This window comes from Triticum aestivum, chromosome 5D (assembly GCF_018294505.1).
Source record: "Triticum aestivum cultivar Chinese Spring chromosome 5D, IWGSC CS RefSeq v2.1, whole genome shotgun sequence".
NCBI classification, from domain to species: Eukaryota; Viridiplantae; Streptophyta; class Magnoliopsida; order Poales; family Poaceae; genus Triticum; species Triticum aestivum.
Window position 1 is genome coordinate 91,663,931 of NC_057808.1, and position 72,089 is coordinate 91,736,019.

Genomic DNA, 72,089 nt, shown 5'->3' on the forward strand with positions numbered 1-72,089 from the left:
TATACACACCATACATGACCGCAGAGAGAATATATATATATATATATATATATATATTTTTACATGAGTTCTATCTGCTGACAACTTTTTTAATAACACGGCATCACGTCTGTCCGATCATAATTTTGGACCGTTTCTCGTCTGTCGCTCCACGTTTTGAGACGCGGTTGCCATTGGCACGTCTTGTCAAAGCAGAGATCGTGTCCCCTTATCGCGGGATTCTCATCAATGCGGGCATGGGTAACCCAACTGTGCCATTTATACGGCCCTTGGGAATAGGCGAGTTTTTAGGGTGAGTAAGAAGGCGCTTGATATTCGCGGCCTTTATAAGGGGATAAGGGCTCTCTCCCTTTACCCACACCCTTTCTCTCCTTCAGTTCTTCCGTCCTTGAGCTCTAGCGCCCAAGCTTTAGCTTTTCCTCGTTCGAGAAGGCACTCCAAACATGTCCGAATCCGGAGCTGGAGGCAAGTGGATGGCCTCCTCCGTCAAGAAGAAGGACATCACAGAGCTCCGGTTGGCCGGGTATTTAGCCAAGGAGATTGCTCACCGACTCCCGGCAAAAGGGCAAATCGTCCCTACCCCCGAGTCCCATGAGAGGGTTGTGTTTCTCACACACTTTGTCCGCGGGCTGGGATTCCCTCTTCATCCATTTGTTCGTGGATTGATGTTTTACTATGGGTTGGACTTCCACGATCTGGCCCCCAACTTTATCCTCAATATCTCGGCATTTATCATCGTGTGCGAGGCCTTTCTCCGCATCCCACCTCACTTCGGCCTATGGCTGAAGACCTTCAATGTGAAGCTGAAGGTGGTGAGCGGTCAACAAGCAGAGTGCGGAGGCGCCATGGTGGGCAAGATGCCTAATGTCACCTGGCCCGAAGGCTCCTTTGCGGAGACGGTGAAGGGATGGCAATCGGGGTGGTTTTACATCACCGAGCCGCGTGACACCGATTGGGCAGCAGCCCCCGAATTCTGATCCGGAGTTCCGATGCGGCTCACTTCCTGGCAAGAGAAGGGCCTGGCCTGGGGATCTTCGAACAAGATAACTGGGCTCCAGACATGCGTCCAGAACATGATAACCAAGAAGATCAAGCTAGTGAATGTGATCCAGGTTATGCTCATTCGCTGGATCCTTCCATGCCAACGCCGGACTTGCTATTTGTGGGAGTACGACCCAGCCAAGCACCAGACGCTGCTAGAGCTCTTCGGCGCGACGCACGAAGGTATCTGGAAAGCGCTCTTCAAGGCTGGCGAGATGCCACCGCCTACTACTGAAGATCGCGGGTTTAGCTTAAAGCGCCAGGCCAATCCTGTAAATCTTTTAACATTTTAAAGGTATACCCTTCACCTGCATATTTTGAGGAAGGATTCTAAGCTCTTCTACCCACTCTGCCAGGCCTGGATCGAGGTGGCGGGGCAGATTAACTGTCCAGCTCCGCTTCCTGAGGAGCAAGAATTCCCACTTCTGACGAAGATGTTGTTTCCGGCACCTTATGACGTGCCGGAGAAGAAGGCCAGGAAAGCGGCCAAGGGGACCAGGAGTGGCCTTCGCCGGAAAGGAGCTTCGGACGCGATGTCCGAAGACGAGACTCACTCTTCATCCGCCGAAGACGACGACGAAGAGGAGGAAGAAGAAGAAGATGACTCCCCACCTGAAGCGGGGTGGAGAAAGAGGGCAGCCTCCAAGAACCTGGAGGCAAAGGCGCCCAAAAGGGGAAAAGGCTCCCCCGCGGATAACTCCGCGTGGGATGTCGATAGTAGTCCGGAGCGGCCTTCCCGGGCCAAGCCTCGAGCTAAATCGTAAGTATCAAGAATCCTTACGCGCGCCCGAATGTCCGTCCTTTCTGCCTTGCAATGTTTAAGTCGTGTTATTGCAGTCCGGCTCGGGACAGCTCTCCGCTATCTTCATCGGAAGGGTCCTGGACCCAAAGGAGAGGGCCAGCATGTCGCCGCCGCCCGCTTACTCCCCCTCGGCCAAGGGTGACGACGAGGAGGCGTCTCGAAGGGCCTCCTTGGACCGGGGGAAGGCTCCGGAGATCGTCAGGGCGGCGCCCCAGGATGACTCCCGGAGCGCCGGATACGTGTGGCAAAAAGCCCCTACGGAGATGGACGGTGCTGGCCGTGTTCTAGTCGACCCTCAGCCGGATTCTATTCTGGGGACCTACACAGCTCCGGAATCCGGCAAACGGCCCTTCCCGAAAGGAGGGGGCGTGCTACCAGTGTCCTCTGTCCAACCAGAGGCGCCGGATCATCTACTGGAAGCGCTGCAAGGCGCCTCCATCATGGATGAGCATCGTGCCCATATGGGTACGGTGGTTGAAAAGGTTTGGTCCGTCAAAAACGGGCTGACCGAAGCCTGTGCTAGCCTTCTAGCAGGCTTTGAGGTGAGCACATGATTGTAAGAAGAATATCACAGTGTAGACAGTAGCCCCTATGCTTTGTTCAGTGTCCGAAAAGAAAAGCCGAACAGAGGATCAAAATTAATTTTCGCAGGAGTCTAACATAAAGTGTCTATGTGAATGAGCAGGCTTCGTTGCGGGTTGCTACCGCTCAAACTGCGAAGGTCCCTGGACTGAAGCAGAAACTAGAGCGGGCCGAGGAAGAGCTCGGCCGCGTGAAGAAGCAGCTGCAGGATAGCGAAGGTATGCAGTAACCTGCGTGTATATTAAAGAGTAAATTGTTCAAGCTGACTAAAGTGTCATGAACTTTGTTAGGGGCCACGGTCGAGGTGGCTGCCCTAAAAAAGGCGTTAGCTGAGGCAGAGGACAAAGCGGCCAAGGAGCGCGCCGCGCGCGAGAAGCGCGAGGCCCAGGTGGGCGAGGCGCAGCAACAACTCCAGGCGCGATCGAGAGATTTGAGTCCTTGGAGCGTGATTGTAAGGCGCAAGAGTCCGAACTGGCGAAGGCCCGCCAGAGCGCACAGGATGCACGAGCCGAAGCCTAGAACGCCCTCCAGGAAATTCAGGCGGCCAAGGAGATTACGGCGGGTAAGTCTTTCACCGTGCCAGGCAAGTATATAAAGAAACGTTCCTTGTACTTATCCGAATTTGGGTTTTCCAAGGGCGTTTACGGATCTGCCGCGCAGCATATCCGATGCTGCCGAGTATTATAGAGCCGAAGAAGGGATGTCCACGAAGAAGCTGTTCTGGTCCCAATATCTTGGACCCGAACATCCGGTACCGTTCAGCGACCAGCTAAAGCAGTTAGTCGAGCTGCACAGGTCGGCAGAGCTAGCCATGAAGGACTTGATAGTCCGGCTGTGGCCTACCGAGCCTGTACCTAGCAGCTACTTCGGTCTTGTTAAGCGGCTTGTAAGTGCCTGTTCGCGGCTCGAAGTCATGAAGCGGTCGGTCTGTATTGAAGGAGCGCGAATGGCCTTTGCCCGCGTCAAGACGCATTGGGCAAAGCTGGATGCCAAGAAGCTGATGACCGAGGGACCGCCGGAGGGCAAGGAGCATCGTTGACCCGAGCTCTATTTTGATGGTGTCCTGGAGGGGTCCCGCCATGTGGCGGAGCAATGTTCGAAGCATGTCATATTCCCATGAGAACATTTGTATTGTCCTGTCCTGTAATATGGAACAATGATGTTATAATGCTTGCGATTTAAATTCTACCTGCTGTGCGGCCGTTTATGAAATCTGAGGGTTGACCAGTCGTCGACTTCTGCCCCCACATAGATAGTACAGGGGTGTTCGGGATAAATCTAAACACTCTTTACTCCACATTCTGGTCCTTAAAGGAGGTGTGACGAACAAGACAATCGGACTATGCGGCCTTTACCGCCCTCACTTAGCCATAGGAGTTTGACAATTAGGAAAGTTGGCGAAGCCCCTGGTGTTCGGAAGGCCGAACCAGGGGCGTTATACACGCCTAATCGGAAGAACCGATTCTTCGTAAGAAGCGGAAAAAATCTCCAATGATTTGGAACCTCTCGAACAGCCGACCGGCTCTCGCCGCATCATGACAGTCAGTTTTCGGCTTTCTCTACTGAGGTGCTCATCCGGTCAAGGCCAGGGCACAATCGCAGTAGTTCTCCCTTTACTACCCTAGCCGATAGAGCAGAACATAGGGTAGCAAGCACAGGAGCCGGGCAACCCAACTATTGACCAAAGACATGATTCAGAGCCGATGCATATAATGCTATAAGTTCGGGGTGCCGAACTATACTGTAAAAGTGTTCGGACTTTTATTGCCGTGATGCGAGGCGTAATGAAGCCCCTGGGGTAGTAATACGTACCATGGTGTGCGTGTGCACTGAGTAATAAATATTAAGGTGAGGAAACGAGAAAAAAATTAGTAATGAGCTGACGTCATTATTTACTCACCAGTGTGATGTAATTACTACGTCGAGGCGTACTTTGTACAAGTAATGCGATAAGCAAGTAAGGCTATTTAACATGCCATAACCAAGGGCGAGCTGAGTGCGGGTATGTAAAACAAGCATGGTAATCGTTTAGTAGAAACCACATGGGGATTCCCTTGTACGCCAGAGCTCCTTGCCTCCTTGGTGTGTTCTGCAAGCGGGTCGTCCGTATAGACCTCGAAAAGAGAAGTAACCCGTAATAAAAAGAAAAAGTAAAAGCGTTCGAATCCCAGGGTCGGTCAAGCCGTACTGTGGATCGCGAACGAGTTATGCCTCCGTCAATACCCATGGGGTTTTGAGTGTGTAGTTTATGTACGCGCGGTGTTAATGCCATTGCCTCATCGGGGCTGGGACGGAGGCCAAATTGCTAATTCGGCTCGTGATGAGTCGAGCTGTCCTGTTGCAGTGTAGTCCGGACCCTCTTAATGATGTCCAGGGGCTCAGCAGCCGGATTATAGTGCTGCTTGAGAAGGTTGCTCTGTACTTCTGCTGCTAGGACAGCGGTGTGCTCCTCTGTACGGAGGGAGCGTTCTGTGTTTCCATTTACTGTAATGACGCCATGTGGACCGGGCATCTTGAGCTTGAGATAAGCGTAATGTGGCACCGCGTTAAATCTAGCGAATGCGGTTCGTCCGAGCAGTGCGTGATAGCCGTTGCGAAATGGGACGATATCGAAGATTAGTTCTTCGCTTCGGAAGTTATCTGGGGAACCGAATACTACCTCCAGCATTATTGAGCCCGTACAACGGGCCTCTACAACTGGTATGACTCCTTTAAAGGTAGTCTTTGTGGGCTTGACTCGTGAGGGGTCAATGCTCATTTTACGTACTGTATCCTGATAGAGCAGGTTGAGGCTGCTACCACCGTCCATTAGGACTCATGTCAGGTGAAATCCATCGATGATTGGGTCGAGGACCAGTGCGGCTGAACCACCATGCCGAACGCTAGTTGGATGGTCTCGACGGTCGAAGGTGATCGGGAATGATGACCACGGATTGAATTTCGGGGCGACTCGCTCTACCGCATAGACGTCCCTGAGTGCGCGCTTGCGCTCCCTTTTGGGAATGTGTCTAGCGTATATCATGTTCACCGTTTTGACTTGAGGGGGAAATTTCTTTTGCCCCCCAGTGTTCAGCTGCCGGGGCCCCTCATCATCACCCTCGCTCTGTGATTCCCCTTCCTTGTTTCTGCTATTAACCTTGCTGGCTTGTTTAAAGATCCAGCAATCTCTGTTAGTATGGTTGGCCGGTTTGTCTGGGGTGCCATGTATCTGGCAAGGACGATCGAGTATGCGGTCCAGGCAGGATGGTCCTCCGCTGCTCCTTTTATAGGGCTTCTTTCGCTGGCCGGACTTGGAGCCACTGAATCTGGCGTGAACTGTAGTGTCATCGGTGTTATCGCCATTGCTTCGGCCTTTATGTCTGTTGCGTCGGAGCTTTCCGGTGCTGTTTTTGGCCTTGGAGGGGCCCGTTTCGTTGGCTGTGTTTGTACTGCGAGCCAGCCAACTATCCTCTCCCACACAAAAGTGGGTCATGAGTGCCATGAGGGCTGCCATGGACCTCGGCTTTTCTTGGCAGAGGTGGCGGGCGAGCCATTCGTCACGGATGCTATGCTTGAAGGCCGCTAGGGCTTCGGCATCCGGACAGTCGACGATCTGGTTCTTTTTGGTTAGGAACCTAGTCCAGAATTTTCTGGCTAATTCTCCAGGTTGTTGAACTATGTGGCTTAAGTCATCGGCATCTGGTGGCCGGACATAAGTTCCTTGGAAGTTATCAAGGAAAGCCTCTTCCAAGTCCTCCCAGCTGCCGATAGAATTTTTAGGCAGGCTGTTAAGCCAGTGCCGAGCTGGCCCTTTGAGCTTTAGTGGGAGGTATTTAATGGCGTGGAGGTCATCTCCTCGAGCCATGTGGATATGGAGAATAAAATCCTCGATCCATACTGCAGGATCGGTTGTGCCGTTGTATGATTCGATATTGACGGGCTTGAACCCCTCGGGGAATTCATGATCCAGTACTTTATCTGTGAAGCAAAGAGGGTGTGCGGCGCCTCTATATCGGGCCGCATCGCGGCGTAGCTCTGATGGAGTCCGTCTGCGGCATTCGGCCCGGGCGTGGTTAGGTTTGTCACGTCCGAATAGGTAGCCGTTGTCGTGCCTCGGGGCACGTCCTCGCGATCCGTAGACCGATCTTGTATGTTCTGCTCAATTGTCCAGGGTCTGCCGGAGGTCGTACGTATGACCCCAAACTCTTCCGTCTCTATTTTACGGGGCGGTGGGGCAGGCTGCTGTTCGGCCTGAGTTGCCGCTTTATCCCGACCGCGGGGTGTCCGGTCGGCCGCCCTCTCTCGACCACGTGGTGGTCGTTCTGCATTACGTGAGGGAGATATGTGCTCCGGTGCCTCCTCATCGAATTGAGGTAGCAGTCTATGTTTTGGGTAGCTCTTGGCTGGGCGCTTGAGGCCGTGTTCTTCGACTGTCAGGACATCAGTCCATCTGTCGACAAGCAGATCTTGTTCAACTTGAAGCTGCTGCTGTTTCTTTTTCAGGCTCCTTGCAGTGGCTACGAGCTGAAGCTTAAAGCGTTCCTGCTCCAGAGGATCCTCAGGCACGATGAAGTCTTTGTTGCTGAGGCTTGTCTCCTCTTTGGAGGGTGGACGGTAACTATCGTCCTCCGAGTCATCTTCTATGGCCTGTTCATCAGGGTTATCTTGCCCATTGTCGTATTCCACCTGTTCGGATGCAGCTCCGACAGGGTCTTCATTGTTTTCGGCGTCGCCCGAAATACTATTTTCTCCAATGCCAGTGTTGCCATCTTTTGAGCGACGAGGCTTAGAACGGCGTTTGGAGCGCCGGCGCTTGGATTGCATCTCAGAGGGTTTATTCGCATCTGGCTCTTCTTTGTCGTCGCCAGATCCTTTAGGTGTATCAACCATGTACACGTCGTACGTAGAGGTAGCCGTCCAACGTCCAGTAAATGGCGGGTCTTGGCCTTGCTCCTTGTCGGCATCGTCGTCCATACCGTCGATGTCTTCGGAGCCATAGTCAAGCACGTCGGTTAAGTCATCGACAGTGGCTATGAAGTGGGTGGCGGGTGGGAAGCAAAATTCCTCGTCATCCGCCCCTAGCTCGAACCGAACATAGTTCGGCTGCGAGTCCTTCTCCAAGGACAAATTCCTTAAAGAGTTAAGCACATCGCCCAAAGGTGAGTGCTGGAAAACGTCTGCGGCGCTGAATTCGAAGATCGATAACCGATCTAGCTCGGTGTCCGCAGGCGTACACGGTCCGGAACTTATAGCCGGAGACGAGTCTGAAGTTCCGTTGAAGCAAATATTGCAGGTGTTGAGTCCGTGTGCGGCTCCAACGCCGCGGACTCTATGGCTTTGGATGGCACGATCTGCTCTGGTTCTAAGGCCGTTGCAGCAACAGGAACCATCTCCTGGATGTGATCCGATGACAGATTTAAGTCATGTTCATCGGAGCGAGGGGAGCGATCGCCGCGGTCTCAAACCCATGAAGATCAAGTCTCCACGGATATCTGCGACGTAGTTTCAAGCTTCCAAATCTGACCTGATGGCCAGGGGCGTAGCTATCGACCTGCTCCAGATGGCCAAGCGAGTTGGCCCGCAGTACGAAGCCGCCGAACACAAAAATCTGTCCGGGGAGGAAGGTTCCTCCTTGGACAGCGTCCTATCGACGATTGAAGGGGCCATCGAACCTTTCGTCGACGGCACAGTGGAACTCTCAATGAAAGCACCAATGTCGGTGTCAAAACCGGCGGATCTCGGGTAGGGGGTCCCGAACTGTGCGTCTAGGATCGATGGTAACAGGAGACGGGGGACACGATGTTTACCCAGGTTCGGGCCCTCTCTATGGAGGTAATACCCTACTTCCTGCTTGATTGATCTTGATGAATATGAGTGTTACAAGAGTTGATCTACCACGAGATCGTAATGGCTAAACCCTAGAAGTCTAGCCTGTATGACTATGGTAATGTGTTATCCTTTCCGGACTAACCCCTCCGGTTTATATAGACACCGGGGGATCTAGGGTTTACATAGAGTCGGTTACATAAGAAGGAATCTTCATAATCGGTCGCCAAGCTTGCCTTCCACGCCAAGTAGAGTCCAATCCGGACACGGGTATAGTCTTCGGCCTTCATGTCTTCGCAGCCCATCAGTCCGGCCCATGGATAACAGGCCGGACGCCCGAGGACCCCTTAGTCCAGGACTCCCTCACCTATGACTATGAGATTATGCAACTCCCGAATATGGGAGGAACACTTAGTGTGCTATCAAACGTCACAACGTAACTGGGTGATTATAAAGATGCTCTACAGGTGTCTCCGATGGTGTTTGTTGAGTTGGCATAGATCGAGATTAGGATTTTTCACTCCAATTGTCGGAGAGGTATCTCTGGGCCCTCTCGGTAATGCACATCACTATAAGCCTTGCAAGCAATGTGACTAATGAGTTAGTTAAGAGATGTTGCATTACGGAATGAGTAAAGAGACTTGCCGGTGATGAGATTGAACTAGGTATGATGATACCGACGATCGAATCTCGGGCAAGTAACTGTTGGGGACGCGGTAATTTCAAAAAAAATTCCTACGATCACGCAAGATCTATCTAGGTGATGCATAGCAACGAGAGGGGAGAGTGTTGTCCATGTACCCTCGTAGACCGAAAGCGGAAGTGTTATGACAACGCAGTTGATGTAGTCGTACGTCTTCATGATCCGACCGATCCTAGCACTGAAGGTACGGCACCTCCGCGATCTGCACACGTTCAGCTCGGTGACGTCCCACGAACTCTAGATCCAGCTGAGGTCGAGGGAGAGTTTCGTCAGCACGACGACGTGATGATGGTGATGATGAAGTTACCGATGCAGGGCTTCGCCTAAGCACTACAACGATATGACCGAGGTGGAAATCTGTGGAGGGGGCACCGCACACGGCTAAACAATCAACTTGTGTGTCTATGGGGTGCCCCCCTCCCCCGTATATAAAGGAGTGGAGGAGGGAAGGGCCGGCCCTCTCTATGGTGCGCCCAAGGGGGAGTCCTACTCCCAATGGGAGTAGGTTTCCCCCCTTTCCCTAGTTGGAGTAGGAGAAGAAGGAAGAGGGAGAAGGAGAGAAGGAAAGGGGGAGCCGGCCCCCACCCAATTCGGATTGGGCTTGGGGGTGCGCCCTCCACCTGGCCGCCTCCTCCTCTCTCCCACTAAGGCCCAATAAGGCACATTGACTCCTCGGGGGGTTCCGTTAACCCCCCGGTACTCCGGTAAATGCCCGAACTCACCCGGAACCTTTACGATGTCCAAACATAGCCTTCCAATATATCAATCTTTATGTCTCGACCACTTCGAGACTCCTCGTCGTGTCCGTGATCACATCCGGGACTCCGAACAACCTTCGGTACAGCAAAACACATAAACTCATAATACCGATCGTCATCGAACGTTAAGCGTGCGGACCCTACAGGTTTGAGAACTATGTAGACATGACCGAGACTCATCTTCGGTCAATAACCAATAGAGGAACCTGGATGCTCATATTGGTTCCTACATATTCTACGAAGATCTTTATCGTTCAAAACGCATAACAACATACGTTGTTCCCTTTGTCATCGGTATGTTACTTGCCCGAGATTCGACCGTCGGTCAAACCGCATAATAACTCATTAGTCACATTGCTTGCAAGGCTTATAATGATATGCATTACCGAGTGGGCCCAGAGATATCTCTCCGACAATCGGAGTGACAAATCCTAATCTCGATCTATGCCAACTCAACAAACATCATCGGAGACACCTATAGAGCATCTTTATAATCACCCAGTTACGTTGTGACGTTTGATAGCACACTAAGTGTTCCTCCGGTATTCGGGAGTTGCATAATCTCATAGTCATAGGAACATGTATAAGTTATGAAGAAAGCAATAGCAACAAACTAAACGTTCATCGTGCTAAGCTAACAGATGGGTCAGGTAAATCACATCATTCTCTAATGATGTGATCCCGTTCATCAAATGACAACTCATGTCTATGGTTTGGAAATTTAACCATCTTTGATTAACGAGCTAGTCAAGTAGAGGCATACTAGTGACACTATGTTTTGTCTCTGTTTTCACACATGTACTAAGTTTCCGGTTAATACAATTCTAGCATGAATAATAAACATTTATCATGAAAAGGAAATATAAATAACAACTTTATTATTGCCTCTAAGGCATATTTCCTTCAGTCTCCCACTTGCACTAGAGTCAATAATCTAGATTACATAGTAATGATTCTAACACCCATGGAGTCTTGGTGCTGATCATGTTTTGCTCGTGAGAGAGGCCTAGTCAATGGGTCTGCAACATTCAGATCCGTATGTATCTTGCAAATCTCTATGTCTCCCTCCTTGACTTGATCGCGGATGGAATTGAAGCGTCTCTTGATGTGCTTGGTTCTCTTGTGAAATCTGGATTTATTTGCCAAGGCAATTGCACCAGTATTGTCACAAAAGATTTTCATTAGACCCGATGCAGTAGGTATGACACCTAGATCGGATATGAACTCCTTCATCCAGACTCCTTCATTTGCTGCTTCCGAAGCAGCTATGTACTCCGCTTCACACGTAGATCCCGCCACGACGCTCTACTTGGAACTGCACCAACTGACAGCTCCACCATTCAATAAAAATACGTATCCGATTTGTGACTTAGAGTCATCTGGATCAGTGTCAAAGCTTGCATCGACGTAACCATTTACGACGAGCTCTTTGTGACCTCCATAAATGAGAAGCATATCCTTAGTCCTTTTCAGGTATTTCAGGATGTTCTTGACCGCTGTCCAGTGATCCACTCCTGGATTACTTTGGTACCTCCCTGCTAAACTAATAGCAGGGCACACATCAGGTGTGGTACACATCATTGCATACATGATAGAACTTATGGCTGAAGCATAGGGAATGGCTTCATTTTCTCTCTATCTTCTGCAGTGGTCGAGCATTGAGTCTGACTCAACTTCACACCTTGTAACACAGGCAAGAACCCTTTTTTTTCTTGATCCATTTTGAACTTCTTCAAAACTTTATCAAGGTATGTGCTTTGTGAAAGTCCAATTAAGCGTCTTGATCTATCTCTATAGATCTTGATGCCTAATATATAAGCAGCTTCACCGAGGTCTTTCATTGAAAAATTCTTATTCAAGTATCCTGTTATGCTATTCAGAATTCAGTATCATTTCCGATCAACAATATGTCATCCACATATAATATCAGAAATGCTACAGAGCTCCCACTCACTTTCTTGTAAATATATGCTTCTCCAAAAGTCTGTATAAAACCATATGCTTTGATCACACTATCAGAGCATATGTTCCAACTCCGAGATGCTTGCACCAGTCCATAAATGGATCACTGGAGCTTACACACTTCATTAGCACCTTTTGGATCGACAAAACCTTCTGGTTGCATCATATACAACTCTTCTTTAAGATATCCATTAAGGAATGCAGTTTTGACATCCATTTGATAAATTTCATAATCATAAAATGCGGCAATTGCTAACATGATTCGGACGGACTTAAGCATCACTACGGGTGAGAAGGTCTCATCGTAGTCAACTCCTTGAACTTGTCAAAAACCTTTCGCAACAAGTCGAGCTTTGTAGACAGTAACATTACCGTCAGCGTCGGTCTTCTTCTTGAAGATCCATTTATTCTCTATGGCTTGCCGATCATCGGGCAAGTCAACCAAAGTCCACACTTTGTTCTCATACATGGATCCCATCTCAGATTTCATGGCCTCAAGCCATTTTGCGGAATCTGGGCTCATCATCGCTTCCTCATAGTTCGTAGGTTTGTCACGGTCAAGTAACATGACCTCCAGAACAGGATTACCATACCACTCTGGTGCGGATCTTACTCTAGTTGACCTACGAGGTTCGGTAGTAACTTGATCAGAAGTTTCATGATCATCATCATTAGCTTCCTCACTAGTTGATGTAGGAATCACTGGAACTGACTTCTGTGATGTTCTACTTTCCAACTCAGGAGAAGGTACAATTACCTCATCAAGTTCTACTTTCCTCCCGCTCACTTCTTTCGAGAGAAACTCCTTCTCTAGAAAGGATCCATTCTTAGCAACGAATGTCTTGCCTTCGGATCTGTGATAGAAGGTGTACCCAACAGTCTCCTTTGGGTATCCTATGAAGACACATTTCTCCGATTTGGGTTCGAGCTTATCAGGTTGAAGCTTTTTCACATAAGCATCGCAGTCCCAAACTTTAAGAAACGACAACTTGGGTTTCTTGCCAAACCACAGTTCATATGGTGTCGTCTCAACGGATTTAGATGGTGCCTTATTTAAATTGAATGCAGCCGTCTCTAAAGCATAACCCCAAAACGATAGCGGTAAATCAGTAAGAGACATCATAGATCGCACCATATCTAATAAAGTATGATTACGACGTTCGGACACACCATTATGCTATGGTGTTCCAGGTGGCGTGAGTTGCGAAACTATTCCACATTGTTTCAAATGAAGACCAAACTCATAACTCAAATATTCTCCTCCACGATCAGATCGTAGAAACTTTATTTTCTTGTTACGATGATTTTCCACTTCACTCTGAAATTCTTTGAACTTTTCAAATGTTTCAGACTTATGTTTCATCAAGTAGATATATCCATATCTGCTCAAATCATCTGTGAAGGTTAGAAAATAACGATACCTGCCGCGAGCATCAACACTCATCGGACCGCATACATCAGTATGTATTATTTCCAACAATTCTGTTGCTCGCTCCATTGTTCCGGAGAACGGAGTCTTAGTCATCTTGCCCATGAGGCATGGTTCGCAAGCATCAAGTGATTCATAATAAAGTGATTCCAAAAGCCCATCAGCATGGCGTTTCTTCATGCGCTTTACACCAATATGACCTAAATGGCAGTGCCACAAATAAGTTGCACTATCATTATTAAACTTATATCTTTTGGCTTCAATACTATGAACATGTGTATCACTACTATCAAGATTTAGTAAAAATAGACCACTCATCAAGGGTGCTTGACCATAAAAGATATTATTCATATAAATAGAACAACCATTATTCTCTGATTTAAATGAATAACCGTCTCGCATCAAACAAGATCCAGATATAATGTTCATGCTTAATGTTGGCACCAAATAACAATTATTCAGGTCTAAAACTAATCCTGAAGGTAGATGTAGAGGTAGTGTGGCGACGGCGATCACATCGACTTTGGAACCATTTCCCACGTGCATTGTCACCTCGTCCTTAGCCAATCTTCGCTGAATCCGTAGCCCCTGTTTCGAGTTGCAAATAATAGCAACAGAACCAGTAACAAATACCCAGGCGCTACTGCGAGCATTAGTAAGGTACACATCAATAACATGTATATCAAATATACCTTTCACTTTGCCATCCTTCTTCTCCGCCAAATACTTGGGCTAGTTCCGCTTCCAGTGACCAGTCCCTCTGCAGTAGAAGCACTCAGTCTCAGGCTTAGGTCCATACTTGGGCTTCTTCACTTGAGGAACAACTTATTTGCCGTTCTTCTTGAAGTTCCCCTTCTTCCCTTTGCCCTTCTTCTTGAAACTAGTGGTCTTATTGACCATCAACACTTGATGCACCTTCTTGATTTCTACCTCCGCAACTTTTAGCATTGCGAAGAGCTCGGGAATCGTCTTATCCGTCCCTTGCATATTATAGTTCATCACAAAGCTCTTGTAGCTTGGTGGCAGTGATTGAAGAACTCTGTCAATGACACTATCAACTGGAAGATTAACTCCCAGCTGAGTCAAGTGATTGTGGTATCTGAGTATATGCTCACTGACAAAACTATTCTCCTCCGTTTTGCAGCTATAGAACTTATTGGAGAATTCATATCTCTCAATCCGGGCATTTGCTTGAAATATTAACTTCAACTCCTGGAACATCTCATATGGTCCATGACGTTCAAAACGTCAATGAAGTCCGGGTTCTAAGCCGTAAAGCATGGCACACTGAACTATCGAGTAGTCATCAGCTTTGCTCTGCCAGACGTTCATCACATCTACACTACAAGAATGTTGTTGATCCATGATGACCCCAAACCTTCACAGATCGCTGCAAAACTATCACAAATGCCCATTGATGACGTTTTTGAAAACCATCATGTATTACCTGTCATAGATTGGTCTTCATGGTGGAAGACCGAAATCGATCAGCGCTGAGCCCATCCAGTTCGGGTCGGGCCTGGGCCCAGCCCGGGCTTTTGTGACAGACTCAACCCGTCACAGAATTTCATGACGTGGCGTGTGCATGGACATGACAGCCTACAAGGCCCATGTAGTGACCAGCCCAATCAGACTTTTGACTTCCGTTAACCTATTTCTTTCAGTCCTATTTGTTTTCTAAAGGTTTAGCCCATTACATGTTTCCTTCCATCCAGCCCATTAACAGCTTCACCTTATTCAGCCCATTGTGTTTTTTCAACTAGTATGCAATTATTGGGCCTGATTAACTTGGTCTTTATCTGCTAGTTAATTTCATCCCACCTATAGCGCATCACCCAGCCCAAAGTTTCAACTCATTGAGCCCATTATTTTTTAACACGATACACAAATTTAGGCTTGCTTATTTAAGTATGAATTCAGCCCAGTTCGGCCTGGTTAGCAAACCAATTCCAGCCCAGTTCTAGTCCATCATCAACCCAGCTCAAAACAGTAAAATATTGCTTCTAAACCATCAAAATGTTATATGAGTATATGAACAGTGATATAGGTTCTGATCCGACAACAAATCACACTACATATAAAATAAAGTTTCAACATCAGATGACAAGTGTTCTGATCCAACATAAATAGGAAACTACAATCACTCCAGTGCCACAATTACCTGCAGCAAAATGCATGCATTCATATCCATGAACAGAATGCATGCAGTTTGTAGCAGCAAAAGCATTGCCATATAGATTCCAACAAAAGCATGGCACTGATAACCCACAAGTATAGGGGATCGCAATAGTTTTCGATAAGTAAGAGTGTCGAACCCAATGAGGAGCTAAAGGTAGAACAAATATTCCCTCAAGTTCTATCGACCACCGATACAACTCTACGCACGCTTGACGTTCGCTTTACCGAAAACAAGTATGAAACTAGAAGTACTTTGTAGGTGTTTTTGGATAGGTTTGCAAGAAAGTAAAGAGCACGAAAATAAAGACTAGGGGTTGTTTAGTTAAAGACACAATAAAGTAAATATAGCGAGTGTGGAAAAGTGGTGGTAGGAGTTGTGAAATTGTCCCTAAGCAATTGACTAGTTTACTAGACCGATAGCAAGTTTCATGTGGGAGAGACCACTGCTAGCATGGCATCCCTTACTTGGAATTCTATGCACTTATGATTGGAACTATTAGCAAGCATCCGCAACTACTAATGTTCATTAAGGTAAAACCCAACCATAGCATTAAGATATATTGGTCCCCCTTCAATCCCGTATGCATCAATTTATATGCTAGGCTGAAGCTTCTGTCACCCTTGCCCTCCAATACATAGTCCTATCAACATACAACTAACCCTATGGTGCGATCTACGCGCGCGCTCATATGATGGGCACCAAAGGACAGCAACATAACCACAAGCAAATTAAATCAATCATAGCAATTCATCAACCACCGATAGGACAACGAAAATCTACTCAGACATCATAGGATGGCAACACATCATTGGATAATAATATGAAGCATAAAGCACCATGTTCAAGTAGAGGGTACATCGGGTTGCGAGAGAGTGGACCGCTGTAGATAGAGGGGGAAAGGTGATGGAGATGTTGGTGAAGATGGCGGAGGTGTTGGTGAAGATCGTGGTGATGATGATGGCCCCCGGCGGCGTTCCGGCGCCACCGGAAGGGAGGGGGAGAGAGCCCCCCTCCTTCTTCTTCTTCCTTGACCTTCTCCCTAGATGGGAGAAGGGTTTCCCCTCTGGTCCATGGTCTCCATGGCGTGGGAGGGCGAGAGCCCCTCCGAGATTGGATCTGTCTCTCTGTCTCTCTCTGTTTCTGCGCTCTCCTCTGCTGCCCTTTCACCGTTTCGTGTATATATGGAGATCCGTAACTCCGATTGGACAAAAACAGAATCAGTCTAAAACAGAACATTATGTAATAATCTGAACATTCACGCACTACAGCCAATGTTTCTGTCCTGCACCGTACAAACCAACAAGCATTGTAAACATCCTAAAGGCAAACCTTGGCACATTATTTTTATTTCTAAAATTTATAAAAGAAAACAACAGAAATAAATGACTCTCTAAAACTTCCGGGCTGTCTCCCTGGCAGCGCTTTCTTTAAAGCCATTGAGCTAGGCATTTAGTGCTCAAGTGGTGAATCCACCCGGATCCCAAGGTATATCAAAGCCAATTTTAATTAGCAATGATTTAGAATTTAGTAATGAGCACAAAGCAACATATATCAAGCAATGACGAAGTCTAACTGTCTTCCTATGTATCGGCATGTCATAGAAGAACAATTCATGTGCGCTAAGTAAAGGCCAATGCATAGTATAAACAGTTTCTTGCAATTTTATCGTGTTGGAAACATAGAGAGGTGGAGATATAGTTCCTCTCTCAGAATAATTGCAAGTAGGAGCAGCAAGCACATGCATATTATATTCATCAAAATCATCATGTGCAACGGTAAAAGGCAACCCATCAATATAATCCTTAATAAGTGCAAACTTCTCCGTTATACTGTAGTCGGGAGAATTCAAAAAGATAATAGGACTATCATGCGTGGGTGCAATAGCAACAATTTCATGTTTAACATAAGGAACTATAGCAAGTTCATCTCCATAAGCATCATTCATATTGGCATCTTGGCCACAAGCATAGCAAGCATCATCAAAAAGGGATATTTCAAGAGAATCAACGGGATCATAACAATCATCCTTCGGTACGCACGAAGGGAAATTAAACAATGTATGAGTTGAAGAGTTACTCTCATTAGAAGGTGGGCACGGGTAGCTAATCCGCTCTTCCTCCTTTTGTTCTTCGCTCTCCTCATGATCTTTTCCATCCAATGAGCTCACAGTTTTATCAATTTCTCCTTCCATAGACTCCTGCAAAATATTAGTCTCTTCTTGGATAGCGGAGTAGTCCTCATATATGGTTTAACATAGGCATTAGAAGATAATTATCATAGCAATATTTAAGTATGGCAAAAATTTCAGATTTGTAAAGAGTAGCACCATACTTTTCAATCAAAGAAGCAATTTCATAAGCACCCTTAAAAGCAAAAATATTCTTCAATTTGTTGAACATCATAGTAATTATAAACACCCTTAGCATACGAAGATACGATTCCATTATCACTAAACTCACATTGGTAGGGAAGGTGTTTCTTGGGATTTTCAGAACAACAAGTAAAATCATATATTTCACATAAATTCCAAGCATAGCATTGCAAACGATGAATTTGACCCAGTAAAAGTTTCCCTTTTTCAGATATACGGTGTCGCACATAACAAGCATGCTCATCTAAAGATTTGCCCTCAACTAAGCTAGTTGGGGTTTCAGCACGAGCACAAAGGGATCGAAGATGATCCAAGTAAAAAGCTTCAGCAGTGTGATAGATTTTGAGTGGTTCTTCAACCATTGGTTCAGTAGGTACAACTAATTTGTTTGGTATTTTGCGTTTCCTACCCATAACTAAAGATAGAAAACAACTAAGAACAGCAAATAAAAATTACTTAGTGATAAAGCAAACAAGCACACACGAGAATATTCACCCCACGCTATTGCTCCTCGGCAACAGCGCTAGAAAAAGGTCTTGATAACCCACAAGTATAGGGGATCGCAACAGTTTTCGATAAGTAAGAGTGTCGAACCCAACGAGGAGCTAAAGGTAGAACAAATATTCCCTCAAGTTCTATCGACCACCGATACAACTCTACGCACGCTTGACGTTCGCTTTACCGGAAACAAGTATGAAACTAGAAGTACTTTGTAGGTGTTTTTGGATAGGTTTGCAAGAAAGTAAAGAGTACGAAAATAAATACTAGGGGCTGTTTAGTTAAAGACACAATAAAGTAAATATAGCGAGTGTGGAAAAGTGGTGGTAGGAGTTGTGAAATTGTCCCTAAGCAATTGACTAGTTTACTAGACCGATAGCAAGTTTCATGTGGGAGAGGCCACTGCTAGCATGTCATCCCTTACTTGGAATTCTATGCACTTATGATTGGAACTATTAGCAAGCATCCGCAACTACTAATGTTCATTCAGGTAAAACCCAACCATAGCATTAAGATATATTGGTCCCCCTTCAATCCCGTATGCATCAATTTCTATGCTAGGCTGAAGCTTCTGTCACCCTTGCCCTCCAATACATAGTCCTATCAACATACAACTAACCCTATGGTGTGATCCATGCGCGTGCTCATATGATGGGCACCAAAGGACAGCAACATAACCACAAGCAAATTAAATCAATCATAGCAATTCATCAACCACCGATAGGACAACGAAAATCTACTCAGACATCATAGGATGGCAACACATCATTGGATAACAATATGAAGCATAAAGCACCATGTTCAAGTAGAGGGTACAGTGGGTTGCGGGAGAGTGGACCGCTGTAGATAGAGGGGGGAAGGTGATGGAGATATTGGTGAAGATGGCGGAGGTGTTGGTGAAGATCGCGGTGATGATGATGGCCCCCGGCGGCGTTCCCGCGCCACCGGAAGCGAGGGGGAGAGAGCCCCCTCCTTCTTCTTCTTCCTTGACCTTCTCCCTAGATGGGAGAAGGGTTACCCCTCTGGTCCATGGTCTCCATGGCGTGGGAGGGGCGAGAGCCCCTCCGAGATTGGATCTGTCTCTCTGTCTCTCTCTGTTTCTGCGCTCTCCTCTGCTGCCCTTTCACCGTTTCGTGTATATATGGAGATCCGTAACTCCGATTGGACTGAGACCTTCGCCGTGATTTTTTTACCAAAAATTAGCTTTCTTGCGGCCAAAGAAGGGCATCAACCGCCTTATGGGTGGCCCACGAGGGTCAGGGGCGCGCCCAGGGGGGCAGGCGCGCCCCCTGCCTCGTGGCCACCTCGGGCACCGTCTCGCGTGGATTTTTCTTCTGGAATTTTCCAAATATTCCAAAAATAAGCTCCGTCCGTTTTTATCCCGTTTGGATTCCGTTTGATATGGATATTCTGTGAAACATAAAACATGCAACAAACAGGAACTGGCACTGGGCACTGGATCAATATGTTAGTCCCAAAATAATATAAAAAGTTGCCAAAAAGTATATGAAAGTTGAATAATATTGGCATGGAACAATCAAAAATTATAGATACGATGGAGACGTATCAGGCACCAGCAAAAGGTCAAGTTTAGCGTCCATCTAGGCTTACAATAATATTGTGTTTCAATGACGACGCCTTACCCTGTAGATGACCTCGATCACCTCTGGCTTAGCAAAAGGTCAAGTTTAGAGTCCATCAAGGCTTGCTTCTTCATGTACTCCTCTTCTTGTCTGATCCTTGCTTCTTCTGATTCCTCTACCTTCTTAGTGAAGGTGTTGACAATCTTACGAAGCTCTGCATTACCTTTCTTCTCCGTTGCCAGTTGTGCTTCAAGGTTGGTACCACTGGTTCTCTCATGCACATGCTGGATCCCCACATTCTACAGAAACTTAGGCTTCTTGGTGTGCTGAGTGAGCACGTCAGATACAACCTTAGTCACAGAGATAGGTTGTTGTCCATCTTTGGTAGGTTGAGAGACTTTCTCTTCCATTTCAGTCCAGCAATGCAAGCAACAAACAAACATGGTTATGAGGTTATGGGACAGCTTTGCCACAAGACATAAAAACAAATGGGGAAAATCTAATCTAAGCACTAGGCGCCACTGTTTTACCACACGACGGCTCGCACAGGCCCATGCGCTACATCGCACGAGGAGGAGAACAGCGAAACATATTTTTCTTGTCGCTGCAGTGTAACTGCACAGGAATCTATTCTCTGCACTACTGCGCCTACACTTCTGAGTTGCTGACCCCAAAGGGTATTCTACAATGCTGCTACAGTAAATACCTGCACTGTTGTCCTACCGTGCTCTGCTGCAACATGTGTTGTGCAGAGTACTTTTTTCAACAGGCACACTTCCTATTAACTTGTAATCTAGGGATTACTTAACGTGGCAACAAGTACTTGGAACATACAAACTAAGCATTATTCAACTTGGCAACCGAGTATACCTAGTCTGGCAACTAACAATAATAAACTTTTTAGTAAATAAGTACTTTGTATTTCTGGAGTAAAAAAAGGACAAAAGCTCGCTGGTAAATCCACGACGACTTATATTTTGGGATTTTATGACGGTGAGGCAACATTTGTCATAAAGTCATCACCAGTTTTCAGGGGCCGTCGTCCTTTTGATGATCCATGATGGATCTATGCTGACCGTCACCGATGGAATACCATTGATGATGGTTTCTCAAACCGTCACCAAAAATCCATCATAGATTAACAGGTTTCTTGTAGTGCTGGCATTGCTCCTGTAGCGGGTTTGGCACCTAGCGGTGCTTCCAGGACGTAATTTTTCTGTGCAGCAATGAGGATAATCCTCAAGTTACGGACCCAGTCCGTGTAATTGCTACCATCATCTTTCAACTTAGCTTTCTTTAGGAACGCATTAAATTCAACGGAACAACAGCACGGGCCATTTATCTACAACAATATAGACATGCAAAAATACTATCAAGTACTAAGTTCATGATAAATTAAAGTTCAATTAATCATATTACTTAAGAACTCCCACTTAGATAGACATCCCTCTAATCATCTAAGTGATCACGTGATCCATATCAACTAAACCATGTCCGATCATCACGTGAGATGGAGTAGTTTTCAATGGTGAACATCACTATGTTGATCATATCTACTATATGATTCACGCTCGATCTTTCGGTCTCAGTGTTTCGAGGCCATATCTGCATATGCTAGGCTCGTCAAGTTTAATCCGAGTATTCTGCATGTGCAAAACTGGCTTGCACCCGTTGTATGTGAACGTAGAACTTATCACACCTGATCATCACGTGGTGTCTCGGCACGACGAACTGTCGCAACGGTGCATACTCAGGGAGAACACTTATACCTTGAAATTTAGTGAGAGATCATCTTATAATGCTACCACCAAACTAAGCAAAATAAGATGCATAAAGGATAAACATCACATGCAATCAATATAAGTGATATGATATGGCCATCATCATCTTGTGCCTTTGATCTCCATCTCCAAAGCACCGTCATGATCACCATCATCACCGGCTTGACACCTTGATCTCCATCGAAGCATCATTGTCGTCTTTCCAACTATTGCTTCTACGACTATCGCTACCGCTTAGTGATAAAGTAAAGCAATTACATGGCGATTGCATTTCATACAATAAAGCGACAACCATATGGCTCCTGCCAGTTGCCGATAACTGTGTTACAAAACATGATCTTCTCATACGACAATTTATATAATCACGTCTTGACCATATCACATCATAACATGCCCTGCAAAAACAAGTTAGACGTCCTCTACTTTGTTGTTGCAAGTTTTACGTGGCTGCTACGGGCTTAGCAAGAACCGTTCTTACCTACGCATCAAAACCACAACGATTTTTCGTCAAGTTTGCTGTTTTAACCTTCAACAAGGACCGGGCGTAGTCACACTCGATTCAACTAAAGTTGGAGAAACATACGCCCACTAGCCACCTGTGTGTGAAGCACTTCGGTAGAACCAGTCTTGCGTAAGCGTACGCGTAATGTCGGTCTGAGCCGCTTCATCCAACAATACCGCGGAATCAAAGTATGACATGCTGGTAAGCAGTATGACTATTATCGCCCACAACTCTTTGTGTTCTACTCGTGCATATAACATCTACGCATAGACCTGGCTCGGATGCAACTGTTGTAGAACGCAGTAATTTCAAAAAAAATCCTACGATCACGCAAGATGTATCTAGGTGATGCATAGCAACGAGAGGGGAGAGTGTTGTCCATGTACCGTCGTAGACCGAAAGCGGAATCGTTATGACAACGCGGTTGATGTAGTCGTACGTCTTCACGATCTGACCGATCCTAGCATCGAAGGTACGGCACCTTCGCAATCTGCACACGTTCAGCTCGGTGACATCCCATGAACTCTAGATCCAGCTGAGGTCGAGGGAGAGTTTCGTCAGCACGATGGCGTGAGGACAATGATGATGAAGTTACCGACGCAGGGTTTCGCCTAAGCACTACAACGATGTGAATGAGGTGGAAATCTGTGGAGAGGGGCACCGCACACGGCTAAACAATCAACTTGTGTGTCTATGGGGTGCCCCCTCCCCCGTATATAAAGGAGTGGAGGTGGGGAGGACCAGCCCTCTCTATGGCGCGCCCAAGGGGGAGTCCTATGCTACCTATTGAGCATGCGTTGGTTTTCCCTTGAAGAGGAAAGGGTGATGCAGCAAAGTAGCGTAAGTATTTCCCTCAGTTTTTGAGAACCAAGGTATCAATCCAGTAGGAGGTTACACGCAAGTTGCCTTATACCTGCACAAACAAATAAGAACCTTGCAACCAACGCGATAAAGGGGTTGTCAATCCCTTCACGGCCACTTGCAAAAGTGAGATCTGATAGAGATAATAAGATAAATATTTTTGGTATTTTTATGATATAGATTGGAAAGTAAAGATTGCAAAATAAACGGCGGAAGAAATAGTAAATTGGTAGGAAAATAATATGATGAAGATAGACCCGGGGGCCATAGGTTTCACTAGTGGCTTCTCTCAAGATAGCAAATTCTACGGTGGGTGAACAAATTACTGTCGAGCAATTGATAGAAAAGCGCATAGTTATGAGAATATCTAGGCATGATCATGTATATAGGCATCACGTCTGCGACAAGTAGACCGAAACGATTCTCCATCTACTACTATTACTCCACACATCGACCCATATCCAGCATGCATCTAGAGTATTAAGTTCATAAGAACAGAGTAACGCATTAGGCAAGATGACATGATGTAGAGGGATAAACTCGAGGAATATGATATAAACCCCATCTTTTTATCCTCGATGGCAACAATACAATACGTGCCTTGCTGCCCCTGCTGTCCCTGGGAAAGGACATCGCAAGATTGAACCCAAAGCTAAGCACATCTCCCATTGCAAGAAATATCAATCTAGTAGACCAAACCAAACTGATAATTCGAAGAGACTTGCAAAGATAACAAATCATACATATAAGAATTCAGAGAAGAACCAAATATTGTTCATAGATAATCTTGATCATAAACCCACAATTCATCAGATCTCGACAAACACACCGCAAAAAGAATTACATTGAATAGATCTCCATGAGAATCGAGGAGAACTTTGTATTGAGATCCAAAGAGAGAGAAGAAGCCATCTAGCTAATAACTATGGACCCGAAGGTCTGTGGTAAACTACTCACACATCATCGGAGAGGCTATGGTGTTGATGTACAAGCCCTCCGTGATCGATTCCCCCTCCGGCGGAGCGCCGGAAAAGGCCCCAAGATGGGATCTCACGGGTACAGAAGGTTGCGGCGGTGGAAATAGGGTTTCGTGGTGCTCTCGGATGTTTTCAGGGTATATGAGTATATATAGGCGAAGGAAGGGGGTCGGTGCAGCCACGAGGGGCCCACGAGGATGGGGGCACGCCTACCCCTTGGGCGCGCCTCCCTGCCTCATGGCCGCCTCGTTGCTTCCTTGACGTCCACTCCAAGTCTCCTCGATTGCGTTTGTTCCAAAAATAACTCTCCCGAAGGTTTCATTTCGTTTGGATTCCGTTTGATATTCCTTTTCTGCGAAACACTGAAATAGGCAAAAAAAAGCAGCAATTTGCATTGGGCCTTTGGTTAGTAGGTTAGTCCCAAAAATAATATAAAGTGTATAATAAAGCCCATTAAACATCCAAAACAGGTAATATAATAGCATGGAACAATGAAAAATTATAGATACGTTGGAGACGTATCAAGCATCCCAAGCTTAATTCCTGCTCGTCCTCGAGTAGGTAAATGATACAAACAGAATTTTTGATGTGGAATGCTACCTAGCATAATTCTCAATGTAATTTTCTTTATTGCGGCATGAATGTTCAGATCCGAAAGATTCAAGACAAAAGTTTAATATTGACATAAAAATAATAATACTTCAAGCATACTAACAAAGCAATCATGTCTTCTCAAAATAACATGGCCAAAGAAAGTTATCCCTACAAAATCATATAGTCTGGTTATGCTCTATCTTCATCACAAAAAATATTTAAATCATGCACAACCCCGATGACAAGCCAAGCAATTGTTTCATACTTTTGATGTTCACAAACTATTTCAATCTTCACGCAATACATGAGCGTGAGCCATGGACATAGCACTATATGTGGAATAGAAGGGTGGTTGTGGAGAAGACAAAAAAGAGAAGATAGTCTCACATCAACTAGGCGTATCAACGGGCTATGGAGATGCCCATCAATAGATATTAATGTGAGTGAGTAGGGATTGCCATGCAACGGATGCACTAGAGCTAAAAGTGTATGAAAGCTCAACAAAAGAAACTAAGTGGGTGTGCATCCAACTCGCTTGCTCACGAAGACCTGGAGCATTTTGAGGAAGCCCATCATTGGAATATACAAGCCAACTTCTATAATGTAAAATTCCCACTAGTATATGAAAGTGACAACATAGGAGACTCTCTATCATGAAGATCATGGTGCTACTTTGAAGCACAAGTGTGGTAAAAGGATAGTAACATTGTCCCTTATCTCTTTTTCTCTCATTTTTTTATTTTTTTTATTTGGGCCTTTTCCCTTTTTTATGGCCTCTTTTTTTCTCTTTTTTTTTCGTCCGGAGTCTCATCCCGACTTGTGGGGGAATCATAGTCTCCATCATCCTTTCCTCACTTGGGACAATGCTCTAATAATGATGATCATCATACTTTTATTTACTTACAACTCAATACTTAGAAAAAAATATGACTCTATGTGAATGCTTCCGGTGGTGTACCGGGATATGCAATGAATCAAGAGTGACATGTATGAAAGAACTATAAAGGTGGCTTGCCACAAATACGATGTCAACTACATGATCATGCAAATCAATATGACAATGATGAAACGTGTCATAACAAACGGAACGGTGGTAGGTTGCATGGAAATATATCTCGGAATGGCTATGGAAATGCCATAATAGGTAGGTATGGTGGCTATTTTGAGGAAGGTATATGGTGGGTGTATGATACCGGCTAAAGGTGCGCGATATTAGAGAGGCTAGCAATGGTGGAAGGGTGAGAGTGCGTATAATCCATGGACTCAACATTAGTCATAAAGAACTCACATACTTATTGCAAAAATCTATTAGTTATCGAAACAAAGTACTACGCGCATGCTCCTAGGGGATAGATTGGTAGGAAAAGACCGTCGCTTGTCCCCGACCGCCACTCATAAGGAAGACAATCAATAAATAAATCATGCTCCGACTTCATCACATAACGGTTCACCATACGTGCATGCTACGGGAATCACAAACCTTAGAACAAGTATTTCTCAAATTCACAACTAGTCAACTAGCATGACTCTAATATCACCATCTTCACATCTCAAAACATTTATCAAGTATCAAACTTCTCATAGAATTCTATGCACTTTATATGATAGTTTTTATTATACCTATCTTGGATGTTCATCATATTAGGACTAATTTTATAGCCAAAGCAAACTACCATGCTGTTCTATAAGACTCTCAAAATAATATAAGTGAAGCATGATAGATCAATAATTTCTATAAAATAAAACCACCACCATGATCTAAAAAGACATAAGCGAAGCACTACAGCAAAATTATCTAGCTCAAAAGATATAAGTGAAGCACATAGAGTATTCTAATAAATTCTGATTCATGTGTGTCTCTCCCAAAAGGTGTGTACAGAAAGGATTATTGTGGTAAACTAAAAAGCAAAGACTCAAATCATACAAGACGCTCCAAGCAAAACACATATCATGTGGTGAATAAAAATATAGTCTCAAGTAAAGTTACCGATGGACGAAGACGAAAGAGGGGATGCCTTCCGGGGCATCCCCAAGCTTAGGCTCTTGGTTGTCCTTGAATTTTACCTTGGGGTGCCTTGGGCGTCCCCAAGCTTAGGCTCTTTCCACTCCTTATTCCATAATCCATCAAATCTTTACCCAAAACTTGAAACTTCACAACACAAAACTCAACAGAAAATCTCATGAGCTCCGTTAGTATAAGACAACAAATCACCACCTTAAGGTACTGTAATGAACTCATTATTTATTTATATTGATTTTAAAACTACTGTATTCCAACTTCTCTATGGTTCATACCCCCCGATACTAGCCATAGATTCATCAAAATAAGCAAACAACACACGAAAAACAGAATCTGTCAAAAACAGAACAGTCTGTAGTAATCTGGATCAAAGGTATACTTATGTAACTCCAAAAATTCTGAAATAAATTTGAGGACGTGAGTAATTGTTCTATTAATCATCTGAAAAAAGAATCAACCTAAAATCACTCTCCAGTAAAAAATGGCAGCTAATCTCGTGAACGCTAAAGTTTCTGTTTTTTACAGCAAGATCATAAAGACTTCACCCAAGTCTTCCCAAAGGTTCTACTTGGCACAAACACTAATTAAAATATAAAACAACATCTAAACAGAAGCTAGATGAATTATTTATTACTAAAAATAAACAAAAATCAAGAAACTAAAATAAAATTGGGTTGCCTCCCAACAAGCGCTATCGTTTAACGCCCCTAGCTAGGCATAAAAACAAGAATAGATCTAGGTATTATCATCTTTGGTATGCAATCCATAAGTGGCTCTCATAATTGATTCATAAGGTAATTTAATTTTCTTCCTAGGAAAGTGTTCCATGCCTTTCCTTCATATCAATAATTGCACCAATCGTTCTAAGGAAAGGTCTACCAAGAATAATAGGACATGTAGGATTGCAATCTATATCAAGAACAATGAAATCTACGGGCACATAATTCCTATTTGAAACAATAATAACATCATTAATCCTTCCCATAGGTTTCTTAATGGTGGAATCCGCAAGATGCAAATTTAAAGAACAATCATCAAATTCACGGAAACCTAACACATCACACAAAGTTTTTGGAATCGTGGAAACACTAGCACCCAAATCACACAAAGCATAGCATTCGTGATCTTTAATCTTAATTTTAATAGTAGGTTCCCACTCATCATAAAGTTTTCTAGGGATAGAGACTTCTAATTCAAGCTTTTCTTCATAAGATTGCATTAAAGCATCAACGATATGTTTAGTAAAAGCTTTATTTTGATCATAAGCATGAGGAGAATTTAACACGGATTGCAACAAGGAAATACAATCTATTAAAGAACAATTATCATAATTAAACTCCTTGAAATCCGAAATAGTGGGTTCATTGCTATTTAAAGTTTTGACCTCTTTAATCCCACTTTTACCAATTTTTGCATCAAGATCTAAAAACTCCGAATCATTGGGACGCCTTTTAACTAAAGTTGACTCATCTCCAGTCCCATCATTATCAAGATTCATATTGCAAAACAAAGATTTAATAGGAGACACATCAATCACTTTTAGATCTTCATCATTATTATCATGATAACTAGAAGAACACGCTTTCATAAAGCAATCTTTTTTAGCACGCATCCTAGCGGTTCTTTCTTTGCACTCATCAATGGAAATTCTCATAGCTTTGAGAGACTCATTGATATCATGCTTAGGTGGAATAGATCTAAGTTTCAAAGAATCAACATCAAGAGAAATTCTATCCACGGTCCTAGCCAACTCATCAATCTTAGGCAATTTTTCTTCAAGCAAAGCATTGAAATTATTTTGCGAAATCATAAATTCTTTAACACTAGTCTCAAAATCAGAGGGCATCTTATTAAAATTTCCATAAGAGTTGTTGTAGGAATTACCATAATTATTAGAGGAATTACTAGGAAACGGCCTAGGATTAAAGTTTCCTCTATAGACGTACCAACGAAATTCACATCCATAGATTCATTATTATTCTCAATCAAAGTAGACAAAGGCATATCATTAGGATCAGAAGAAACACTCTTATTAGCAAACAATTTCATAAGTTCATCCATCTTTCCACTTAAAACATTAATCTCTTATATTGCATGAACCTTTTTACTAGTAGATCTTTCGGTGTGCCATTGAGAATAATTAACCATAATATTATCTAGGAGTTTAGTAGCTTCTCCTAAAGTTATTTCCATAAAAGTGCCTCCCGTGGCCGAATCTAAAAGATTTCTAGAAGCAAAATTCAATCCAGCATAAAATTTTTGTATGATCATCTATAATTCAAACCATGAGTAGGGCAATTACGTATCATTAATTTCATCCTCTCCCAAGCTTGTGCAACATGCTCATGATCAAGTTGCTTAAAATTCATAATATCGTTTCTAAGAGAGATGATCTTACGGGAGGAAAATACTTAGAGATAAAAGCATCTTTGCACTTATTCCATGAATCAATACTATTTTAGGCAAAGACGAAAACCAAGTTTTAGCACGGTCTCTAAGCGAAAATGGAAATAGCTTCAATTTAACAATTCATTATCCACGTCTTTCTTCTTTTGCATATCACACAAATCAACAAAGTTGTTTAGATGGGTAGCGGCATCTTCACTAGGAAGGCCAGAAAATTGATCTTTCATGACAAGATTCAACGAAGCAGCATTAATTTCACAAGATTCAGCATCGGTAATAGGAGCAATCGGAGTGCTAAGAAAATCATTGTTGTTGGTATTGGAAAAATCACACAATTTAGTATTGTCTTGAGCCATCGTGACAAACAATCCAACACACAAGAACACAAGAAGCAAGCGAAAAGAGGTGAACGAAAAAGAGGGCGAATAAAACGGCAAAGGTGAAGTGGGGGAGAGGAAAACGAGAGGCAAATGACAAATAATGTAATGCGAGGGATAAGCGTTTGTGATGGGTACTTGGTATGTCTTGACTTGACTTGACTTGGCGTAAGCCTCCCCGGCAACGGCGCCAGAAATCCTTCTTGCTACCTCTTGAGCATGCGTTGGTTTTCCCTTGAAGAGGAAAGGGTGATGCAGCAAAGTAGCGTAAGTATTTCCCTCAGTTTTTGAGAACCAAGGTATCAATCCAGTAGGAGGTTACACGCAAGTCGTCTTATACCTGCACAAACAAATAAGAACTTTGCAACCAACGCGATAAAGGGGTTGTCAATCCCTTCACAGCCACTTGCAAAAGTGAGATCTGATAGAGATAATAAGATAAATATTTTTGGTATTTTTATGATATAGATTGGAAAGTAAAGATTGCAAAATAAACGGCGGAAGAAATAGTAAATTGATAGGAAAATAATATGATGAAGATAGACCCAGGGGCCATAGGTTTCACTAGTGGCTTCTCTCAAGATAGCAAATTCTACGGTGGGTGAACAAATTACTGTCGAGCAATTGATAGAAAAGCGCATAGTTATGAGAATATCTAGGCATGATCATGTATATAGGCATCACGTCTGCGACAAGTAGACCGAAACGATTCTGCATCTACTACTATTACTCCACACATCGACCGCTATCCAGCATGCATCTAGAGTATTAAGTTCATAAGAACAGAGTAACGCATTAGGCAAGATGGCATGATGTAGAGGGATAAACTCAAGCAATATGATATAAACCCCATCTTTTTATCCTCGATGGCAACAATACAATACATGCCTTGCTGCCCCTGCTGTCACTAGGAAAGGACACCACAAGATTGAACCCAAAGCTAAGCACATCTCCCATTGCAAGAAAGATCAATCTAGTAGGCCAAACCAAACTGGTAATTCGAAGAGACTTGCAAAGATAACAAATCATACATATAAGAATTCAGAGAAGAACCAAATATTGTTCATAGATAATCTTGATCATAAACCCACAATTCATCGGATCTCGACAAACACAGCGCAAAAAGAATTACATCGACTAGATCTCCAAGAGAATCGAGGAGAATTTTGTATTGAGATCCAAAGAGAGAGAAGAAGTCATCTAGCTAATAACTATGGACCCGAAGGTCTGTGGTAAACTACTCACACATCATCGGAGAGGCTATGGTGTTGATGTAGAAGCCCTCCGTGATCGGTCCCCCCTCTAGCGGAGCGCCGGAAAAGCCCCAAGATGGGATCTCACGGGTACAAAAGGTTGCGGCGGTGGAAATAGGGTTTCGTGGTGCTCTCGGATGTTTTCAAGGTATATGAGTATATATAGGCGAAGGAAGGAGGTCGGTGGAGCCACGAGGGGCCCACGAGGGTGGGGGCGCGCCTCCCTGCCTCGTGGCCGCCTCGTTGCTTCCTTGACGTCCACCCCAAGTCTCCTGGATTGCGTTTGTTCCAAAAATAACTCTCCCAAAGGTTTCATTCCGTTTGATATTCCTTTTCTGCGAAACACTGAAATAGGAAAAAAACAGCAATTTGCACTGGGCCTTTGGTTAGTAGGTTAGTCCCAAAAATAGTATAGAAGTGTATAATAAAGCCCATTAAACATCCAAAACACATAATATAATAGCATGGAACAATCATCAATTATTGGTAGAGACGTATAATCCTACTCCCGGTGGGAGTAGGTTCCCCCCTTTCCCTAGTTGGAGTAGGAGAAGAAGGAAGAGGGAGAATGAGAGAAGGAATGGGGGGGGCGGCCCCCACCCAATTCGGATTGGGCTTGGAGGGCACGCCCTCCACCTGGCCGCCTCCTCCTCTCTCCCACTAAGGCCCAATAAGACCCATTGACTCCCCGGGGGGTTCCGGTAACCCCCCCGGTACTCCCGTAAATGCCCGAACTCACCCGGAACCTTTCTGATGTCCAAACATAGCCTTCCAATATATAAATCTTTATGTCTCGACCATTTAGAGACTCCTCGTCATGTCCGTCATCACATCCGGGACTCCGAACAACCTTCGATACATCAAAACACATAAACTCATAATACCGATCGCCATTGAATGTTAAGCGTGCGGACCCTACGGGTTTGAGAACTATGTAGACATGACCGAGACTCGTCTCCGGTCAATAACCAGTAGTGGAACCTGGATGCTCATGTTGGTTCCTACATATTGTACGAAGATCTTTATCGGTCAAACCGCATAACAACATACGTTGTTCCCTTTGTCATCGGTATGTTACTTGCCCGAGATTCGATCGTCGGTATCTCAATACCTAGTTCAATCTGTTACCGGCAAGTCTCTTTACTCGTTCCGTAATGCATCATCCCGTAACTAACTCATTAGTCACATTGCTTGCAAGGCTTATAATGGTATGCATTACCGAGTGGGCCCAGAGATACCTCTCCAACAATCGAGTGGAAAATCCTAATCTCGATCTATGCCAACTCAACAAACACCATCGGAGACACCTGTAGAGCGTCTTTATAATCACCCAGTTACGTTGTGACGTTTGATAGCACACTAAGTGTTCCTCCGGTATTCGGGAGTTGCATAATCTCATAGTCATAGGAACATGTATAAGTTATGAAGAAAGCAATAGCAACAAACTAAACGATCATCGTGCTAAGCTAACGGATGGGTCAGGTCAATCACATCATTCTCTAATGATGTGATCCCGTTCATCAAATGACAACTCATGTCTATGGTTAGGAAACTTAACCATCTTTGATTAACGAGCTAGTCAAGTAGAGGCATACTAGTGACACCCTGTTTTGTCTATGTATTCACACATGTACTAAGTTTCCGGTTAATACAATTCTAGCATGAATAATAAAAATTTATCATGATATAAGGAAATATAAATAACAACTTTATTATTGCCTCTAGGGCATATTTCCTTCAGTAACATACCGATGACAAAAGGGAACAACATATGTGTTTTTATGAGTTTTTGTGTTTTTATGTACCGAAGGTAGTTCGGAGTCCCGGATGTGATCACGAACATGACAAGGAGTCTCGAAATGGTCAAGACATGAAGATTGATATATTGGAAGGTTATGTTTGGACACCGGAATGGTTTCGGATGATTACCGGGGGGTTACCGGAACCCCCCCCCCCCAGGGGGTCAATGGGCCTTCATGGGCCTTAGTGGAAGAGAGAGGAGGCGGCCAAGAGGTGGGGGCGCCCCCCCAAAGCCCAATCCGAATTGGGGAGGGGGGCCGGCCCCCCTTTCCTTCTTCCACTCTTCCCCTTCCTTCCCCCTCCTAGTTGGACTAGGAAAGGGGGAAACCTACTCCTAGTAGGAGTAGGAATCCCCCCCCCCCTTGGGGGCGCACCATGAGGTCGGCCGGCCCCCTCCTCCCCTCCTTTATATACGGGGGAGGGGGGCACCCCATAGACACACAAGTTGATTCTTAGCCGTGTGCGGGGCCCCCTTCCACATATTTCCACCTCGATCATATTGTCGTAGTGCTTAGGCGAAGCCCTGCGTGGGTAACTTCATCATCACTGTCAACACGCCATCGTGTTGACAAAACTCTCCCTCGACCTCAGCTGGATCTAGAAGTTCGAGGGACGTCACCGAGCTAAACGTGTGCAGATCACGGAGGTGTCGTGCGTTCGGTACTTGATCGGTTGGATCGCGAAGACGTTCGACTACATCAACCGCGTTACTTAACACTTCCGCTTTCGGTCTATGAGGGTACGTGGACACACTCTCCCCGCTCGTTGCTATGCTTCTCCTAGATAGATCTTGCGTGATCGTAGGATTTTTTTTGAAATACTACGTTCCCCAACAAGTTTCATATGCACAATACTAACTTATGATACTACCACTTCAGGAGGTCTTAGGGTATAATTCTTAGCATGCCATTGTAGGCAGAGGTAAAATAACAACTACCTACTCAAAGCAACACTGTAGGAAACATCTGATAGCAGATAAATAGAGCCTAAATCATAGGCAAAGTTAAGTTAATGCTTCTTTGGATTTCTGGTGGTAGAACTATAAAAAACTGATAGTAGATAAATAGAGCTTAAACCTAAGATAAATTTTAGTACATAAATAAAGATGAAAGACCTTTTTTAACCAGGGCATACAATTTGCCTCCTCTGTTAATTAAGAAGAGAGTAGAGTTTTACAACCCCACCCATAATTTGTTTGACTCCTTCCACATACCAAGGCTAACACAAAGGCAAAGCACGACCAAAATTGTCGGTGTTGAGCACCCCAATTCCACCATACTCATACATGCGACAAACGGCCTGTCAATTGACCTTGCACTTTGCACCGGTAGCCTTATCCGATACAATGAATTCTTTTGATTCAGGTGGTAGAATTGCATCCTAGAACTACCTTTTTCTCCACTAGCAAAAACATGAGCACATTACTAGAAATTGCAATTATTTAACCAATATGGTGCATTATGTGACTTATGCAAGATTTAAAATAACAGACTATACGACATCCAAATCAGTTACAACGACACTAAATCGCGCTTTAGCGATCCTACGTTAGCCAATTCTGCATGGATCAAACCTGGCCATATAGACCTGGCTGACACAACATGGCGCAACCCCACTGTAAAACGGAATGGCACGGCGCGACCAATATCGGCCCTTTTATAGAAGGGTTGTGCCATCCGGCCTGAAAACTTAGCTTTCAAAATTAGAACAACACGGCATGGCTGCAGGCCGGCCCACGCTAGAAAAGTCAAAATAGCCCTAAGAAGGCCAAAACATGTTCATAAAAGCTCAAACAACCCCAAAAAGGTCCCACAGTTAAAAAGGACCATGTCGTACCTAACCTTAAGGCCTGGCCTTGGGGATCGGCCTTGTTCCATGGCAGACTAACTGTCGGCCCAGACCTTTTAATCGTATACTTGGCTGAAAATCCATGCCCGCGGGCCGACCCGCGAGGCACGGGCCATATGGCTAGCTTTAACATGGAGGCAGGCAGACCCGGCCAGATGGGCCGACACGGCACGACCCATCGAGGCACGTCTAATACATGGGGCATGTCGTGCCGGCACTCGTGCCATGCTTCTTAGCCCACACACGACACAACAAGGAAACAGGCCGGCCCGCCGACACGTTTGGCCCACTAGGCCGTCTGATTTTGGACTGTTTTTTGGGCCTATTTTGGCTCTTTTGGGTGGCTAATTTATAAAAAATTCTAAAAATATATAAAAAAGTAATTTTTTTAGGGAATATAAAAAAGTAAATGGGTCGTGCCGTCCTGGCACTTGTGCCGAGCCTCGCGGCCAGGCACAGCCCGATTATAAACGTGCCGGGTCAGGCCCATGGTGGGCCAGACACGCGGGCTATCAGGCCAGCACGCCAGGACCGGGCCATTTGGCCACCTTTGGAGGCAGGCCACCACGTGTTTCACTGGTATGTCTAAAAAAAAACGTGTTTCACTGGGCAATAAGTAACCGTCCGATGGTGCCTGGTGTCCCGATCCCAGCCGCAAAATCCATCTCTTCCTCCTCTTCCAAATAGCCTTCGCCTCCGGCTCTCCGCCCCTCCTCTGCCCCCCAGCCCCAGAACACCCGCTCAGGCAAAGCCGGCGACTCCCTCCCCCCTCTCACACGCCCGCGACGCCTGAATCAATCATGAACATGGTACTGGGACCAGTCCACATTCCTAGCCCTCCGTCGGCTATAAGTACCCCAGGCCACCACCAGCCGCGCGCATTTCCGGTCTCACACACCCGCCAGGCCGCCAGAGAGGGGTACCGCCGTGCCGTACCGGTGGGAGGGGAGGAGGAGGCCACCGCGGAGAGGCGCACGGGACTAAGCGGCGACGCTCGACGATCCCGTCCTCTCCGGGGAGCTCCTCGATCTGCAGCTGTTCGAGGTGGGTTCCCGAGCTCAGTTGCCTCGCTTACTGGTTCTGGACTGATCGGCGTCGCTGGCTGGCGAATCTCTCCGATTCCTCACTGAATTTGATCGAATGGCGTCTCTGGTTTCGGAATTCGGGCGGTTTAGTGCTTGCTCCTGGATTAATCGCTTGTGTTTGCTTCTGCTGCGTTCTAATCCGTTTCCTGCAATCTCGTTTCAGCGATCAAGCCCTTCCCTGCATTCCCTGAGCAATCCGAAACCGCGCCGCCCTCCTCTCACGCGGGTTCACGAGACAGGAACTCGAGCCTTCAGGTAATAAATCCCATTCCATCCCACGAATTTCTGACGCCTTCTTCCGTTTCCTGCAATGTGTGATCAAATGCCGTCTCCGTGTTTGTGTAAATGCTCCAAAGAAGCAACAACTTGTGAGCTGAGCGTATCATTGTGTGCTGAATGTGGCGTATCACTGTGTCCTTAGTTGCTGCGTAGTTAAACTTAAACCCCGTGATGATGTGAGAATTTTCACATGTTGTTGCAACTTGTCATTGCTGGCGCATGTTATTGTCTTCCCTCAAACTATCACATCATGGCTGGTTGTTTCACAGTGCTTTTAAAAAAGCAGCATCTTATAAACTATTTTGCCCCACTAAAACCTACTTGTGCTTTTGATTAATCTGTCAGGGAAGACTTCAGTTCGGACTGTAGATTATGATTCAACTCCCCTGTTGTTTACAGACATGCGGTTTTTTTTTCCTGAATAGTAGAGGCAAATTTATTGCTTCCTTATGCTTCGGTAGTGGTGGTGGAGCAGTTCTGTAGTTTTTTTCAGTTAGATGCGATAGTTTATTTTGATGCATATGGTGTAATGTTCTAATGCACTTTGCCTTGCGCTCCACATGTTGTGGAAAAAGATTAGTGAGTTAATGTTCAGTTCATCTCTCTGTGTTCTGACTTGGTGCATCTTTGTAATGGTTTTAGATATGGCACCACGAGGAAGACCTCCGAAGCATGTGTGCAACAAGTGCTATAAGAACTTTCCTTCAGGGAGGGCTCTTGGAGGCCACATGTCACTCCACTGGCGCAAAGTGAAGCAGCCAAAGGGAACACCAAGCCCTCCTGCCACTGTTGTCGACTTGAATGTGTCGCTGCTGAGTCCAAGTGATGAGGAGACTTTCCTGCGGTCCTCAGGAACACAATGCCAGCTGTGCTCAAAGGTGTTCTCTGCCTGCGATTCTCTGAGGAAGCACATGAGAGAGCACAGGGAGAAGAACGTCTTGAGTAAGCCCGCCGAAGAAGCAGCTGGGCTGATGGAAGCTCGGGTCATTGCTGGTGGTGGCTGCAATGTCCTGTTATCCCCTGTGAAGCGCAAGCGGTCAAAGAGGGGGGTACCACCACTCAAGTTCAATGAGATGGATGCTGCAGCCTCTCTCCTGCTGCTTTCAGAGCATTCTAGCAAGATTTCAGCTTATGAAGATTGCTATACAGAAGTTATGGACAGTTTTGCCCCCAATGTGTCGAAGGATGTGAAGCTGAATGCTTTTGATCATCAACTGGTTCGATCTGCTGAGTTCAAGAAGCCGAAAGGTTGCAAGTGTTCAGCTTATGATATTTTCTATGGGCAATGTGTTAAGGACAACAACTTGATCCCCAATGTTGCCAAGGAAAAAACTTCGATCCCTAATATTGCCAAGAATTCAGCTTGTGAGGATTGCTTTGGACAATGTGAGAAGGACAGCAGCTTGATCCCAAATGTTGAGCTGAAGGAAAGAAGTTTGATCGCCAATGTTCCTGAGAAGGACAACACTTTGATCTCCATTGTTCTTGAGGAGGTAGAGCTGAATGTGCTTGATCATGTGCTGGCTGGAGATGCTGAGCTTAGGAAGAAGCAAAGAACTGACAATTCAGTTGAGATGAAGCGTGCTGATCTTTCAGCTGCAGTGAAGGTCAAGAGGCACCAGTGTAATGCCTGTGGGAAGTCATTTGGGTCAGGGTCAGCGTTGGGAGGCCACATGAGGTGGCACCTTCCTAGATCCAATGATCGCCGTCATGGGTTCGCCGAAAGCCCTGATTCTGTTGCGATGAAAGAGCAAAAGCAGAAGCTTGAATTGGACACCAAGTTTCTTGATCTCCAACTTCCAGGTCTCACTGACATCACTATTTTCTCGGGCTTGAAATCTGAACCTGAGCCGTGGCGTGTTGCAAGCAGCGTTCACTGAGCCAATGCCGATGCACACTGTTGTCTGAACTGCTACAGTCACTTCACTTTTGTGTATAGTCAATCAGCCTGATGGCAAAACTTCCAATTTGTCCATTTGTAAATAGTCACAAGCTTTGCACTGATCCTGCTCTTTACCGGCAAATTTTCGTGGCAGTAAAGGCCAAGGATCTTATGCAGTTGCTTGGTTGGTGCACAGTACAGCACCTTTGCTCAGTTGAATGCACAAGCATGAGATTGTGTCATTCTAGCACTAACTAATGATCTGGAGTTGCCTAACTGCCGTATGCTTCCTCCTTGCACACATTTGTGTCTGTAAATGTTCATATCTTGAAATGGTTCTGCAATAAAAGAGAAGCTGGTCAGAGTTTTTCCAATTTGTTACTGTATTTGTTTGTTCTGTTGGTTTTTGGATGTGGTAGCAAGAAATAACTAATCACTGCTCTGATTGTCACTGTCGTGGCACTGTCAATGTCATGCATTATGGCATTGGTTTTTGTGTTCAATTGGTTTCTTGTGAATGAGGCATTCTGCTATGCTCCCTGGACTGAAAATCTGGATTTGCAGTTGTCTGTGCCAAGTTTCCTTTATGTTGTTTGCTTGCATTTCCTATGTGGTTTGCTGCAGTTTCTCCATCTTCCACTTTTTGGTGGTTTCTCGCTGAAACTCTGCCTGTGTGCAGCTGATGGTAAGTACAGTGATTCTGCCGTCCCTAATCTGGTTCTGGGTTCTGGTCGTGGATGCATGTCTGATATTCCAGTCCCAGATAGACTAACTGTATTTGAATATTTTCAAACACGGAGATCTTCCGCGATGGATTTGTCAATGCGCACAGAGCCATTTCTTCCTTCGCAAGAGTGTAGAGCGTACTGCGGCATGTGTGATTTGGGATCCATTTCATGTTTTTGTGATGTTCCAGTGTGTTAAGCTTAATGTATAAGTCCGAACTAATTGAAGGGCTAGACAATCCACATGTATACTTCAACACCCCTTTCATGTGTGACGCGGAAAGTCAACACATGAATAGGCTTAAATGTATGGCTCAAAGAGGCCTATCCGTGGATACAGAGGGGGTAACCATAATTTTTGAACCAACACAACCAAAAGTCCGAACTGATGAAAAATGCAACAATCCACATATACACTTCAACACAGTGCTTTTAGCTACAGAGACTGTAACACAACTGTGTGCCTCCCTTCTATGTCACTTCATTAAGTCCGACGACTAGGGATGAAATGACAAATAAACGGCGCCCACAAGTACCGTTTAGTTAATTTTACCTAGCTTGATAGTTCATTTTTTTCCAGAAAAAAGACTATTGAATTGTTAGACCATAAGTGGGCTTAAACGGGATTAACAGGACCCGATTTACATCTCTACCGACGACCTTCATCTGCATGTATCCCATGAAGAATGATTAACATCTGCACAAGACTTTCCTGATAATGGGTTCTACACCGTTGCTTCCAAGGTACTGCAGTCCGAGTAAACTGTAGTATCTCTGCCTCCAGCCCTGTTAGTAAGAAGTGCAGTTTACCCTCAAAAAATCAAAGTTACCAAAAAACTTGATGTTTAGGCTACAGATCAAATGAGAGACACACAAAAACTACTGCTCCCTTCGACCTCGAAAACAAGCCCCTAATTTCCTTCCCTCTTTTCTAAAAAAACTACTACTTCCTCTTGGTCTTCGCCGATAGAGCAAACCTATGCCGCTTCAATCTCACGAGGTCAACTGACATAGCTCGCTTGATGCTCCCTGCATGTGGAGGATGCTCCTGCTGCCCCCACCGTCGGTCAAGTGACAAGCCCCAACCGGATGCACTAGCAACAACTCCATGCTCACCACATCATTGCCTGCTCTGGAACAACCACACCACGACTGACCTAGTGCTCCCATCGCAAGATTAGACTCCACGGCAATGCTTTCAATGAAGTAATGACACCTCGGGAGTCATGCCCTAAAGGCTGACTAGCTACCCCGGGAAAGCATCCCACGCGCTGGGATGCAAGCCCGCCGAAAGCCTCACACATATTGTTTGCGCCCCGGCTGATAGAGCCTAACGCCTCTAACGCTGGGATTTACGAGCGCATCGCCGGAAATCCTGAAATAAATCCAGAAATAATGCGAGCATCAGGATTTGAACCCTGATGGGTTGGGGATACCACTGTCCACCTAACCATCTCAATCACAGGTTGTTTCGCATCACCCCTTCATTTGTTTCCATTGAATAAAGAGTCGAAGACCGTACATTACGGCGTAATAATACCAAAAAAATGTGAAGAGCCAGACCTTAAAAAACCCGACTACTCGTATAATCACCATGGATGCCCTCTCCGGCGGCGGCGGCGGCGGCGAACGACTCCCAGCTATGGATGACCTCTCCAGCCGCAGCGCCGCTTCGCCTCCGCCTCTTACTCTTCCGCTTCCGCATGACGACCTCCTCCTGGAGATCCTCCTGCGCCTACCGCCCGAGCCAATCTACCTCCTCTGCGCCTCCCTCGTCTCCAAGCACTGTGCCGCCTGGTCCACGACGCCAGGTTCCTCCACCGCTTCTGCGCCTTCCACGGGGCGCCTCCCGTGCTCGGCTTCCTCAACAACCAGCCGGGGCCTCCCCTCTTCGTCCCCACCTCCGACGCCTTCGCTGCAGTCCCCTCCTCCACGTTGTCCCACGACTCCTGGTGGGCCTTGGACTGCCGCCACGGCCTCGCCCTCCTCCAAAACAGGAACTCCGGGAATCTCCTGGTCTGGCACCTCATGTCCGGCGAGCAGCGCTGCTTGCCGCGGCCGCCGCCGACGCTCGATGAGTACGATTGCGGACGCGGCTTCAACGCCGCGGTTCTCCGCGCGGCCGGCAACGAGGACCGCCTCGACTGCCCGTTCCTCGTGGCCATGGCGTTCACCCACGGCGTCGATGCTGATCTGACCTCCGCCTGCGTCTACTCTTCTGAGACCGGCATCTGGGGAGACGTCATCTCCGTCTCCACGCTAGAGGAAGTTGTGTCGTACCCAACGACTCTGATCGGAAACACGCTCTACTGGCCAATGAGCGCCGGTTGCATCCTTGAACTTGATTTGGCTAAGCATAACTTGGATACAAGCGAGGTGCCAAACGATATGTTTTGCTACTATGACGGCATTGTCCTCATGCCGGCCGAGGATGGAGGCCTTGGTTTTGCAGCGGTTGATGATCTCATTCTCCATCTCCACATGTTCTCAAGGGTGACCACCATTGACGGCACGCTAGTCTGGACGCTTCACAGAGCCATTGATCTGAACAAGTATTTTGCACCGAATGTGGTGCTGAGGTGTAAGACGGTTCCAGTGAGGACAATTGGTTTTGCTGAAGATGCTGATGTGGTTTTCATTTATGTTTTTGATTGCATCTACATGCTCCATCTCAAGTCTATGCAGTTTGGTGAGGTGTTCGAGAAAGGAATCTATGGCAGCATTTTTCCGTACACCAGTTCCTCTAGGAATGATGAAATGTAGTTGTATAAGTCGATGTCTTATTAACATACTCGTTATCCAAAGATGAACATTAATTTTTTTTTTGACGAAAGAGCAGCAGGATGCTGATTTTCATTGATGTAGTGGAAAGGACGGTACAGTTGCAAGAAAGGGTCAGGGAACCCTAGCAAATCAGGACTAGCAGCCCCGCGTAATTTCCTTGGCCTCTACCCGGAATCATGGTGGTTGGAAGAAACTGGTCATTGGGGCTAAGCCCGCTTGTAGCCACGATCTGGCCTCGTCTAGGATTCTGGAGTGGACTTGGTCCGTCGTGCTGGCCTTGGAGTTGAAAATCCGCTCGTTTCTCTCTTTCCAAATGCACCAGGATACCAGCAGGCAAGTGGCTCGCCATGTCGCCCGGCTTGCACGTGGTAGCGATCGTGTCTGCTTCCAGAACCGCGATCGGAGGCTGTTGCCAGTGTCCATCGGCAGGTTGGAGTAGGGGCTTCCCAGTGATTGCGCCGTCTTGAGCCAGACCTGTGCAGAGAAAGGGCAGGTCGCGACGAGGTGGACGGCAGTTTCCGGCGCTCCTCGGCATAGCGCGCAAACCGGGTCATGTGGTATTTGCCGGCGTTGAAGATTGTCCGCTGTGAGGCATTTGCCCCGCAGAAGGATCCAGGCGAAACACTTGGCACGCGGTGCTGCCTTGGCCGACCAAATGATTTCCTTGTCGTTGGTTGGGATGGCCCCTTGGAACATCATTCGGTATGCCGAGGCGGCGGAGAATTTTCCGTCGGCCGTCCACTTCCATCGCAAGGAATCTGCTCTGTCCTCCTGCAAAGTGATGCCCGCTGCCACGTCCCAGAGCTCGCATAGCTGGTGTAGCACTGCCGTGCTTGGATTTGGTTTGACATATCCCAGCCATGCGTTGCCGTCGAGCGCAGCCCTGAGTGTTAGCCTTCGTCCGTTGCAGTGCGCGAAGAGATCAGGCCATCGGTCTGCCGGCCTGCACCCCTGCGCCCAATGTGCGCGCCAGAAGCTTGTTTTTCGCCCGTCGCCAATGATGATTTCCGTGGAGGCTCTGAAGATGCAGTCGGCGGCCGGATCATGGGGCATTATCAAGTCCATCCATGGCCTGGCGTCGTCCGTCCAGCGTAACCAGTGCCAACGTGCCCGTAGCGCGGCCCCCTGGCGCTGCAGATCGAGTACTCCGAGGCCGCCTAGCTCGCGGGGCCTGCACACCTCCTTCCAGCTTACCAGACACTTGCCGGCCGGAGCGGCCTCATCTGCCGCCCACAGGAAGCCATGCCGCAGCTTGTCTATCATCTTGAGGAACCAGGTCGGTGGTGCGATGGCCATGATCCGGTAGATTGCCATCGCCGAAAGCACTGTCCTGACAAGCTCGATCCTGCCAGGGAGTGCGATTAATCTTGTCTTCCAGCCCCTTAGTCTCTTGGCCAGGCAATCTATGACAGGTTGCAGGTCGTCCCGGCGGAGTCTTGTGTCAGAGAGAGGCAGGCCCAGGTAGGTGATCGGCAGGGTCTTGGTGGAGCACTCCGTTTCCACAACCGTCTCTTCAACCTGCCTCAGCGCGCACGCGATTGGGGTAGCCGCGCTCTTTGTCCAGTTTGTCCGCAAACCAGAAGCAGAGCGGAAGAGGTCCAGCAGGGTGACGGCGGCATGCATCTCGGATCTTGAGGGGTTGATGAACAGCACGACGTCGTCCGCGTACATTGAAATTCTGAATGGCATCCTGATGGTGCCAATGCTTCGCAGCACCTGGGCTCGGCTAGCGGCCTCCATGAGGGCAGCCAGGGAGTCCATTATGATTGCGAAGAGCAGCGGCGACAGGGGGTCGCCTTGTCGGAGCCCCTGGCGGTGGTCTATTGTGTCAGAGAGATCACCGTTGATGTTGATCTTGGTTGAAGCGGTTGCAAGCAGCCCAGCTATCCAGTTAATCCACCGGCGGCCGAATCCTCTGGCTCGTAGCAGCTCCAGAAGGAACTCCCAGGAGACTGTATCGAAGGCTTTTGCAATATCTATTTTCAGAAGAATCGCCGGTGTTTTCCTCGCCTTAAGGGTCTTGATCATCGCCTGGACATACATGAAATTATCAAGTATGGAGCGCCGCTTGATGAACGCACTCTGGCAAGGCGCCACCAGGCCATCGATCACCGCCTGCAGTCGCCTGGCAAGGATCTTGGCGATAAGTTTGGCGACGCTGTGGATCAAACTAATAGGCTTGAAATCAGTCAGTTGCGAGGCCCCTTCAGACTTGGGTAGCAGGATCATGACAGCTGTGTTGAGCGCCTGGAAATTGGTGGAGTTGCATGTCGCGAACTTGGCGATCGCTTGCATCAGATCCGTCTTGATTATGTGCCAGCAACTCTGGTAGAAAAGGCCCGTAAATCCGTCAGGCCCGGGCGCCTTTTCTGCGTTGGTCTCGTTGATGGCTTCGAGAATCTCCTGCTCTCCGATGTCAGCTTCTAGGTGTTGCCGCAGATCATTGTTCGGTATGTATCCGAGGGCCGTGAAGTTGAGGGAAATAGAGCGCGGCGCCGGCTGCCCAAGCAAATCAGAGAAGAAGTTGCCGGCGAGCCGTAGCTTGTCCTGTTGGCCGGCGAAATTTTGTCCGAGGTGCATGAGGGATTGTATATGATTCTTCCTCCTTCTCGATGAGGCCTTCATGTGGAAAAACTTTGTGCAGGCATCTCCCTCTCTGATCCAGAGGACCCTTGCCCGTTGTCTCCAGAAGGAGCGTTGCAAGGCACTGATGCCAAGCAAACGCACCTTTAGATTGTTGCGGAAGCGATGCTCATCGGTGGTCAGGTCTCTGGTGTCTCTTGCTTTGTCCAGCCTGTATATCAGTTCATTGATCACATCGAGGGAGCGGTTCATCTGACTCAGGTTCCGGCTGTGCCAAGCTTTGAGCGCCCGGGCAACTCTATCGAGCTTGGTGCTCATGATCACATACGCATCTGGTGAGGCGACCGGTTGTTGCCAGGCCGTTGCAACCACCTCCTGAAACCCATCCATGCGGACCCAATAGTTCTCGAACCGGAAATGCCTGTTGTGTTTGAAGCCGATGTCGCAGGACAGCAAGAGCGGACAGTGGTCGCTGACAGCTGAGGAAAGTGCTTGCAGGAGGTATGAGGGGAAAAGATCATGCCATCCCTCGTTGAACAGAACCCTGTCAAGCTTGACCTTAGTTGCATGTTGTTGCTCGTTGCTCCAAGTGAAGGATCGTCCGTGAAGGTATAAGTCCTTGAGCTCCATGTCAGAGATGAAACGGCGGAAAGCGTTCATCATTCTCCGGTTGATCCGTGTGTTGGACTTGTCCGCCGCCTGACAAATGAGATTGAAATCTCCGACACATATTGTTGGGCCTGGGTTCGCATTCATGGTCGCCCTCAACTCTCCCAAAAAACTGATCTTGTCTGCGTCTGCCTGTGGCCCGTAAACCCCAATGATCCTCCATGCCTTCCCTGATTTCCGATGGCAGCAAGCCGCCGTAATGAAGGACTGGGAGCATTGCGTTGAGGAGACCGAAATCTCATCGTCTTTCCATGCCATGATGATCCCGCCCCGGGTACCGTCCGCTGGCTGGAAACAGAAACCAGTGAAGGCAGGCCCGCAGCACTCCCGAACAATCTCCGCGAAAACATCTGATAATTTTGATTCTTGGAAGCACACGAAGGATACATTAAACTGCTGCACTAATCTCCGTACTACGCCTCTTCTAGCAGCCGAGTTCAAGCCTCTGACATTCCAAACTAGCATTGGGCAACTATCCATGGAAAACTACTGTGTCGAAACTGCACCACCGGGGACTGCACTAGACCGCGAGGCTAGATGGTCCAGCCACAGGAGCTGCCTTGACTCCAGGAGCAGCCGCCAGGGCCGTGAGCGCCTCGATCTGGGCTTGGGTGAGCGGGCGCTCGAAAGAGAGCTCGTAGCGGCGCAGAGCCTCCTCCCGGGGCCGCTGATTCCGAGCTTCTGCATGATGAGCTGCCGCGCACGGGCCACCGCGTTCAGAGTGGCCGTGGTCTTGGAGGCAAGCCGCCCGCTGCGCCTGGGGTTTGGGATCGGTGAGCGTCGGCGGCGAGTCGCCCTCGTCTGCATGGCCGGGCGCGGCAGGATTGGTGGCGCGAGTGGGAGGGTCACGTCCGCGACCAGCTGGTCCACCGCGGTCCGTGGACCCACCATCCCTCCTGGCTGTGGGCCCTGTGCCTCCTGCGCCAGGGCCGTCAGCGCCCGGTCGGTCGCCTGCGGAACGAGCGGGGTGGCAGCCCGCCGGCAGTGCAGGCGCAGCCAAGCGGCAGCCCGCCGGGCTGACCCGTGCCCCCCAGCAGGCGAGGCGGGGGCCATGGCCGCGCCGGACAAACGGATCAGTCCAAGGCCGCTGACCAGAGGCGTCATCGGGGCCACCTGGCTCTGCCCGAGGGGGGGAGCCAGTGCAGCAGCGTCAGCGCTCGCCCTCCCAGGCGAATCATGGGGAGGGGATGTTTCCTCCTGGTTGTCGTGGATGGCCCCACCAGAGCTTGCCACAACAGGAGTCAGCGGGTCCTGCTCCCTGACAGTCAGCGGTTGGCTGCATGGCGCATGCGCATGCACGTCGGGGGCTGCGCCAGGGATCGCAGTCGCTACGCTCTCCGCGCCCCCCATCGCCGCCGCCAAGGGGGAGACGCGGAGCCGCCATTGAGGAAGCCGGTGATCTTGTCGTCGGTGACGATGGCGACCTGGCGCCCCTGGTACGGTCTGGCCCTCGCGCCTTCCAGGCGAGAGAAGACCGAGGTGCGCCACGAGGCGGACCGGGAGCCGTCAATGCTCCCACGCGCCCATGGAAGGGGCCGCACGCCGATGCGTTCCCCCTCCCGTCCCGCCCCAGGTCCGTCGCGGCCATGCGGGGCAGCGAACTCCTCGAGCTCGTCCAGGTGCACCAGCACCAGGCCCGCTGCACGCGCGGGCAGAGGGGGAGGGGGGTGGAGTGATCCACGGTCTGCACGAAGCCGGGCGGCAGGCGCAGGTGGTCGAGGGGGTCGATGTTGCGTCGTGGCTCGTGCGCGCCGAGCTCCACCCAGCGCGGAAGCTTGTCCGGTGTCTCTACCCACGCATAGAGTACGAAGAAGGAGGTGTCAGTCTCGTGGAGAGAATCGACCTCCACGGCGTCGATCCGGACCATCGGGAGCATCTTGGCGACCGCTGAGAGCGACCATGACCCCAGCGGCACGCCCTCGAGGAAGAGCCGAGCCCGGAAACGCAGCGTCTTGAGCTCGGACCGCGTGTGCCTCGACCAGTCCTTGATGGCGAACAGCGAGCCGCGGCTGTCGTGAAAGACACCGCGGTCGAAAACGGTGTCGCGCCAGAGCGGGTCGGTGAAGCGGGCGATGAAGGAGTCGAAGTAGAAAGAGACGAACACCGCCGACGGCGGCAGCTCCGGGAACTCCGCCATGATAGCCTCCTTGACTCTGGCCGGGTACATCCCCTCGGCCACCACCGAGATGAGCAGGGCAGTGGCGCGCAGGCGGATTTCCCTGTCGGCCATCTCCTGGGTGAAATCAAGGAGGACCGTGGAGCCAAGCGGACGCCTCTCCGGGGCGCCAGGGGTCAGCTCCGCCTGAGCCATAGCTGCAGGCGCGGGGAGGGAGGCGGCCATGGCGACCGGGGTGTCGGGGAAGACTAGCCGCTGGTGGGCAGGCGGACGAGTGGCCGGGGGAGGCCCGCCGGCGGCGCGTGGCGGAGGAGGAGGCCGGGTGGGTCGGGGGCCGCAGAGAGGTGGGAGCGGCTGGCGAGGGAGGTGCTTGAAATGGCTGTTCTTGCGTATGTGGCCAAGGCGCGCGCAGTGGATGCAGCGGGTGCGGCTTGTGCAGCGCAGAGTGGGATGGGCGGGTTCAAGGCACCGAGGGCAGCGGCCGACGAGGTCGGCCTTATAGGAGTAGTGGAAGTGGCGCGATGTTGCAGCCCTAGCCGGAGGGGGTGTTGCGTGGCTCCGTCTCCGAGAGACCAGCTGCCAGGTCGCTTCACCATCAATGGCCCGGCTGGGAGGCAGCCTAGGGCGGCTAGGCTGCGGCGCAGCAATAACTGCGGTGGCAATGGCCGAGGACCCGGAGGCATGGGGGGCCGGAGTGGTGATTGCAACCGGAGACGCGGGCTCGCCCATGCCGAGCCGGACGGCCGAGGCGTAGGACCGCGGTGTCAAAGGGGAGCATCCCCCCTCAGATCCACTGTCCGAGAGGCATAGGCGAGCCTCCGAGCCCGGCGTGCCCGGATGATGCGGCGGAGACAGCGGCAGCGGGCCAGCCATGTGGCCGCGAGACCAGCGGTGGGGAGACGCGCCGGAGCTCACCGTGGCCGAGATGGCCACGGGCGGGGCAGGGGAGGAGCGGAGGGTTCGAGTGTTGGTCGCTCTCAGCAAATTTTTGGTTCCCTTCTGCGGATCGCACCAGAGGTCAAACCTCAGGATGAACGCTGCATCGCGGATGGAGTCGAAAGGACGCAATGCAGATGAACATTCATGTTATATATGCACTCTTCAAATTCTTGTTTTGCACATCCTGCTGATGCTTCTAATTAATTTCGCAACAGTACTAGTCTGCTCATTTCTGTTTTTTACAAGTGATTCATGCGTGCAAACAGGTGAAAAATCTAGGTATGCACTGACGTTCTTCCCTATTGCAAGTGTTCCAGATATACAGTATATATCATCATCCCGACCTAGATTATACCATGTGTTAGGTCATTATGAAGACCTGCATTCAACAGACACAAACAGGGATTCACAAACAAAAAGGTGGACGTGTAGTCACTTTTGCCCTGTAGAGAAAATTATTTACACGAGAGCAATAGAGGTTGGGATACATACTAGCAGTGTCAAATAACATAGTGACACTGAAAATCAACGAATTAGGTTGTCAATACAAAACTTCCAGCCCTACTTAGCAATACCACAGCTCAGCCTAGCAAATGATCCATACAGAGTACAGACCAATGTAGTAATCTGCTTGTTGGATGTGCATCAAAGGGATCTAAAAAAACTGATATCGTGATAAGAAATTTTCAGCAACCTCGTGAGTTATAAATACACAACACAATATTCAGGATAACAAGTTGGACTGGTTGATTTCTGAGAGCTGACTTGTGACCTCGGATGACTTATTATGACCTCGGATGACTTATTATAAGTTCTCAAGAATATTATCCCAAACCATCTGCTTTTTAGCCTCTGATTACCCATAGCTGTATGTTGAAGTAGTTTCTTTGAGGGCTGCAGTGCAGCTCGCTTTATCCAGAAGAAAATCATCTGTTTAGATGAATATTGAAATAGAAGTTCTGTAGTCATTTTTGTATACATGGCTCCTCTTCTATTATGTCTCGGTACTAGTTGCTTTTACTGAATTACTGTTTGACGCCATGAATTACACAACGCTGGATAAAGAAGGTGACCTGATATGCGTTCTGATCCATCTTGCATGAAAGAAGGTGACAGAAAGGCCCTAATCCTTGACATGAGCAAAGGATGCTTCCAATGATAAGCCCCCTATGAATCAGCAAAAATCCCAGGTCATGAGGAGCATCTAGGGCGACGGACAGTATGATAGAACTGTCATAAGAACTGAATGCTAGGAGTATAAAGCATACATCAACTCAATTTGCCATTGTTCACTAGGTAACATAAATAAGAATGCATTGCGAAAAGCAAGATATATGATATAGACTACAGCCTGAAAAGTAGTGATAGAAGGAGTGGCCACATTTTACTTCTCTCATTATTATGGTAGGTGGATGGGCCAGTGTCATATAAGTTTTTGCCTTCAGAGGTCCATCGTGATATCTCAAATCATGAATTCTTTAAGTGCCAGAAAGGAAAATTAGTGAGAAAAAAAGTACATATACCTTCCAAAATGACTGGCACATACTGCGGTGCAAAATCTATGACAATGTATACCAGTTTCGACATACAAATCAACAGATTGTTGTGCATAACTGTCGCCTTCCATGTTGTGTTCGTCTCTATCTTGTGAGATCAAAATCATGAAGAACATGTCTGCAGGCTTGCTAAACTTAACTTCATATGAACCCTGTTGGTGAACATGAAATGAATGACCTTTGAATAGTACCTCAAATCAATCTAATCATTGCAGATCTTCTGTTTTTTTCAGGTTAACACTGCATCGCCTTTCGGGCATATCTTCTGCCAATCCATCACTACACAAACTTAACCTGGGGGTTGCTGGTGAGCAGCTTAACTTCCTTATCTATAGCATACTTTGCAGACTTCATTGCAGGAGTACGGTTAATGCTGACTTCAATGTAGTTAAGACGCAAAAGGTGTTGGATGCCGGAACCTATACAACCATATGTAGAGAGTGCTTCATCTGCATCGAATGCAAGGAAAAGCTTTTGGAGCTTCGGCATAGCTCCTTCTTTAAATACCAATCCTGGTCCAAATATATTGTGGAAGCATAGATGCCTTAATGATTGGAATCCATTGCAGCTGACCGAGAGTCCTTCTTTAGGAATTTCCTCTGCAGACAGACAAAGCACGCAAAGCGCATACAAACCTTCGAGCATGTGCAAGTCTCTCCCATGCATTTGATCAACACCAAAATCTAAGTAGGTGAGTTCAGAGAGCAAGGGACTAATCCACTTCGGGAACAAGGGTAAATTGTCATCCCTATAACCTTGCAAAACAAACTTGTGGAGGAGACGCGGAGGAGAGCACCATGGATCTGCGAAGCACGTAGGAGGACCACAACCCATGTTGATGATATGTAGGGAGCGAAGGTTGTTTTCCCCAAGCTTACAAAGAGCTGTACTGATTTGTCCATCATCACAATAAGTATGCTCAAAATGTATTCCAAGCACTCTCAACTGTCTCAAATTCTGCAGATCCTTCCCAAAGTTTATAGAGCTCTTGGAGCCATTGATCTCCCAAAGCTCTTGAAGAGCTTCCATGTTGCCAAATCCATCCGGCAATCTGAGTCGCTGACCAACCAGGTGTCTCAGCCGTTTTAGATGAACAATAGATTCCGGCAACTCTGCTATCCCACTTCCTCTTAGGTCAAGCGTTTGCAAATAGTCTAGCTTCCTGATTTGGATTGGGAGGTTCTTAACATTTGTGTTCCGCAGACCCAAATATCTCAAATGAATTAAGCTTCCGATGTTTTTGAGGTGGTCCTCTTTCAAACTATTACAATCCTCTAGATATAGTACACGAAGAATCTGTAGGTCCAGAAGAGGGGGCATCCAGGTAATGCTACCGAACACATGAAGTGAACGGAGATGAGACATATTCATGTTTTGCTGTGATACCTCGGCTGCATGCTCATCTTTTTATGGATGTACAACCTGCGAATCTTGTCACGTTGAGATGGGATGTGCTGAGCATCTAATACAGAAACAAAATTTTCTTCATTTGACCGAGTGACAATGAAGTCAAGTACTATATCATGGACTCGACATGAAATCGCTTCACCATCATATTTAAATTCCTGTTGAATCATATTCCTGTTGATGAGCTCGTTAAAATAACTCTCTCCTACTTCCTCCAAAGTATATCCATGCTTCGGAACAACAAATCCCTCGGCAATCCATCTCCATACCAAGCTATATTTGCCAATGATGTAATCTTCCGGGAACATGCTAAGGTACAATAAGCATGTCTTCAGAGGCTGGGTTAGATCACAATAGCTGAGAGACAATATCTTATCTATCACTTCTAGCTCTTTATCTTTTTCTTTTCCATGTGCAGAACAAACAGAGTCTCTCACTCTCTCCCATTCTTCCCTTCTTACAGGTTTGCTAGCCAACAAGCTAGCTATATTTACTATGGCCAATGGTAAACCATCACATTTATGCAGTATATCATCCATAATCCCCTCTAGCTGACTAGGGCATTCAGCTGCAACCACGAAAGTCCTTTTCAGAAATAATATTTTGGAGTCATTGTTGCTAAGAGGTTTCATTGGATAAACAAAGCCTTCATTTGAAGTGCAACAAAATTCAGCTACTTTGTTGATGCGTGTTGTCGTAATTATTCTACTGCCATGGAAATTCTTCGGAAGAGCACATTGTATTTGTTCCCATGCCGATTTACTCCATATGTCATCAACGACAACAAGGTACCTGTAATGCCAGTTTATGTGTAAGATTAAAGCTACAAGGGATCCCATAAGGAAATGACATGAGTTGTCAAATAAAAAGCACACAAATATTAAATTGTTTGACTGTATCATTCAAAACCATCTACAAAACCACCCTCAGAATCTGAATTTACTGATTTTGACATTTGAGGGCTGCAAATTAAACAGTGTTGAGTTGAGATGTAGCTAATTTAGAACATATCAACATTTGAGAAACCAAAAGTAGTTTTTTTCTGTTCATATGGTCTGTTATGTTCTGTTCTATAGAATCACACTGCTGCATCCTTTATCAAGGCAAGCACTTAAATCTGGTTGATGCATTCTGACCTCTGGGCCAGAGTGTGATTAATGGTTATGATACTCCTGATGCGAGGAATCCAACAGCTATAGAGGACTGTTCCATTGCAGCCTTGCAGGGTGACCCAGTGGTTGCCTGTCAGACTCCAAATTTCTCCCTGATGTGGCGCTTTGAGTCAATAAAAACTCCTACCGGGAAAAGTATATCGTTTGATATATGAAAAAAAGAAAAAGTATATCCTCTAAACATTAATCCCCATACAAAAAAAGAGCAGGGGAGAATATATATAGAAATGGAGAAGGAACATGTTATTGCAAATTTGCTCCCTAAAGCCTTTCTGGGATTATACCGCTGCATTTGCATCAGAATCATTTTTGTGATGATATATTACCTTTTTTTTCTGTTGAGTTATGTTTTATAGTAAATGAAGATTACCAGTTAGTGCTTATTGGCCATTGTTTCATTGAAGGGGAGCCTGCTCTTCTCATAAATACTGTGGTGGACTGGCAGTGCCATCTAATTTTGTACAGAAAATATCATACCATCATATCAATAGAGAGAATGTTACCATATCTATTTGTCCTTTTGAGTTTCTAATCTAGTTTATTTGTGGCAATTAAACCCATGAAATACAAAAAAAGTTGTATAGATGAAATACTTTAGTTACTGTAGTAACACATGTGTACAACAATTTGAGCAGTTTACCTTTGATTTTCGAGATGTGCTCTTAGCCTATCGATAAGATGCCGCTCACTGCATGATCTTGTTGACAGGTATTTGTCAGATTTTCTGTCAGTGTTCTCGATTTCCAGGAGCAAATCCCTCAGGATGTTAACCATGGTAGGCTTTCGTGATACAGAGACAAAAGCAGAACAGGAAAATTTACCCTTAATTTTCTGGTACACCTGATTAGCAAGAGTAGTTTTGCCTGAACCTCCAGAGCCAACAATAGAGACAACCCTGCACTGCTTCACCGGATCGCTCTCTTCATCGATGAACCGACTGATTAATTCTTCGCTTGGACCCTCAACAGCCACAAGCTTCTCCGCCTCCACATAGAGTGCTGGCAAGCGGGGATCAATCTCCGTGTGCATGACACCAGGATTGCAGTCATCGATCTTGTACTTCAGATGCCGCTCATATGTTCCGTTCACAAGGGCCTTGAGTTGCTGGATCTGATCGGCAAACCTATGGCGATATTTAAGCTTCTTCAGCTTCCGCATGCTCTTGCGGAAGAGCCCCTTGATGCCGGTGACACTCCCGGGTGGTTCATGATCTACATGATGCATGAAAAGGTCGATGCAGTCCTCGATGTTATACGCCGCTTCCCGCACGTCGTTCATCCAGGCGCTGACTTGCACGTCCGGATTCTCCATCATGGCGTACTTCTCCAGGGCGATATTGATGGTGATCAGCTCTCTCCTGAGAGATTCCACCTTCTTCTTGACGCCTTTGACCTTGGAAAACTCCTCCTCCATGAGCTTGCTGAGCTTGCCGAGGAGTGGACCAATCACCCCGGTGAAAGCACTCACCATGATTTTCTCGCCAACCCCTGCCATCAACCCCCCTCCCTGCTCCTCACAATGTTTAGTGGCTGGATTGTGATGTGGTAGAGGAACTAAACTGTATCAGGGATATTGCAACACGATGTGAAGTTGTCCTGGAAAGTAGTCAATAGATCCTTTGCCTCTCCTTATGATACGGCAATCACGCGTTTTTCGATGCTTGGCCATCAAGATGTGCACAAAGTCAATGCGTTGAAGTGGCTAAGCCTTGGAAGGTACAGCTAGCTAGCTTGATTAATCTTATCCCCACTACACCCACCCAACACCATGCCATGTCAACGAATCCATCGTTATCAGCGCTCCCTAAACTGCAGCCCCTCTAAACTTATAAGAGCATCTAGAGCAGCTTGCTAAAAAATCAGTTGTTCCTGAGAAGGACAACACTTTGATCTCCATTGTTCTTGAGGAGGTAGAGCTGAATGTGCTTGATCATGTTCTGGCTGGAGATGCTGAGCTTAGGAAGTACTCCCTCCGTTCCTAAATATAAGTCTTTGTAGATATTCTACTACGGACTACATACGGAGCAAAATGAGTGAATCTATACTCTAAAATGCATCTATATACACCCGTATGTGTTTCATAGTGAAATCTCTACAAAGACTTGTATTTAGGAACGGAGGGAGTAGCAAAGAACTGACAATTCAGTTGAGATGAAGCGTGCTGATCTTTCAGCTGCAGTGAAGGTCAAGAGGCACCAGTGTAATGCCTGTGGGAAGTCATTTGGGTCAGGGTCAGCGTTGGGAGGGCACATGAGGTGGCACCTTCCTAGATCCAATGATCGCCGTCATGGGTTCGCCGAAAGCCCTGATTCTGTTGTGATGGAAGAGCAAAAGCAGAAGCTTGAATTGCCCACCAAGTTTCTTGATCTCCGGCTTCCAGCTCTCACTGACATCACTATTTTCTCGGGCTTGAAATCTGAACCTGAGCCGTGGCGTGTTGCAAGCAGCGTTCACTGAGCCAATGCCAATGCACACAGTTGTCTGAACTGCTACAGTCACTTCACTTCTGTGTATAGTCAATCAGCCTGATAGCAAAACTTCCAATTTGTCCATTTGTAAATAGTCACAAGCTTTGCACTGATCCTTCTCTTTACCAGCAAATTTTTCGTGGCAGTAAAGGCCAAGGATCGTATGCAGTTGCTTGGTTGGTGCACAGTACAGCACCTTTGCTCAGTTGAATGCACAAGCATGAGATTGTGTCATTCTAGCACTAACTAATGATCTGGAGTTGCCTAACTGCCGTATGCTTTCTCCTTGCACACTTGTGTTTCTGTAAATGTTCATATCTTGAAATGGTTCTGCAATAAAAGAGAAGCAGGTCAGAATTTTTTTTCAATTTGTTACTGTATTTGTTTATTCTGTTGGCTTTTTGGATGTGGTAGCAAGAAATAAATAATCACTGCTCTGATTGTCACTGTCGTGGCACTGTCAATGGCATGCATTATGGCATTGGTTTTTGTGTTCAACTGGTTTCTTGTGAATGAGGCATTCTGCTATGCTCCCTGGACTGAAAATCTGGATTTGCAGTTGTCTGTGTCAAAGTTTGCATTTCCTTGATGTGGTTTGCTGCAGTTTCTCTATCTTCCACTTTTTGGTGGTTTCTCGCTGAAACTCTGCCTGTGTGCAGCTAATGGTAAGTGCAGTGATCCTGCTGCCCCTAATTTGGTTTAGGTCATGGACTGCACCGTGAATGCATGTCCTGATGTTCCAGTCCCAGAGTGATGATGGACTAACTGTATTTGAATATTTTCAGACACAGAGATAATGCATGTCCTGATGTTCCAGTCCCAGAGTGATGATAGACTAACTGTATTTGAATATTTTCAGACACAGAGATCTTCTGCAATGGATTTGTTGATGCGCACAGATTTATTTCCTCCTTCGCAAGAGTGACCGTGCTGCGGCATGTGTAATTTGGGATGCAGTTTCAGTGGCCATATTAGCTACTCCCCCCGTCCGGAAATACTTGTCATCAAAATAAATAAAAGGGGATGTATCTAAATGTATTTTAGTTCTAAATACGCCCCTTTTTGTCCATTTTGATGACAAGTATTTTCGGACGGAGGGAGTACATGAAAGGTAACACAGCTGTGTTTGCCCCCCTTCTCTATCACTATACTAAGTCTGACGACCTTCATCTGCATGTGTCCCATGAAAAATGGTTAAAATCTGCATAGGACTCGCCTGATAATGGGTTCTACACCATTGCTTCCAAGGTACCGCAGTCCGATTGAACTTTAGTCTCTTTGCCTCCAGCCCTGTTAGTAAGAACTGCGGTTTACACTCAGAAAATCGAAGTTACCGAGAAAGTTGGTGTTTAGGCTACTGATCAAACGAGGAACACACAAAAACTGTTCAGGAATTTCAAGAAATATTCCTATTTTCAAAATTTGCTCCGAAATTTTTAAAAAATGGGAATATAAAAAAAATCCCGTTTTGAAAGTTTGTCCATGAATTAAAAAAATGTTCATGTTTTCAAAAAGAATTCACAGATTCAAAAAATGTTCCTGTTTTCAAAATTTGTTCACAAAGTCAAAAAAGTTCATGTTTTAAAATTTGTTCAAAAATTCAGAAGTTTTGGAAACTTCAAGAAAATCACGTTTTGATTCTTTTTCAATTTCCAAAATGTTTCGCATTTTTGTATTTTGTTCCTATTTTTTAAAAAATGTTCACTTTTTCATTTTTTCCATAAATTCAAGAAATATTCGCATTTTCAGTTTACTTATTGTTTAAAAAAAAGGCTCGAGATTCCCAGAAATGCTTGTGTTTAAAAAACTTTTTTCAAAAGGAAAATCATGTTTGAAATTTCAGAAAATGTTTAAATCTGCCGCGCTTATCGTTCATATATGGCGAGATGCCTATTTAGACATAAAATCTCTTTGAGTACAGCGGCAACCTGCATGAAGCACTATCTCTAGGTAATGTGCAACGCGCGTCACATAGGAGCTCCCGGCCGATAGAGCCCAACGCCTCCAGCTCATATCTGACCGTCGGCACCCGATTGGGTCTGATCCGGATGAAATCATGTGCAGCCATGGGCCACGCACATCCATGCAAGAGGGTGAGAGAAGAGCCCAACGTCGCCGACGCCGCATCGGCTTTGCCCCACGGAGGATGGAGAGAAGGGTTGGTGGAGGGAGGTTGTCCGACGGCTAGGGTTTCGCACTCGGGTCGCTCGTGGGGAGTAAGAGCATCTCTTGCAGACCTCGTATAAGCTCGGCGAACTACGTTTTTCCGGCCGTTATACGAGACGGCCCAAAAAAAGGCCCGAGCAGTTCCCCAAAAACGGCCCGTCCTGTAAAAACTTTAAACTTTATGGGAGGCTCGTAAACCACCCCCCAATCCGCTATATATGCCGGCGCCCGGGCAATTTAAGGTATCCGTCCGCCTTTTCCTCTATCCCTCTCCCCCACGTTTCATCCACTCCGGCGAGAAAATCGAGTGAGCTCCGGCAGCGTTTTGCGGCAAGGTTTTCCGCCGTATCTTCGCGGCAATGGCGTCCGCGGGTGTGGGGCGTGGCGGCGGCAGGGGGTTCGGCGATCGCGTGGGTTCGGGTGTCCCGGGGGGTTTGGCAGTCGCGGCTGGTTCGCCGGCCGCAAACGGCACAACGACGACGAGGCCGGCGGCTCCGGCCTTCGCCCTCCCGTGTCGGACAGGCAAAGGGAGACGGCGCGCACCCGCCGCGTGAAGTCCCACAACGTCAGATCGCGGGCTTGGGCGAATTTCCGTTGCTTCGGCAACCTCTTCGATCCGGCCATCAAGTGTCATAGGGTGGCCGAGCGCGCTTGGTTTAAGGAGAAGGAGGTTGCCGTAGCCGGAGATGGAGTTGCGGCCACGCGCGTGCCGGCGCTCCTAGAGGAGTACGAGCTCGCGGCGACCCTCTCCGACATGCTCATCTACTACAACCTCCACAACAACGAGCCCCGCGACGGCAGCGACGAATAGATCTATGCTATGCGTGTTTGATTTCGGTTTTGTATTAAAAACTCCTCTACGCTATGCGTGTGATGAACTCCCCTATGCTATGCTTACGATGAACTCCCAGATACCCGCAAAAAAATAGATGAACTCCCAGATGTTTTAGCGCGAGCTAGTATATTTAAATTTGCAGGATCGATATGTAGGATCTGTTCTGGCTGTGCGCCTGGTGTCCTGCAAAAAACATTTGCGGTACCATAAACTTTTTTTGGGACGGCGGGTTGCTGGATCTGCCAGAGATCGTTTTAAGTCCGAAACTGGTTTGGACATCAACCCTTGATTTTGTTTCCATTGAATGAGTCGAAGACCGTCCAGGGTAATAATACCCAAAAGAGTGCCCCTAAAACAAACAAAAACCAAAAATGTGAAGAGCCATACCTTAAAACCCCGACTATCCTATAATCGCCATGGATGCCCTCCCGGCTGCGGCGACGGCGACAGCGGCGGCGAACGAAGTTATGGATGACCTCTCCGGCCGTAGCGCCGCCTCGCCTCCGCCTCTTACTCTTCCGCTTCCGCATGACGACCTCCTCCTGGAGATCCTCCTCCGTCTACCGCCTGAGCCAATCCACCTCCTCCGCGCCTCCCTCGTCTCCAAGCACTGGCGCCGCCTCATCCACGACGCCAGGTTCCTCCGTCGCTTCCGCGCCTTCCACGGGGTGCCTCCCGTGCTCGGCTTCCTCAACAACCAGCCGGGGCCTCCCCTCTTCCACTAGTAGAAAAAGAGCCTTTAGTCCCGGTTCGAGTATTTGACAAAAACCTACCACATTAGGGGTTACCGTCCCACAGAACTACCACTTTCAAAAAAGTGACTGATAACTACCAAAAATTTCTAATTTTGTGACTAAAAACTACCACTTTTGAAAAAAGGCCAGTTTAGACAATTTAAACACGTTTATGACATGCGGGGCCCACCCGTCAGAGCTGATGTGGCGGCAAAGTCAACAACGTTTATTTTGACCGTTACGTTGACTGTTATTACAAGTGGGGCCCACCTGTCAGCATCAATCTTTTTCTTCCTTCTCTTCCTCTCTCACTTTGGCATTTCGTTGAACACTTGTTGTGCACCCGGGCTTGAGCTTCGAACTCCTCCATGACGACGCCCCGGCGCAGCACCTCCCTGGCGTTGGTTGGGGACTGGAACGGCGGCGCAACCACGACGGCTGGAACTATGGAAGCGGCCGCCGAAGCTGACGGAATTTCCTCCGAGGCCGTCGGCGCCACCACCGGACGCAGCTCCTCGACGACGGCCTCCTTGAGGATCTTGTGCTCGAGCAACTCGGTGCGCAGGCGGGACTCACGCTCCTGCAGCTCCTCGACGAGGCGCGCAAGCTTGGCGGCGCCCGGCACCGTGGCCGCGCACCGGCTACACCTGCACGGAGTACGGGAGGTGGGCGACGAGGAGCCCCAGGAGCTCATGTGGGAGCTCGGACCAAGGCAAAGCCTCCTCCAGCTCCTCGACGAGGCGCACGAGTTCGGCGGCGTCCGGCACCGTCGTGCGGGCCGGCTGCACCTGCACGGAGGAGCAGGAGGCGGGCGACGAAGCGCCCCAGGAGCTCATGTGGGAGCTCGAACCAAGGCGAGTATTAGCTAGGTTGGTTCGTGCATGCCGGTGGCGGTTGTCGCCGGCAGAGGTGACCTCGTCGGAGTGACGCGAGGGGGAGAGGTGGTCGCTGGAGTGGTTGGGCAGCTCGGGCTCTCCCTTTCCAGACAGGATCGAGGCATGGGGAGAGGTGAGCGCCGGCAGTGGAGGACGGCGGAGGTAGCTCGCGGGTGCACACAAGGTGTTTGAGGAAATGGCAAAGAGAGAAAGAAGGAGGAGGAAGAAGAAGAGTGATGCTGACAGGTGGGCCCCATTTGTAATAACAGTCAACGTAACGGTCAAAGTAAACATAATTGACTTTGCCGCCACGTCAGCGCTGATGGGTGGGTCCCGCATGTCATAAACGTGTTTAAATCGTCTAAACGGATCATTTTTCAAAAGTGGTAGTTTTTAGTCACAAAATTAAAAAAAATTGGTAGTTATCGGTCACTTTTTTGAAAGTGGTAGTTCTGTGGGACGGTAACCCCTAATGTGGTAGTTTTTTGTCAAATACTCTCCCGGTTCATAAGGGCCTTTAGTCCCGGTTCTGGAACCGGGACTAAAGGGTCGTTACTAAAGCCTCCCCCTTTAGTCCCGGTTGGTAACACCAACTGGTATTAAAGGGAATTTTATGATTTTTTTAGAATTTTTTTGATTTTTTTATTTTCAAATTTCTGAATTATTCTAATCTCTAATCTCTAATCACCCCTCATCACTGCTCAATTTAACCTCTAATCTCTAATCACCCCTCATCATTCCAAATCATCTAACTTCCCGAACGGTCACCCATCCTCTCACTACTCCAGCCTGAGCACGCTTAACTTTCGGGTTCTATTCTCCCTCGTTTCCAAGTCTGCACTTGTTGTTTTCCTGACAATAGTAGGATGTCAATCCTATTAACCCCCAGGAATTTAGCTTGAGCATGAAGTCACGCATTTCACTGTTTGAGTTTGAAACTATTGTTTAAAAATCAATAATTATTTAGTAACACTAATATTTCTTGAATAAGTAGTTTGACCATAGTTTGACCACAGTTTGACCAGATTTGAGCAAAATTCAAAAAAACTGAAATAATTATTTAGTAACACTAATATTTCTTGAATAATTAGTTTGACCATTGTTTGACCACAGTTTGACCAGATTTGACCAAAATTCAAAAAAACTGAAATAATTATTTAGTAACACTAATATTCTTGAATAATTATTTAGTAACACTAATACTTCTTGAATAAGTAGTTTGACCATAGTTTGACCAGATTTAACAAAAATTAAAAAAAACAGAAATTTGAGCATAACTTTTTTTCCTTTTAGAATTCGAGGATTCTAAAAATTTGCAAACAGGCCGTAGGCCGTCAAAATTAGATGCGGATTTTCGTGCTGAACATTTTGATATATTATACTTTTTTTTCTGACATCGTATGCAAAAGTTATAGCCGTTTTACATTTTCCCTACACTTTTTGCAAAACATGTCCAAATTTAAGTTTTTAAATTTTCCTAACTAGTACATGTAGTAACATAACTATATCTGGAAGGATTTTAAATTTTGAAGTTTTTATCATTTTTTTTGCTTTTTACAAAACTGAAAAGGCGATCCACCGGGGGGGGTAGAGTTTGAAAATGGGACCTTTAGTACCGGTTCGTGCCATGAACCGGTACTAATGCCTCAAACCCCATTAGTACCGGTTGGTGGCTCGAACCGGGACTAAAGGTCTAACCTTTAGTACCGGTTGGTGCCACGAACCGGTACTAATGGGCATCGCACCCTTTAGTCCCGGTTTGTGGCACCAACCGGGACTAAAGGTGCCATTTGAACCGGGACTAATGCCTGTACGGTGCCCTACCCGCTCAAACCGGGACTAATGATCACATTAGTCCCGGTTCGTAATGCAACCGGGATTAATGCTCTTTTCTGGCCGAACCAAAGCCCTATTTTCTACTAGTGTTCGTCCCCTCCTCCACGATGTCCCATCCCACGACTCTTGGTGGGCGTTGGAGTGCCGCCACGGCCTCGCCCTCCTCCAACACAGGAGCTCCGGTAATCTCCTGGTCTGGCACCTCATGTCCGGCGAGCAGCGCTGTTTGCCTCGGCCGCAGCCGGCGCTCGATTGCTACGATTGCAGACCCGGCTTCAACGCCGCGGTCCTCCGCGCGGCCGGCAACGAGGACCGCCTCGACTGCCGCTCCTGCCCGTTCCTCGTGGCCGTAGCGCTCACCCACGGCGGCCATGCTGACCTGACCTCCGCCTGCGTCTACTCGTCTGAGACCGGCGTCTGGGGAGACGTCATCTCCGTCGCCACGCTAGAGGAAGTTGAGGCCCGGCCGACGGCTCTGGTCGGAAACACGCTCTACTGGCCAATGACCGCCGGTTGCATCCTTGAATTTGATGTGGACAAATATAGCTTGGATGTCAGCGATCATGGTACTGGAACAGAGCAAGCAGGAGCGCGCGAGGCCAAGGATTCGACTCTTGGGCCGGCTACTCGGCCCACTCGCGACCGACAACTTCCCCAGTGGCTTGCAGGCCCGAACTGGGCCCGTTAAGGGTGTAAGCTAGTACATTACCGTTGGTGTGTGTTGCGTGTGGATCTGGGAAGGAACTGGTGGCTTCGGCCAGTACCGTGTGCGTGTGAACTTGTATCCGTCTTCCATGGCGAATTCCTCCCCAATTCGAATTCTATAAGCTGGTAGCTCACATTTGGCATCAGAGCCGTTCCATCCCGGAGCTTCCCCGCCACTCCCACCACACCAGATTCAGCGAATTTCGCCGGCGAGAGGCCATGGAGAAGCTGTCGGCGGAAGGCCGCAACATCCACGAGTTCGTCAAGGCGGCCGTCACCGACGATCTCGAGCAGCGCCTCAAGGTACACAGCGACGACCTCCTCAAGTCCATGACCAAGCTGCTCAAGGAATCGACCAAGACCCTGGACGGGCTCATCACGGCGCGCGTCGATGGCGTCCGTTCCGAGCTCCATCTCGACATCGAGCAGATCCGCTCCGATCTGGAGCGAGTCGACAAGGTCGACTACGAGGCCAGGCCTGGGAGCTCATCTGCTGGCAGAGAAGTGCGTACCCAGAACATCTACGTTCCACCACCTGCTCGCGGAGCGCGTGATCTGTCGTCTCCCTGGGAATTTCAGTCGCCCCGCGAACTCGTTGCCCTGGATCAAGGTGAGCAGCACAACTCAGGTCCCCGAGTGGAATTGCCGCGGTTTGACGGGTCTAATCCACGGTTATGGCAAGCTAGATGTGAGGATTACTTCAAGTTATGGGGCACTCACCACAGCCGGTGGATATCTTATGCCACTGCCCAGTTTGAAGGTGCAGCTGCTCGATGGTTGGAGTCAGTGCAGAGGCGAACTGTAGAACTGCATTGGACTGAATTTTGCAACCTATTGCAGACGAGGTTTGGCCGGAACCAACACCAGAACCTCTTGAGGAAGATGTTCAGAATTAACCAGACTGGGTTAGTGGAGGAGTATGTGGAACAATTTGCAGAATTGTATGACCAACTCATTGCATATGAGTCCAGCCCCGATCCTCTGCACTACACCACCCGTTTTATTGATGGTCTGAAACCAGGTGTTCGGATGGCCATTGCCATGCAAAAACCACGCGATCTGGATACGGCTTATGAGTTGGCTCTGCTCCATGAGGAACTGGGAGAAATGCAGTATACTTCCACAACAAAAAGAAGCACTAACCCTTCAGGGACTTATCCTTACAAGGCAAAGACGGTGGAAGATAAGAAACCAACTGAAGGCCACAGATCCCTGCCAGTTGAAGATAAATGGACTTCTCTGAGGAATTTTAGGAGGGCCAAGGTATTGTGTTTCATTTGCGGTGAGAAATGGTCCAAGGACCACCAATGCAAATCTACAGTCCAGCTACATGTGGTTCAAGAGCTTATTGATCAGTTGCAAAGCTCCACTCATTCCCAGGATGATTCAGACAGTGACTCTGACAATCTGATGCTGTTGTCAGCAGCTGCTACAAGCAACAGTGTGTCTACACTATCCTTGTCCTTGCTAGTCAATATAAAAAAAATGCAGAACTGAGGTTCTTGGTAGATTCTGGCAGCACTCACTCGTTTTTGGACAGCTCCTTGCATTCCATGCTTCCAGATATTACTGACATTAAAGCAGTTACAGTGAAGGTAGCAGGTGGAGGAAAATTGACTTACTCACAACAAGTGAAACAATGTCAGTGGAGTTTTCAAGGTCAGGAATTTTCCCATGATTTCAGACTATTGTCCTTAGGGGGTTATGATGGCATTTTGGGTCTGGATTGGTTGGCCAAACATAGTCCCATGTACATTGATTGGGAACATAAGTGACTTTCATTCCAGTACAAGGGTGTTACTGCCACTTTGCAAGGAGATCTGCCTGAGGAATGTGCTTTTACAGTTATGGCCATTTTTCAGAATGTTATCTCTGAACAAAAGGAACAATTACCTGAAATTCAGGCTCTGTTGGACAAGTATGTCGTGGTCTTCTCTCCTCCTACAGGTCTACCTCCCAGAAGACAGTATGATCACAGTATACCGTTAATCCCTGGTGCTCAACCAGTGTCCATCAGACTCTACAGGATTCCTCCTCATCTGAAAGTTGAAATGGAAAAGCAGGTGCAGGAAATGCTGCAAAGGGGAATAATTCAGGTGAGCAACAGTCCCTTCTCATCCCCTGCTCTAATGGTTAAGAAAAAGGAAGAAGGAGATTGGAGGTTGGTCATTGATTTTAGACATGTTAATGCTCTCACAATTAAGAGCAAATACCCAATTCCTGTTATAGATGAATTACTAGATCAACTTGCTGGAGCTCGTTGGTTTTCAAAACTAGACCTAAGAGCTGGCTACCATCAGATCAGACTAGCACCTGGAGAAGAATTCAAGACTGCTTTCCAAACCCATACTGGCCACTATGAGTTCACTGTGGTGGCTATGGGCCTGACAGGTGCACCCAATACCTTCCAAGGGGCAATGAACACAGATCTAACTCCAGTTCTGAGAGGAGAAGATCCTTGTGCACTGTGTTTCTTTGATGATATCCTCATCTTCAGTAAAACCTTGAAAGAACACTTTATACATTTGGAGAAGGTGCTGAGTATTCTGTTGGAAAAACAATGGAGAGTGAAGTTGAGCAAGTGTGACTTTGCTAAACAAGAAATTGCTTATCTGGGCCATGTTATTAGCAATGAAGGAGTTTCAACAGATGCTAGCAAAATTGCAACTGTTAAGAGTTGGCCAGTGCCTACTGATGTGAAGCAAGTCAGAGGATTTCTGGGCTTAACTGGGTACTACAGGAAGTTTACCAGGAACTATGGGATGATCAGTAGACCATTAACTGATCTGTTGAAAAAGGGGGCTATCTTTGTGTGGACACCAGCTACAGAGATATCTTTCCAAACTCTGAAGCAAGCTCTTATTCATGCTCCTGTCTTGGCATTACCTGATTTTTCTAAGCAATTTGTGGTTGAAACTGATGCTTGTGATGTTGGGATTGGTGTTGTTCTGATGCAGCAGGACCACCCCATTGCTTTTGTCAGCAGAGCTCTAGGTCCTAGGAACAGAGGGTTATCTGTTTATGAGAAGGAGTATCTAGCTATATTGTTAGCTATTGAGCAGTGGAGACCATACTTACAGTTCCAAGAGTTCATTATCAGGATAGATCAAAAAAGTTTGGTGAATCTTCCTGATCAGAGACTGCATACACCCTGGCAACAAAAAGCTCTCACAAAAATGATGGGATTGAATTATAAGATTGTTTACAAGAAGGGTATTGATAATTCTGCAGCTGATGCCCTTTCTAGGAGACCACAGTCACATTCTCAAGTGTTAGCAATCTCTGGGGTTCAGCCTAGTTGGTTGGAAGAAGTGGTGGATGTTGGGAATCGTAGCATAATTTTAAAATTTTCCTACGCTCACCAAGATGCATCTATGGAGTATACTAGCAACGAGGGGAAAGGAGTGCATCTACATACCCTTGTAGATCGCGAGCGAAAGCGTTCCAATGAACGTGGATGACGGAGTCGTACTCGCCGTGATTCAAATCACCGATGACCGAGTGCCGAACGGACGGCACCTCCGCGTTCAACACACGTACGGTGCAGCGACGTCTCCTCCTTCTTGATCCAGCAAGGGGGAAGGAGAGGTTGATGGAGATCCAGCAGCACGACGGCGTGGTGGTGGATATAGCGGGTCTCGGCAGGGCTTCGCCGAGCTTCTGCGAGAGGGAGAGGTGTAGCAGGGGAGGAGGGAGGCGCCCAAGGCTGTAATGTTACTGCCCTCTCCCCCCCTTTATATAGGCCCCCTGGGGGGGGCGCCGGCCAAAACCCATCTAGGGTGGGGGGCGGCGGCCAAGGGGGGTGCCTTGCCCCCCAAGGCAAGTGGGAAGCCCCCCACCCTAGGGTTTGCAACCCTAGGCGCATGGGGGGAGGCCCATGGGGGGGCGCCCAGCCCACTAGGGGCTGGTTCCCTTCCCACTTCAGCCCACGGGGCCCTCCGGGATAGGTGGCCCCACCCGGTGGACCCCCGGGACCCTTCCGGTGGTCCCGGTACAATACCGGTAACCCCCGAAACTTTCCCGGTGGCCGAAACTTGACTTCCCATATATAAATCTTTACCTCCGGACCATTCCGGAACCTCTCGTGACGTCCGGGATCTCATCCGGGACTCCGAACAACTTTCGGGTTTCCGCATACATATATCTCTACAACCCTAGCGTCACCGGACCTTAAGTGTGTAGACCCTACGGGTTCGGGAGACATGCAGACATGACCGAGACGCCTCTCCGATCAATAACCAACAGCGGGATCTGGATACCCATGTTGGCTCCCACATGCTCCACGATGATCTCATCGGATGAACCACGGTGTCGAGGATTCAATCAATCCGTATGCAATTCCCTTTGTCAAACGGTATGTTACTTGCCCGAGATTCGATCGTCGGTATCTCAATACCTTGTTCAATCTCGTTACCGGCAAGTCTCTTTACTCGTACCGCAATGCATGATCCCGTGGCTAACGCCTTAGTCACATTGATCTCATTATGATGATGCATTACCGAGTGGGCCCAGAGATACCTCTCTGTCACACGGAGTGACAAATCCCAGTCTCGATCCGTGCCAACCCAACAGACACTTTCGGAGATACCCGTAATGCACCTTTATAGTCACCCAGTTACGTTGTGACGTTTGGCACACCCAAAGCACTCCTACGGTATCCGGGAGTTGCATGATCTCATGGTCTAAGGAAAAGATACTTGACATTGGAAAAGCTCTAGCAAACGAAACTACACGATCTTTTATGCTATGCTTAGGTTGGGTCTTGTCCATCACATCATTCTCCTAATGATGTGATCCCGTTATCAATGACATCCAATGTCCATAGTCAGGAAACCATGACTATCTGTTGATCAACGAGCTAGTCAACTAGAGGCTTACTAGGGACAGGTTGTGGTCTATGTATTCACACATGTATTACGATTTCCGGATAATACAATTATAGCATGAATAATAGACAATTACCATGAACAAAGAAATATAATAATAACCATTTATTATTGCCTCTAGGGCATATTTCCAACAGTCTCCCACTTGCACTAGAGTCAATAATCTAGTTACATTGTGATGAATCGAACACCCATTGCGTCCTGGTGTTGATCATGTTTTGCCCTAGGGAGAGGTTTAGTCAACGGATCTGCTACATTCAGGTCCGTGTGTACTTTACAAATATCTATGTCTCCATTTTGAACACTTTCACGAATGGAGTTGAAGCGACGCTTGATATGCCTGGTCTTCCTGTGAAACCTGGGCTCCTTCGCAAGGGCAATAGCTCCAGTGTTGTCACAGAAGAGAGTCATCGGGCCCGACGCATTGGGAATCACCCCTAGGTCGGTAATGAACTCCTTCATCCAGACTGCTTCCTGTGCTGCCTCCGAGGCTGCCATGTATTCCGCTTCACATGTAGATCCTGCCACGACACTTTGCTTGCAACTGCACCAGCTTACTGCTCCTCCATTCAATATATACACGTATCCGGTCTGTGACTTCGAGTCATCCAGATCTTTGTCGAAGCTAGCGTCGACGTAACCCTTTACGACGAGCTCTTCGTCACCTCCATAAATGAGAAACATATCCTTAGTCCTTTTCAGGTACTTCAGGATATTCTTGACCGCTGTCCAGTGTTCCTTGCCGGGATTACTTTGGTACCTTCCTACCAAACTTACGGCAAGGTTTACATCAGGTCTGGTACACAGCATGGCATACATAATAGACCCTATGGCCGAGGCATAGGGGATGACACTCATCTCTTCTATATCTTCTGCCGTGGTCGGGCATTGAGCCGTGCTCAATTGCACACCTTGCAATACAGGCAAGAACCCCTTCTTGGACTGATCCATACTGAACTTCTTCAATATCTTGTCAAGGTATGTACTCTGTGAAAGACCAATGAGGCGTCTTGATCTATCTCTATAGATCTTGATGCCTAATATATAAGCAGCTTCTCCAAGGTCCTTCATTGAAAAACACTTATTCAAATAGGCCTTTATACTTTCCAAGAATTCTATATCATTTCCCATCAATAGTATGTCATCCACATATAATATGAGAAATGTTAGAGAGCTCCCACTCACTTTCTTGTAAACACAGGCTTCTCCATAAGTTTGTGTAAACCCAAACGCTTTGATCATCTCATCAAAGCGAATGTTCCAACTCCGAGATGCTTGCACCAGCCCATAGATTGAGCGCTGGAGCTTGCATACTTTGTTAGCATTCTTAGGATCGACAAAACCTTCCGGCTGCAACATATACAACTCTTCCTTAAGGAAGCCATTAAGGAATGCCATTTTGACGTCCATCTGCCATATCTCATAATCATAGTATGCGGCAATTGCTAACATGATTCGGACGGACTTCAGCTTCGCTACGGGTGAGAAAGTCTCATCGTAGTCAACCCCTTGAACTTGTCGATAACCCTTAGCGACAAGTCGAGCCTTATAGATGGTCACATTACCATCCGCGTCTGTCTTCTTCTTAAAGATCCATTTGTTTTCTATGGCTCGCCGATCATCGGGCAAGTCAGTCAAAGTCCATACTTTGTTTTCATACATGGATCCTATCTCGGATTTCATGGCTTCTAGCCATTTGTCGGAATCCGGGCCCGCCATTGCTTCTTCATAGTTCGAAGGTTCACCGTTGTCTAACAACATGATTTCCAGGACAGGGTTGCCGTACCACTCTGGTGCGGAACGTGTCCTTGTGGACCTACGAAGTTCAGCAATAACTTGATCTGAAGCTTCATGATCATCATCATTAACTTCCTCCCCAGTCGGTGTAGGCACCACAGGAACATCTTCCCGCGCTGTGCTACTTTCCGGTTCGGAAGGGGTGACTATCACCTCATCAAGTTCCACTTTCCTCCCACTCACTTCCTTCGAGAGAAACTCTTTCTCCAGAAAGGACCCGTTCTTGGCAACGAAGATCTTGCCTTCGGATCTGAGGTAGAAGGTATACCAAATAGTTTCCTTAGGGTATCCTATGAAGACGCATTTCTCCGACTTGGGTTCGAGCTTTTCAGGTTGAAGTTTCTTGACATAAGCATCGCATCCCCAAACTTTTAGAAACGACAGCTTAGGTTTCTTCCCAAACCATAATTCATACGGTGTCGTCTCAACGGATTTCGACAGAGCCCTATTTAAAGTGAATGCGGCAGTCTCTAAAGCATAGCCCCAAAATGAGAGCGATAAATCGGTAAGAGACATCATAGATCGCACCATATCCAATAGAGTGTGATTACGACGTTCGGACACACCGTTTCTCTGAGGTGTTCCAGGCGGCGTGAGTTGTGAAACTATTCCACATTTCCTTAAGTGTGTACCAAACTCGTGACTTAAATATTCTCCACCACGATCTGATCGTAAGAATTTTATTTTCCTGTCATGTTGATTCTCAACCTCACTCTGAAATTCCTTGAACTTTTCAAAGGTTTCAGACTTGTGTTTCATTAGGTAGACATACCCATATCTACTTAAGTCATCAGTAAGAGTAACGATATCCTCCGCGAGCCTCAACACTCATTGGACCGCACACATCGGTATGTATGATTTCCAATAAGTTGGTTGCTCGCTCCATTGTTCCGGAGAACGGAGTCTTGGTCATCTTACCCATGAGGCATGGTTCGCACGTGTCAAATGATTCGTAATCAAGAGACTCGAAAAGTCCATCTGCATGGAGCTTCTTCATGCGCTTGACACCAATGTGACCAAGGCGGCAGTGCCACAAGTATGTGGGACTATCGTTATCAACTTTACATCTTTTGGTATTAACACTATGAATATGTGTATCATCACGTTCGAGATTCATCAAAAATAAACCATTGACCAGCGGGGCATGACCATAAAACATATCTCTCAAATAAATAGAACAACCATTATTCTCGGATTTAAATGAGTAGCCATCTCGAATTAAACGAGATCCAGATACAATGTTCATGCTCAAAGTTGGCACTAAATAACAATTATTGAGGTTTAAAACTAATCCCGTGGGTAGATGCAGAGGTAGCGTGCCGACGGCGATCACATCGACCTTGGAACCATTCCCGACGCGCATCGTCACCTCGTCCTTCGCCAGTCTCCGTTTATTCCGTAGTTCCTGTTTTGAGTTACAAATATGAGCAACCGCACCGGTATCAAATACCCAGGAGCTACTACGAGTACTGGTAAGGTACACATCAATTACATGTATATCACATATACCTTTGGTGTTGACGGCCTTCTTGTCCGCTAAGTACTTGGGGCAGTTCCGCTTCCAGTGACCACTTCCCTTGCAATAAAAGCACTCAGTTTCAGGCTTGGGTCCATTCTTCGACTTCTTCCCGGCAACTGGCTTACCGGGCGCGGCAACTCCCTTGCCGTCCTTCTTGAAGTTCTTCTTACCCTTGCCCTTCTTGAACTTAGTGGTTTTATTCACCATCAACACTTGATGTTCTTTTCTGATCTCCACCTCCGCTGATTTCAGCATTGAATATACCTCGGGAATGGTCTTTTCCATCCCCTGCATATTGTAGTTCATCACAAAGCTCTTGAAGCTTGGTGGAAGCGACTGAAGGATTCTGTCAATGACCGCGTCATCCGGAAGATTAACTCCCAGCTGAGTAAAGCGGTTGTGTAACCCAGACATTCTGAGTATGTGCTCACTAACAGAACTATTCTCCTCCATTTTACAGCTGAAGAACTTGTCGGAGACTTCATATCTCTCGACCCGGGCATGAGCTTGGAAAACCAATTTTAGCTCCTCGAACATCTCATATGCTCCATGTTTTTCAAAACGCTTTTGGAGACCCGGTTCTAAGCTGTAAAGCATGCCGCACTGAACGAGGGAGTAATCATCAGCATGTGATTGCCAAGCGTTCATAAGGTCTTGGTTCTCAGGGATTGGTGCTTCACCTAGCGGTGCTTCTAAGACATAATCTTTCTTGGCTACTATGAGGATGATCCTCAGGTTCCGGACCCAGTCCGTATAGTTGCTGCCATCATCTTTCAGCTTGGTTTTCTCTAGGAACGCGTTGAAATTGAGGACAACGTTGGCCATTTGATCTACAAGACATAGTGTAAAGATTTTAGACTAAGTTCATGATAATTAAGTTCATCTAATCAAATTACTCAATGAACTCCCACTCAGATAGACATCCCTCTAGTCATCTAAGTGAAACATGATCCGAGTTAACTACGCCGTGTCCGATCATCACGTGAGACGGACTAGTCAAGATCGGTGAACATCTCCATGTTGATCGTATCTTCTATACGACTCATGCTCGACCTTTCGGTCCTCCGTGTTCCGAGGCCATGTCTGTACATGCTAGGCTCGTCAAGTCAACCTAAGTGTATTGCGTGTGTTCCGAGGCCATGTCTGTACATGCTAGGCTCGTCAACACCCGTTGTATGTGAACGTTAGAATCTATCACACCCGATCATCACGTGGTGCTTCGAAACAACGAACCTTCGCAACGGTGCACAGTTAGGGTGAACACTTTTCTTGAAATTATCATAAGGGATCATCTTACTTACTACCGTCGTTCTAAGCAAATAAGATGCAAAAACATGATAAACATCACATGCAATCAAATAGTAACATGATATGGCCAATATCATTATGCTCCTTTGATCTCCATCTTCGGGGCACCATGATCATCTTCGTCACCGGCATGACACCATGATCTCCATCATCATGATCTCCATCATTGTGTCTTCATGAAGTCGTCACGCCAACGATTACTTCTACTTCTATGGCTAACGCGTTTAGCAACAAAGTAAAGTAATTTACATGGCGTTATTAATGACACGCAGGTCATACAAAATAATAAAGACAACTCCTATGGCTCCTGCCGGTTGTCATACTCATCAACATGCAAGTCGTGATTCCTATTACAAGAATATGATCAATCTCATACATCACATATATCATTCATCACATCTTATGGCCATATCACATCACATAACACATGCTGCAAAAACAAGTTAGACGTCCTCTAATTGTTGTTGCAAGTTTTTACGTGGTTTGTAGGTTTCTAGCAAGAACGTTTCTTACCTACGTATGACCACAACGTGATTTGCCAATTTCTATTTACCCTTCATAAGGACCCTTTTCATCGAATCCGTTCTGACTAAAGTAGGAGAGACAGACACCCGCTAGCCACCTTATGCATCTAGTGCATGTCAGTCGGTGGAACCTGTCTCACGTAAGCGTACGTGTAAGGTCGGTCCGGGCCGCTCCATCCTACAATGCCGCTGAAACAAGAAACGACTAGTAGCGGCAAGAAGAATTGGCAACATCAACGCCCACAACTTCTTTGTGTTCTACTCGTGCATAGTAACTACGCATAGGCCTGGCTCATGATGCCACTGTTGGGAATCGTAGCATAATTTTAAAATTTTCCTACGCTCACCAAGATGCATCTATGGAGTATACTAGCAACGAGGGGAAAGGAGTGCATCTACATACCCTTGTAGATCGCGAGCGGAAGCGTTCCAATGAACGTGGATGACGGAGTCGTACTCGCCGTGATTCAAATCACCGATGACCGAGTGCCGAACGGACGGCACCTCCGCATTCAACACACGTACGGTGCAGCGACGTCTCCTTCTTGATCCAGCAAGGGGGAAGGAGAGGTTGATGGAGATCCAGCAGCACGACGGCGTGGTGGTGGATATAGCGGGTCTTGTTGGGAATCGTAACATAATTTAAAATTTTCCTACGCTCACCAAGATGCATCTATGGAGTCTACTAGCAACGAGGGGAAAGGAGTGCATCTACATACCCTTGTAGATCGCGAGCGGAAGCGTTCCAATGAATGTGGATGACGGAGTCGTACTCGCCGTGATCCAAATCACCGATGACCGAGTGCCGAACGTACGGCACCTCCGCGTTCAACACACGTACGGTGCAGCGACGTCTCCTCCTTCTTGATCCAGCAAGGGGGAAGGAGAGGTTGATGGAGATCCAACAGCACGACGGCGTGGTGGTGGATGTAGCGGGTCTCCGGCAGGGCTTCGCCGAGCTTCTGCGAGAGAGAGAGAGAGAGAGAGAGAGAGAGAGAGAGAGAGAGAGAGAGAGAGAGAGAGAGAGGTGTAGCAGGGGAGGAGGGAGGCGCCCAAGGCTTAGATGTTGCTGCCCTCCCTTCCCCCCACTATATATAGGGCCAAGGGA

At 47.1% G+C, this 72,089-nt stretch overlaps 2 protein-coding genes across 2 annotated transcripts; one reads left to right on the top strand and one right to left on the bottom strand.

Moving 5' to 3' along the window:
• The first annotated feature begins 34,782 nt into the window (after positions 1–34,782).
• On the top strand, positions 34,783–37,752 carry LOC123124421 (uncharacterized). The gene is made up of 3 exons (XM_044545036.1): positions 34,783–35,176; positions 35,381–35,472; positions 36,139–37,752. The coding sequence occupies exon 3, from the start codon at positions 36,141–36,143 to the stop codon at positions 37,374–37,376; it is 1,236 nt and encodes a 411-aa protein (XP_044400971.1). The 5' UTR covers positions 34,783–35,176; positions 35,381–35,472; positions 36,139–36,140; the 3' UTR covers positions 37,377–37,752.
• A 10,428-nt stretch (positions 37,753–48,180) lies between these two features.
• Positions 48,181–52,915, bottom strand: LOC123119633 (disease resistance protein RGA5). The gene is made up of 4 exons (XM_044539492.1): positions 51,970–52,915; positions 50,137–50,949; positions 48,718–50,080; positions 48,181–48,361 (listed from the first exon to the last, which is right to left on the bottom strand). The coding sequence occupies exons 1-3, from the start codon at positions 52,821–52,823 to the stop codon at positions 49,030–49,032; spliced, it is 2,718 nt and encodes a 905-aa protein (XP_044395427.1). The 5' UTR covers positions 52,824–52,915; the 3' UTR covers positions 48,181–48,361; positions 48,718–49,029.
• Positions 52,916–72,089: the final 19,174 nt, after the last annotated feature.

Coding starts and splice junctions, on each gene's coding strand:
- LOC123124421 (XM_044545036.1), top strand. CDS start 36,141: ATGGCACCACGAGGAAGACCTCCGAAGCATGTGTGCAACAAGTGCTAT.
- LOC123119633 (XM_044539492.1), bottom strand. CDS start 52,823: ATGGCAGGGGTTGGCGAGAAAATCATGGTGAGTGCTTTCACCGGGGTG. Junction 50,950..51,969: donor GCACATCTCGAAAATCAAAG/GTAAACTGCTCA, acceptor CTGGCATTACAG/GTACCTTGTTGTCGTTGATG. Junction 50,081..50,136: donor AAGATGAGCATGCAGCCGAG/GTATCACAGCAA, acceptor TGTGTTCGGTAG/CATTACCTGGATGCCCCCTC.